General features: G+C 44.5%; 1 protein-coding gene across 1 annotated transcript; it reads left to right on the plus strand.

The window, feature by feature from the left end:
* The first annotated feature begins 10,423 nt into the window (after window positions 1-10,423).
* Window positions 10,424-38,350, plus strand: CX3CR1 (C-X3-C motif chemokine receptor 1). Its single transcript, XM_007517326.3, has 2 exons — window positions 10,424-10,492; window positions 36,957-38,350. The coding sequence occupies exon 2, from the start codon at window positions 36,966-36,968 to the stop codon at window positions 38,034-38,036; it is 1,071 nt and encodes a 356-aa protein (XP_007517388.1). The 5' UTR covers window positions 10,424-10,492; window positions 36,957-36,965; the 3' UTR covers window positions 38,037-38,350.
* Window positions 38,351-72,089: the final 33,739 nt, after the last annotated feature.

Here is a 72,089-nt window from a genome sequence, read left to right on the forward strand (position 1 = left end):
CACCCATCTCTGGTCACCCAGGGCAATTCCACCTCATGACCAGCAAGATGTGGTTCTACTTCAATCTCCCCCAACCCTAGGTAAATAGACCAAGACATGCAGTCTTTGAAGGGCCTACTTGGTAACATCACATCAGAGCAGACCCTATCTCCAGCCCCTTCGGAGGCACAGGGAGCACAAGTTCAGATCTTAAAAGCTCCTCTTCCCAACTCTCCCTTCAACAGACACTCATTCCTTCAATTCCTCTTATCTATGTATCCTGTTGAGGGGGAGAGAAAGAAAGAGAAACTCCACAGTAGCTCTCAGGCATGTGCAGTGCCAGGGGTCAGATTGAGGCCTCAAGTGCCACATCATGAATTGCTTATTCTCTTTCCTCTCACCTCCAGGGTTATCGCTGGGGCTCTGTGTCAACATTATCAATCTATTGCTCCCAGTGGCCATTTTTCCATTTTCTATTGGATAGAACAGAGAGAAATGGAGAGAGGAGGGGAAAACAGAGAGGAGGAGAGAAAAGATAGACACCTGCAGACCTGTTTCACCACTTGTGAGGTGACCCCCTGTAGGTGTGGAGCCGGAGGCTCAAACCGGGATCCTTGCGCCGGTCCTTGTGCTTTGTGATATGTGTGCTTGACCCAGTGCACCACCACTGCCCCCTTATTTTTTCCTTCCTCTCTGTATTTCTCTTATTTTTACGTATTTTAAAATATTTTAAAATTGTTTTTACTATCTTTATTTATTGGATAGAGACAGTCAGAAATCGAAAGGGAAGAGGGTGATAGAAAGGGGGAGAGACAGAGAGACACCTGCAGCCCTGCTTCACCACTTGCAAAGCTTTCCCCCTGCAGGTGGGAACTGGGCCCTCTAACCTGGGTTCTTGTGCATTGTAACATGTGCACTTAACCAGGTGCACCACCACCCAGTTCCTATTTTTATTTATTTATGAGAGAGACGGAGGGAGGGAGAGAGGAAGAGAGAGAGAAGAGAGAGAAGAGAGAGAGAGAGAGAGAGAGGAGGCATTACACTGGCATATGCAATGCAGGGTATTAAACTCGGGTCCCCTTGTTGTGAGTCCAATGACGCTTCATTCACTGTGTCATCTCCCATGCGCTACTTTCTAAATAGACTGAAAAGACCATCTGGGAATGAGAGGGGAAACACAGGCTGAGAGGCTGCTGTAGAGAAGGTCAGTGTCCTCAGATAATCTTGCAGTGGGAGCAAAGGATGGAGCCAAACCACAGAGAATAAAGTGGGTTTCCAGGGAATGTGCCACCCAAGTTCCAGAGAGCCAGGGCGACGGCATCATTGGTAACACAACAGACTTCCATGTAGAGGCAGCAGAGGACCTGGATTCAATAAGCATAAACTAGAGCTGAGTAGTGCTTTGGAGAAAACAAAAATTCTAGGACCTACGAAGGGGCTGTCTTGAGGGCTGACCCAGCGTGTGAAGCACTTCACCTTCTCCACCGTGTACAGCCTAGTCCTTCTGGCATGTTCTCCGCAGGTGAGCTCCTTCTACACTTCTTAGAGGAGATCACCTCTCCCTTTACCACAGCTGTATTAAGGTTGGCTGGGGTGGCCCTGACCACCCCACAGCCTGGAGCACAGGTTGGGACTATCTGGCATTGAAGGAACACTTCTCACCTCACTTTCCATAGTCACTTCTTCCACCGAGAATTCCCCACACCACATCTCCAGCTGTTGCCTGCTTTGCCATGTGCCCATCACTTCTGGTGGTTCCTACCACCCTCAGTCTCTCCACCTTGGCACCCGCCTCACTCTGCACACGCTCATCCCGCTGCCCTACAGAAACCAGGTCTCCCTTGACAGCTACTTTCTTACCTGGGAGAGAAACGAGGTGATAAAGAGCTTGTGAACAAACACAGCTGACACTAGGCAGGGCTTCCCACTGCCTCACTGTGAGAGATGATAATAGGACGGGGGTTTGGGGAAGCAAGAGAAAGTAAAAAGCCTGGAACTTTGATTCAGGTTCTTTTCTGAGTCCAGGGAGATCTGAGGGGAAGACAAGAGAAAGCATCAGATTAGTTGCTTTGGAAGAGGAGGTAGAGGCACACAGAGGGGAATCTGGGTAAATTCTAGCTTTGAGAGTTCAGCTTTTGTGGGGTCTGTCAGGGATGGTCAGAGTTTTCTTGGGAAAGGCGGGCTGGTTGTTATTCAGATGAGGTCCAGCATGTTCAGGGTAGTTGGGAAGCTGGGATGGGCAGAGATTTCCTAGAAAAGGTAAAAGTTGTTTGGAATTTGGGGTCCTCCTCTTTTCTGACCCTATTTGTTTGTGAACTGTCATGGTAGCAGGTGCACAATGGGACCCTCTTAACTGGTAGAGAGGTGTGACTATATTAATGGTAAAATGAGGCCCAGGGTGCATAGCAGAAGTTTCAGACATTTTGGCTACAATACCCCCCCCCTCCAGTTCTTGTTTACTATTTGAACCTTAAGGAAGTGGTTAGTCTTGTGGTCAATGGATTCTTCAGGTTTTTTTTTTCTCCAAGATTATTCCTGGGACTTGGTGCCGGCACTACAAATCCACTGCTCCTAGCAGCCATTTTATTAGACAGAACAGAGAGGAGGGGGAGGGAGAGAGGGAGAGAGACAGACACCTCCATACCTGCTTCACTGCTTGTGAAGCGACACCCCTGCAGGTGGAGAGCCGAGGGCTTGAACTGGGATCCTTGTGGGATCCTTGTGCTTTGTACTATGTGCACTTAACCCAGTGCATCACCGCCTGTGCCCTGATTCCCCAGGCTTCTCATAAATGTGGCTGTGAAGATGGGTGTTCCCTCCTCACCCATTTAGCCAGCCTCACGGGGGTGGGGGTGGGGTGGGGGGAATAACTCTCTCCCTTCTTTGGCTTCTCTCAGTTTCCCCAGATCCCATCTGCTGGCCCAGAGAAAGTAGAGTGTCTCCGAGTAGCCATTTGGGTCCCCAGAAATGACAGTGGAGGAAAACAAAAATTCCCCTTGTCTTTTGGAGTTCTTGGCTAAGAGTTTATTATTATTATTATTATAAACAAAAGAAAAGCAAACTGAAGTTAATCAGGATGTAAACCTTAACCACACACCACAGAGATCCGGGGGTGGGAGGTGAGTAAATCCTCCAGGCTTAATATTGAATTAAATACCATTTGAATAAGGGAAAGAAAAGGGATGTTCTTAGGGGTGAAGAAGTCATTTTCAGGATATTTGAATGGGCTGTTAGAAGAGCAGACAGGGGCCAGAGAGATAGCATAGTGGTTATGCACAAGACTTTCATGCCTGAGGCTGCAAAATAGCAAGTTCAATCCTTGGTGCCACAGTAAACCAGGCCTGAGCTGTGCATTGGTAAAAACAAAACAAAACAAAACAAAACAAAACAAAACAAAACAAAACAAAGCAAACTGGAGAGAAGGGGAGAGAGAGAGAGGGAGAGAAGGAGGGAGGGAGAGAGAGGAGACTGGAAAGTATGATAGTTTTAGACAAAGCTTGTCTGGGTGTGGTACGATTGAGTGAATCAATTGATTGAATGGATCAATCGTCCCTGGCCAGTGAAACTTCTGGGGAGAAGAGTGATGACAAATAAGCTACTCTTTGGAGGATCTGTCTTTAAACAAACGATGGAAATTCAGAGAAAGTCTCTTCAAAACATTGTAACTGCAGCTCAAAATAGCACACCAACATATTTCTGTTGCCAAGGTTTACCCTTCAGAAGAACAGTTCAAACAAAGAGAGAAGACAGAAGGGTCTGAGAAATGGGGCGGGGGGATGACAATCTGAGAGAAACACAGCAAGAGGACTGAGGTGAGTAGCAGTGGCACAGCTCCAGAAGAGTCTGCACTTTGTGGAATATTCCAAGAACCTAGAATGTACCTAGCGGTTCTTTCCTTAAGCCATTTCACAGGACAGTGTATGCAGTATTGAGAAAGAAGAGGAACAGTTCTTCAGGGTGAGGGAGATAGCATAATGGTTTTTTAAACAGAGACTCATTCCTGAGGCTATGATGTCCCATGTTCAATCCCCCACACCACTATAAGCCAGAGCTGAGCAGTGCTCTGGTAAATATAAAATAAAAATAAAATGCAGGCTATCATTATTAAAAGAAGAAGAAGGGGAGTCGGGCTGTAGCGCAGCGGGTTAAGCGCAGGTGGCGCAAAGCACAAGGACCGGCATAAGGATCCCGGTTCAAACCCCGGCTCCCCGCCTGCAGGGGAGTCGCTTCACAGGCGGTGAAGCAGGTCTGCAGGTGTCTATCTTTCTCTCCTCCTCTCTGTCTTCCCCTCCCCTCTCCATTTCTCTCTGTCCTATCCAACAACGACAACAATAATAACTACAACAATAGAACAACAAGGGCAACAAAAGGGAATAAATAAAATAAATATTTAAAAAAAATAAAAATAAAAATAAAAATAAATAAATAAAAAAAAAGAAGAAGAAGAAGAAGGAGGAGAAGGGGAAGGGGAAGGGGAAGGGGAAGGGGAAGGAGAAGGAGAAGGAGAAGGAGAAGGAGGAGAAGGAGAAGGAGAAGGAGAAGAAGAAGAAGAAGAAGAAGAAGAAGAAGAAGAAGAAGAAGAAGAAGAAGAAGAAGAAGAAGAAGGGGAGCTGGGCGGTGGTGCAGCGGGTTAAGAGCACATGGCGCCAAGTGCAAGGAGTGGCGTAAGGATCCCAGTTCGAGCCCCCGGCTCCCCACCTGCAGGGGAGTCGCTTCACAGGCGGTGAAGCAGGTCTGCAGATGTCTTTCTCTCCCCCTCTCTGTCTTCCCCTCCTCTCTCCATTTCTCTCTGTCCTATCCAACAACAACAGCAGCAATAATAACAATCTTCTTCTTCTAGCGTTTGCCCTTCTTCCGTAGCCAGTCAACAGCGTCAGGTTGAGCCTGATGTAAAGTTTCGAGACCTCCTTCGAATCTGGAGAGGTGGCAGTCGTTGACTATGTGGGTCATAGTAATAACATAATAACAATAAACAAGGGCAACAAAAGGGGAAAAATTTAAAAAAAAAGAAGGAATAGTTCTTCAACTCTTTCCTCCTAACCACCTGTGAACCTGTAAATTGAGATAATCTATAAAGCTCTGAGCACTCATTTTCCTTCCAGCCAAACTCAAGGCTTCCACATGGGGAGTCAGCACACAGGGCTCCACCATCAAGAGGCAGCCAAGGCAAGTAGTGTGAAAACTTCCTCCAAGATGGTCGGTGACTGAACACACTTACCACCATGTGCAAGGACCTAGGTTCAAGCCCCTGGTCCCCACCTTCAGGGGGGAAGTTTCATAAGCAGTGAAGCAAGACTGCAGGTGTCTCTCCTTCTTTCTCTCTCTCTCTTCCCATACCATCTCTATTTCTCTCTTTCTTATCAAATAAAAACATAGAAAAAAAAAAACAGGAAAAAATGGTTGCTTGGAGCAGTGGACTGTAGGCATCGAGCTACAGTCATAACTCTGGTGGCAAAATAAATAAATATATAAATATTAAAGAAAAGAAAGAACAAGAAAAGACATTCAGAGCACATGTCTGGGTCCATCACTGCCCACTCACCTGGCCAAGTCCGAAGAACCATCCCTAATAGGTGGGCTTGGCCCATTCAAGGAGTAGCCAAACATCTCTTCTTAGTGGACCCCAGATGTGTGAACTTCCCCTAGTCCTGACTGAATGACCCATCTGTCTATAGCTGTTCCTGTGTCCTCTGGGAGATATCTGAACGAACCCTTTGTATCTAGACTCAGGCCTCATCTGGGGATTTGCTTGGCTTCTTGTCAGTTTTTGTTCCATGAGAACCCAAGAATCTAGGTCCCAGAACAGCCCCAGTGATGAGGTAAGCTCATCCTCAGAGCCAAAGTGTAGCTTTTTCATTGTTTGCTGTGAAGTGGTCAGTTCCTCAAACTCAGACTCTTCCATGTGTGGCTGTTCCTCTGGGCCTCCCACATCACCCCACAGGATTTGGGAGGGCGGCACGAGGATGCTACTGGGAGTCATGAAGCCTTCCGCAAGCAACCCAGGGAGAGTGAAGGCCTATGGGTTAGCATCTAAGGGTGAGGTTGAGTCCCAGAGCTGGCAGCCAGGTGAGATGGGAAGGGAAGAGCAGCCTCTCTTCTGTTCTGGAGGTGGTTAGAACTGGGGATGCTGCAAAGTCCATCTTCCAAACCCAGGAACCTGCACTGACTATGAGGGGAGAGCAGGTGGTGGGGGAGTGAAGTTGGCACTGGGTTTGGGTTTTAGAAAGAGGTCTTTGGCTTCTGGGTGCAGAATGTCCAGCAGTGTGAACTCGGGAGGTGCAAAGGGCAGGATGGGCATGGGATGTCACACTGAGCTGGATGGAGACAGAGCCATAGGATGCCTGGAAGCCTGTCACTGAGGTGCAGGGGAAGAGGTTCTCCTGGAACGAGAAGGGGTATCCCACAAGGCTGGGATGTGCTGGAGGAGAGTGAAGGAGTGAAAGGCTGGATAAAGGGGATGGAAGCAATTGATGCTGCAGGGTGGATCCCCAGATGCTAAGCAAGAGGGAGGGGTGAAAAAGGGACCAAACCGGAGAGCAGCCTCCTGGCCAAGGTGGCATAATGATGAGGCCAGGGGGAGACAAAGAAAGACAATCAGATAGAATCTCCCCAAATACCAGCAGTAACCAAAACCTGCAGCGCTGCTGCCCCAGCTCCCAGCTCTTTCCTGACCATTTGTGATAGAGACAGAGGAGGGAACTAGGAGGTGATATACAATGCACCCTAGTCCTCAGCAGACCACAAAGGCCAGAGCTAAGCCAGTGTGGGGGTGTAGGTCTCAGGGAGGGCAGCGAGGAGCCAGAGAGGACCTGAGGGCCACACTGCCCATTCATGAGCATGCACTGAGGGTCCACAGGAGTCAGAACGCACCTAGGATCCAGGGCAGGAAAGAAAGTGGTACAGACGTTCATCACCCCTCACAGAGAAACAAAGAGAGAATGCTTCTGCCCTGCTGCTTCGCGCTCCCTGCAGTCTAGGTTGCCAAGGGTATTGTCACCTTGGACTGCCAGGTGCTCCTATAGGGTTGGCATCAGTAACATATCTTACAAGATATGCCCCCATAACTTCTTCCTTTTTTTTTATTTACCTCCAGGGTTATCAATGGGTCACTGTCAACACTACGAATCCACTGCTCCTGGTGGCCATTTCTTCCTAGTTTTATTATTATTATTATTTATTCTTTAATTAATGCTTTACATTAGACAGTAAATACAATAGTTTGTACATGCATAACATTTCCCAGTTTTCCATATAACAATATAACCCCCACTAGGTCATCTGTCATCCTTTTTGGACCTGTATTCTCCCTCCCACCCCGCCATCCCAGAGTCCTTTACTTTGGTGCAATATGCCAACTCCACCTAGGTTTTTTTTTTAAAAGGACAGAGAGAAATTGGGGGAAGGAGGAGATAGAAAGACAGAGAGAATGAGAGACATCTGCAGACCTGCTTTGCCTCTTGTGAAGCTTTCCCGCTACAGGTCGGGAGCTGGGGCTCAGACTTGGATCCTTGTGTGGGTCCTTGTGCTTAGTACTATGTGCGCTTAACCAGATGTACCACTGTCCATCCCCTACACACCACTTCTTTCTGGCAAAGTGTGAGTCCTCATCAGATTGCACCTGGCAGTGCAGAGCAGTTACAGGGCCCTGTGCTGTGAGGGAGAGCCCCGGTTCTCAGTCCAATGCCAAAATCCACCTCCAGCATTTAAATCCTTACCTCTAGCTAAGCATGGGATCCATGCAACTGCCTTATTCCCAAAATGCATCACCTCTGTGTAACTCCCATCAGGACATGCAGCTTCCAAGTGAAAGCAAGTGTCCCATCACAAGCTGGGAGCCTGGTTTCCCTGACCTCAGAGACCACGCTCCTCCTGGCTTGTGCACGGCCATCAACTCCTTTCTACTTACAGCTCACGCCCACTGAGCTGTGTTGCCACTGATCAGGGTGAAAGACAAGGACACAAGGTATCATGTTGGTTGGTTACAGTATTTGTTTAGAAGATGAGTCAGGCAAGGTAAGGAAGTGGTGCAGCTTGGTCTTGTGGCTGGAGTAGGAGCACACAGTCTGGAAGAGTCAAGGCCCAGTCAGGCTTGCCACCTCTCTGGACCAAGGTGGCCAGGGGTGATAACAGGCAAGGAGTCTGGGCTGGCTTGTGGATGAAGCCTGTGTCATGGAAATGCCACTTGAGCTTGATTCAGTGGTGCAGGGGTCCACCACATGCCTTGAAGGTGGGAGGAGAAGGGAAAAAAAAATGTGACGGAGGTTGATGATCCATTGGGTAAGTGCACATAGTGTGAAATGCAGAGACCTGAGCAAGGATCCTGGTTCGAGCCCCCGGCTCCCCACCTGCAGGGGCTGCTTCATAGACGGTGAAGCAGGTCTGCAGGCGTCTGACTTTCTTGTTCCCTCTCTGTCTTCCCCTTCTCTCTCCATTTCTCTCTGTCCTATCCAACAGCAATGGTCATAACAACAACAATAGCAATGACAACAATGGAAAAACGATGGCCTCCAGGAGCAGTGGATATGTAGTGCAGGCACCGAGCCCCTCGCAGCAAAGAAAGGAGAAGAAAAAGGGGGGGGTGATAACACACCCACTTGGGTGCACATACCACCAAGTGCAAGCCCCTAGTCCCCAACTGCAGGAGGGAAACTTCAAGAGCAGTGAAATAGGGCTGCAGGTGTCCCTCTTTCTTTCTTCCACTCTATCTCCCTCTTCATCTCAATTTCTCTCTATCAAACAACTGGAAAAAAAATACAAAGAAAGAAAAGATTAGTGGTCAGCAGGAGGAATGGACTCATTGTGCAGGCACTGAGCTCCATTGGTAACCTTGGTGACAAAAAAAACAAAACTAAGCATCTGCCAGGTGCCAGGCTAGGAGCATTTAGTGCCAGTGTGCCTCAAATTCACCATGTTTACAATATTCTAAAAATGCCACTAAAATACAGAGTAGACATAGGGCAGGGCTTGAAAGACTGCAAATCTAACAAATTCCCATCTCCCGAGGCCAAACTTTTAAAAAAATGTATTTATTTTTAATTTTTATTAGTGATTTAATAATTATTAACAAGATGGTAAGATAACAGGGGTACAATTCCACACAGTTCCCACCACCAGAGTTCGGTGTCCCATCCCTTCCATTGGAAACTTCCCTGTTCTTTATCCCTCTGGGAGTATGGACCAAAACACTTTTTGGGGTGCAGAAGGTGCAAGGTCCGGCTTCTGTAATTGCTCCTAAACTGGACAAGGATGTTGGCAGGTAGATCCATACCCCCCAGCCCATTTCTATCTCTTCCTAGTCAGGGAATCCTTGGATTTCCACCTAGATATGAGGGGCCTAGACCTCTAATGTATCCTTTTCTCTACCATTGTTGGTCACTTCCATCAGGAATGTCGTCATAAGCTTCTCCAAGACCTTGTCCTTACTGTAGAGCCAAGACCTTGTCCTTACTGTAGAGCTGCAATGGTAGGAACAGCCCCACTCTCCAAAGGGAGGCTGGGACAGCCTACTCTGCCACTCGAGGAAGACTGGTCCTTAAATGAGTGCAGCCTCGAATGTTCCCAGCTGTGACCACGGACTTTGGGCTCAGACTGACAGGGGCTCAAGGGGTCACACAGGCTCCTGTGCTGAATATGAATGTGTAAGGGACCCTAGGTCAGATCAGTGGGGTCAACAGTTAATGGTATTTATATACTTTCTTCATATTTGGGAGCTACTCTCTGCTTAATTCAGCTTCCTAGGCCTATTCTCAACCTGATCCCATCTTCCCAGACAATATTTTTAGTCCACCTGCATGTTAGCTGTCAGGCTCAGGAAAAAATTACTAAAGCCATGGGCCCCTTGGAACATAGACTTCCCAGATTCTTCCCACATGAAGACCCCGAGTTTCATCTGTTCTATTCCTATCTTTAGGTTCCTAAACATTTTGTTCTGCTTTATATCTTACTGCCTTCCAGCCACCGAGTTGCAGACCCACGTTGCTATCCTGATTACCCTGCGCAGACAATCTCACCAATGTGTGCCAAAGGCTCCCCTCTCCATTTTTGACCAAAGCTATAGCTCATTCAATCCACTCCCCTGTGATATCTGGTGAGAATGCTGAGCTCACTTTCAGGGGCTGGAGCTGAGGCTCAATGTATTTTCACACTCTCCTGAAGCCATGCCACCAGTGAGAGGGGTGCTGTTCCTTGCCCCCCACCCTTCTGGGATGAAATAGCACAGCCCCCAGGTCATCACTCCTGCTAAGGCTTGTTTGGTCTGCCCCCAGGCTGTGGTTTTCCAGGTTCGTGGATTCACTCCCTCCTATTGTCAGCTGGGCTCCCTCCTGAAGCTTTTGTGTGTGTCTGTGGTGGAGTCTAAAGATAGTCCGCCTCACAGGAAGCCAGTTACTATTGGTTAACTTTGAAAATAAAGATGCCCTCAAAGGGAGGGGAAGGGAAACTCTCTGAGAGAGTCTGCCTGGGACAGGGTTACCCACTGGCACCATCCTAAGGTCCCTTTCCGGGTCCATCCCAGGTAGGAGCAGAGGACTGGGTAGCACCTGGCACAGGGCACAAGGGGCAGGCTTGTTGGTCAGAGGTCAGAATGGTTAGCTGCTTTGTTTTGGATGCCACCAAAATGCCTCTTTCCTGAGGATGCTGTAGTGACTCAGGAAATGTTCAAGGGACTTGAGAGAAGGAAGAGAGAGAGGAAGAGAGAGAGAGAGAGAAGAGTATGAGTTATTAGGTCATTTACTATACATGAAATATAATGGGATATGATTGGAAGCACTTATAATTTCATTTTAGGGACATAGGGATTTGGGTTAAATGCTTTGAGGTCTGTATTTATTTATTTATTTATTTGCTTATTTATTTGATGAATTTTAAAAAAATATTTGTATGTTTATTTATTTTCCCTTTTTGTTGCCCTTTTTTTTTTATCATTGTTGTAGTTATTACTGTTGTTGTTACTGATGGTGTCATTGTTAGATATGACAGAGAGAAATGGAGAGAGAAGGGGGAGAGAAAGACAGACACCTGCAGACCTGCTTCACCACCTGTGAAATGACTCCCCTGCAGGTGGGGAGTCGAGGCTCAAATCGGGATCCTTACTCTGGTCCTTGCACTTCGCGCCACGTGTGCTTAACCCACTGAGCTACAGCCCAACTCCCTATTTGATGTATTTCTTACCAGGACACTCACTGCTCAGGTCTGGCTGATGGTGGTGGTGTGTGTGTGTTTGTGCGGGGGCGGGGGGGGGGTAAACTTGGGACTTCAGGTGCCTTAGGCATGAAAGTTTTTGTCTAAACATTATGATATCTCCCCGACCCAGAGGCCTGGATTTATTTTTAGATAATCTGATAGGACATGCAATGAGAAACTGATGAAATATTGACCATAAACTGCTAATTGCTGAAACTAGGTGATGAGAGGAGGGAGTTCTGTCTGTTTCTATATGTGTTTGAAAATTGTGTGAGAGTTCATTCAAGTTCATCTGCTATTTCTGGAACTTTTACATTGAGAATGGAATTTCAGAAGAAATCTCAAAGGTGTTGGGCATAAATGAACACCAAACAGATTGCCTTTCTCAGATAATAGCAGTGAGCTAAAAAGATAAACAGTGAGCTAAAGAGATAAAGTGAAAATTCACTGAAGTGTAGTGCAGTATGAACTCTGAAAGGGGCACACAGCAGTGCCAGCATGAGTCAGGTATCTTCAGTCTTCTTCTTCAAAGTATGGGAAATCGAGTCACTATAGAAATGTGAACTGAAGAGGGGGGTGGTGGCGCACCTGGTTAAGTGCACATATTACAATGACCAAGGACCCAGGTTCAAGCCCCTGGTCCCCAACTGCAAGGAGAAAGCCTCACAAGTGGTGAAGCAGGGTTACGGTGTCTATCTGCCTCTCTATATCCCCCTTCCCCTCGATTTCTGGCTGTCTCTATCCAATAGATAAGTAAAGATAATAAGAAAAATCAACTGGATTTCTCTTTGGAAAATGAGGTGGTTTTTTTTTTTTTTTTGTCTCCAGGGTTATTGCTGGGGTTCAGTGCCTGCACTATGAATCCACTGCTCCTAGAGGCCATTTTTCCCATTTTTGTTGCCCTTGTTGTCATTATTATTATTGTCATTGCTGTCGTTGGATAGGACAGAAAGAAATTGAGAGGGGAGGGGAGACAGAGAGGGGGAGAGAAAGACAGACACATGCAGACCTGCTTCATTGCCCATGAAGCAATCTTTCCCCCTGCAGGTGGGGAGCCGGGGGCTCGAACTGGGATCCTTATCCTGGTCTGTCAGTTCACACCATGTGCTTAACCCACTGCGCTACAGCCTGACCCCTGCAAAAGGAGTTTTAACAGAGACTGGGTCAGAATGATCCAGCTCACCCAGAGAGAGTGCTGCTTTGCCAAAACAGCTGCTTGAGGAATTTTTTTTTTTTTTAGTGAATTTCATTCTAGGGGAAAGAGGGAAAAAGTAAATGAGCACCTCCATTTAAATATAAATACATGAACCGTGAATGGAAAATATGCATAGGGATTGGGGGGGGGGAAGTAACAACACAGTAACTAAAACCAAGCTAGCTGTGGTTGATTTTGGAGAGTTGTATTGAGGACGGTTTTAACCCCCCCATTCATGCTTTTTGGGTACTATCTGTATTCTTAGTAGTAAATACAACATGTATTGGGGGCAGGCAGTGGTACACCCGGTTAAGTGTGCACATGACCATGTGCCAGGTTTGAGGCCCCACTCTCCACCTATGGGGGGATGCTTCATGCGGTGAAGCAGGTCTGCAGGTGTCTCTCATTCTCTCTCCCTTTTTATCTCCCCCTCCTCTCTCAACTTCTCTCTGTCCTATCAAGTAAAAATAGAATGAAAAGGGAGGAGAATGGCGACCGGGAGCGGTGGATTCGTCATGCAGGCATGGAGCCCCACTGACAACACTCGTAGCAATAAAAATGTAATCATAACAGATATTTCACTTAAAATAAAGCTATTCTTGTGAATCTATTACTGGTGCACATTTTCTTCTCAGTATTGATGTGTGCTGCTCTTAATATAATCACTGTGAGTTTACTGACTCAGAAGGTTGGGGTTGTTGGCAGGCTTGACCTTCAGGAAGAAACTGGTCACATATGTGGGTGTAAGATTAGGAGAAATACTTCAGAGCTGTAGCTGAGGGCTGCCTGGGGCTTGTTATTTCTCTCTGATTGGCCTGTGTCTGGCCATCTCAGCCTCACAGTGTCCTGCAGTCTCTACTCGAAAAGTTCACTCAGGCCCTGAAGACGGGCAGAGAATTTTAGCAAGGTCCATTCTCTCTAGGTACCTTTTCTCTTCTTAACACTTTAAATAGAACACCCGAGGTAGAAAAGGACTTGAACCAACAGGACTGTGTGAGAAGCAGGTGAGTGAGCCCTGCAGCCTTTCAGGACATAGGCACCAATACCCAGGGGTGATGATGAAGGTCCTGGGCTTTGTAAAGGGAGGCAGGTGGTAGTGAGGTGTTGAGCCTTCAAGATGTGTGTGTGTGTGTGTGTGTGTGTGTGTGTGTGTGTGTGTGTGTGTGTGTGTGTGTCAGAGACAAAGACAGACTCCTGGGAAAAAAAGGAATGGGATCAGGGAAAACCAGTGGCTTCAGGCCCTTTGCCTGTCTGTTTGCATGACTTATTTTCCCATACATCAGCGAGATCTCAACCTGATTTGCTTTCCTTTGATCACTCTTAGCTCTCAGACCCATCTGGCTCTTCCCCACACCCTTGGGAAGGGCATACTCACTACGTGTCAGCCTCCTGTCAGCCACTTCCCCATCCTGCTGGACAACTGTCACTGCCCCCACTTCATAAGGAGTCTGGAGGAGACGGCCTGGCTGTGGGCTGAACCCCAGGTCTTGTGTCTGTTTTTCTCCTTTCTTTTAGCATAACCATTATGTTCTCTCCCCCTGCCCCTTGCTAAGTCCCAAGTCCTGCTTATAAGAGAGACTGGCCAAGAGTGGATCATCGTTAAAACTGAGTAGTGGATAGAGTTTGAGTGTTCAGTGAGAATTAAGGTCATGGAAGAAAAAATTCTGAGGATATAAGCTGATTTACCTGTGGTGCTCCTGTTAAAGGAGACTGGGACTCTGAAAGTTTGTGCACCACTGTGTTTTTGTTTATTTCTTTCTTTATGGTGCTAGGGGTGAGCCCTGGGCTTTGAGCATAAGTTCTATTGCTGAGTCTCCCCCAATTCAATTATTTTATAGCATCTTTTTATGAGAGAAAGAAAGGAAAGAGGAGAGAAAGAGCTTGAAAGAGGGAGACCAAAGCACTACCCCACTACCCATGGAACCCTGCTTGTCTGTCTTTATACTCTCATGTCGTACTACGGATGCAACACAGGGCTTCAAGTAGGGAAAGCATGCTCTCTGCTTACTGAGCCACCACCCCAGCACAAGACCACCGACTAGTTTACAGTTAGGTTATGAGAAGCACGAGGACTTGCCAGAGCTGACTCAGTTCAGGATTAACTCTCCCCAGTGCCTCACCACCCCCCTTCCCTGGGAGGCACCCCATTCCCACCATGACTGGAAGGTGCATTATCAGGGATGGTTCTTCTGAATTAGAGACCCTGGCCTCGCAGTATTTCCTGCCCGGGATGTGGCACAGGAGGCTGCACCCCCCAGCCCAGCCCCTGCCGCCCCACCCCCCAACTCCTCAGATACCTGTGTCTCCATCAGGCTCAGCCTTTCTCCTTGAAGGTGAAGCAGCATCTGAGGGGAGTCCCTGCTGTACCACGACAGGTTAGGGGATGGATCCGGGGTGGTGCAGGCCGGGCTTGTTCTGATTGTCAACAGACCATCGGGGGTTCTGAGGGCTGGTAGTCTCTTGTCACACGGTGGGCCAGGAGAGCCAAGGCAAAGCTGCAGCCTCCAACAGAATGAGCAGTGAACCAGGTCTACAGGTGTCTCTCTCTCCTCTATCTCAATTTCTCTCTGTCCTGTCAAATCAAATAGAACAAGAACAAGAAAAAAAATGATCAGCCATTATTAAGCCAATGTGCTGCTAGGTTATGTACCATTTACAGATGAGGGCACTGAGTCACAGCAAGGAGAGACTGAGCCTGATGTAGCAGCAAGTCTGTCTTCACTATGTTATTTCCTTCAGTCTCAGTCCACTGAACTCCCTCTCAGTTTCACGCTCAGCCGTACCGTACTCTCATTGCTTTTGCTGGAGTCATGACAGTGTTAATTGCCACATTTTATTACCACTCATGAACATCTTTGCATGTTTTCTCTACAATATTTACTGTGTGGACTGCTCACTTTTCCAGAAATCATTTAATCATTTTCTCCTCTCCTCTCCTCTCCTCTCCTCTCCTCTCCTCTCCTCTCCTCTCCTCTCCTCTCCTCTCCTCTCCTCTCTTCTTCTCTCCTTCTCTCCTCTCTTCTTCTCTCCTCCTCTCCTCTCTTCTTCTCTCCTCTCTTCTCCCCTCCTCTCCTCTCCCCTCCCCTTCCCTTCTCTTCTTCTCTCTTCTCTTTTCTTCCCACTCTTCCTTCTCCTCCTCCTATTTCTTCTTCTCCCCCCCCCCCCCGCTCCCAGAGTACTGCTCAGCTCTGGCTTATGATGGTGCAGGGGATTGAACCTGAGACCTCAAAACCTCAGGCATGAGAGTCTTTCTACATAACCATTATGCTATCTTTCCCACCTCAGACACTGTTTTCTTCCTAAGGTTTGGTGACTCTGTTGTTCCTAATAAACATTAACCTGTTTGCTATTGTTTCGCCTGATAAAATACTTGTAGCAGTATTTATTAAATGCTTCCTGTATATGTCCGAGGTGGTTATACTTGGTTTCCCCACTTAATACCACAGCTATTCTATGAGAGAGATGCTATCACTGGCTCTTCTCAGCAGATGAGGAAACCAAGTCCCTGAGGGGTTTAGGAGATTGAATAAAGTGGCTTAGCCACTGAATAGTGATGAGGAGAGCAATGAGGAAGCACATAAATGAGTGTGTATCACACCTCTTTCAGCTACTTTTTTTTTTTTTTTTGCCTCCAGGGTTATTGCTGGGCTCAGGGGGAGCACCATGAATCCACCGCTCCTGGAGGCCATTTCCCCCCTTTTGTTGCCCTTGTTGTTGTAGCCTTGTTGTGGTTATTATTGTTGTTGATGATGCTGTCCATTGTTGGATAGAACAGAGAGAAATGGAGAGAGGAGGGGAAGACAGAAAGGGGGTGAGAAAGACAGACACCTGCAGACCTGCTTCAACTGGGTGTGCTCAACTGGGTGTCTGGCTCCCTTCTTTCCTTTCCTTTTCCTTCACTTTCGTTTCTCTCTTCCTTCCTTCCTTCCTTCCTTCCTTCCTTCCTTCCTTCCTTCCTTCCTTTCTCTCCCTCCCCACCTTTCTCTCTCTCTTTCTTTCTTTCTTTCTATTTTTTGCCAACACGGTGTCACTGGGTCTTGATGCCTGCATGACTCCACCATTCCTGGGACATTTTTTTCCTTTTTCTATCTGTTTGATAGAGGGTGAGAAGAGAAGGAGATAGAGAGAAGGAGAGATATCTGTAGCACTGTTCCACTGATGATGAAGTTTCCCCTCTGCAGGTGGAGGCCAGGGGCTTGAGCCTGAGTTTCTGTACATGGTGACGTGTGCCCTCTACCAGGTCAACCACCATCTGGCTCATTTCTTGTGGAATTTGAGGTCACCTCCTCCCTCCCATTTACCATTCTTCTGCACTCTGCTTTGGCTCTCTGATGATCCTTGGGGGAGCCCTCCATTCAGACTAAACTTTCTTAGATGTTCCAGAAATGCTTGGCCCCTCCTAGACCTACCACTATTACTTCTAGATGTTTCCAGCATGTTCCTTCCACTTTCTTTGCTAAAGGGAACTTTGAGTCCAACCACCCCACCCCCACGCCTTCCCGCCTCTCTCAATAGCGATCTGGAAGGTCCTCCTAGCCTTTAAGACTCTGTTAAAACGGCCCAACACTGTAATCTCCCATAACTTACATTCTTTCTTTCTTTTTCCTTTTTGGCAGGGGGGGGGGAGTACTGGAAATTGAACCCAGAGCCTCATACATGTGGAACATATCCTCTACCACTGACTTATATTCTGCTCTTAATCAGTAATAAAATGGTACAGAGACTGTGTCTTAGAACCTTTCATCACCATAGAATTTAATATAGTGAGAATAAAAAAACAAAACCTTCTTCAACTTGGGAAAACCTTGCCACAAAGGCAGCAGAGAAAAAAAGAAAAAAACACTTTTGCTGTTGGGTGAAAATTCAAGTGGAAGGTGATATGTGTTAATCCAAGAGACTGCAGAAACAGGAAAAACAACTAAACATGTTATCTTTTGATGGAGCCAGAAAGATGCAGCCCTGTCTATACTTGTTCTTGAGATAATAAGTTGTCCGCAAATAAGTTAATAGTCACTCATAGTTCTTCTGAACTTTGCCATGGTACCTGGGGCTGCCATCTTAAGAGGAAACCAGCTTCTCATCTCTTCATGATGGAATGTCATTGTGCAACTTGGAGCATACTATCCACCCAGGTCAGGGCCTCCCCTTCCCCCCAACACACACACACACACACACACACACACACACACACACACACACACACACACACACGACAGGGTGATAACTCTGCATTTCAAATATATGACATCCAGTCTTTAGAAATTGATTGTGGCTCATAAAGTTGACAAAAGATCCTATAGCAATTCCACAAGGATATACAACCACATTTTAAAGAGAGTGAAGCTGTGAGGGAGAGAGAAAGAGAGACATCTGCAGACCTGCTTCACCGCCTGTGAAGTGACCCTTCTGCAGGTGGGGAGCCGGGGGCTTGAACTGGGATCCTTAAGCCAGTTCTTGCGCTTTGAGCCGTGTGCACTTAACCTGCTGCGCTACCGCCCGACCTCCAGGGACAAGTTTTCTAAGATAAATACTCTAAGAAAAAGAAAGTTAGGAAAATCTCTTCTCTCACCTTTTTCCTTTCCCTTCCTTCCCTTTCTTTCTTTCTTTCTTTCTTTCTTTCTTTCTTTCTTTCTTCTTTTCTTGTTTGCTTTCTTGCTTTCTATCTTTCTTCTTTTAACCAACAAGGAGACATAAGCTTCCTACTTTAATTTGTTCCTTACACTGGCATATGGTAAAGATACTAGATCTGGTTTCATACAAGTCCATATTTTCTTCAGTTGGAAAAAAAAATTATGAAGCATCTCTTTTGCAAACTTCACAGTTTCCTTAGATGACAGAGATAAATAAATTCCATAAGTACTTTGAAGAAGAAAAGGGACAGAGGCTGTGCTGCTCAGAAGCTGGCCGATTCTGTAACAGGCCAGTCACAGAGCAGAGGGGTTGGCACCTGGGCTGTGTTTTCCCTCACTGCTGCTGTGGGAGAGGAGTGTATGTTTGGTCCACGCAGGATGGTGGTGGCTGGGTAATGCCACAGTGGCTTGTGTCCCCCCCCCCCAAATTAGCACTGCTTATCTCTGGCTTATAGTGGTGCAGGGGATTGAACCTGGGACTTTGGAGCCTCAGGTATGAGAGTCTTTTGCATTTTGCTATGTCCCCAGCTCCAGTGTCAGGCACAGAGGTTCACTCATTTACCTGCACAGGGCTGCATGTAGCCTGGAATTCCAGGCCCTGTCAGAGCCTTCTTAGTTCTAGTTCACTTCCTGTGTCTGAAGGGGTGCTCACTATTGAAATAGCAACAGCAGCTGCTGTGACTCATGGGAAAACCTTCAGTATTTTAAAATGCAGGGTCCCATGGCTGAGGAAGAAAGTTCAGCTAGTAGAGCACTAGGCTTCCAAGGCTGAGCTTCCAGGTTTGATCCACAGTTCTACACGTGCTGGGCTGGTGCTCTGGTTTCTCTTGTGTCTTGTTCTCTGTCGCATGTGCGACTTAATGTTGCACATGTCATATACAAAGTAATCTTAAGAACCAACTAACTAACCAACCAACCATTCAACCATTTTGGGATCTTAATGGCCAGGGATTTATGCTTGGGAGAAACTGAGACCCTATCTTTCTTTTCTTTTTTTTTAATTTCTTTATTGGGGATTAATGATTTACTGTCAACAGTAAAATACAGTAATAGGTACATGTGTAGCACTTCTCGATTTTGTATGAGAAATAACAATTCAATCCCCTCTAGGACCTCCTCTGCCATCATGTTCCAGGACCTGAACCCTACCCCCTACCCCAGAGTCCTTTATAGTACACAGACTCCAGTCCAAGTTCTGCTTTGTGTTTTCCCTTCTGTTATTATTTTTCAACTTATGTCTGTGAGTAAGATCATCCCATATTTATCCTTCTCCTTCTGGTTTATTTCACTTAACATTTCTTCAAGCTCCATCCAAGATGAGGTAAAAAAGGTGAATTCACCATTTTCAATAGCTGAGTAGTATTCCATTGTGTATACATGCCACAACTTGCTCAGCCACTCATCTGTTGTTGGGTTGCTTCCAGGGTTTGGCTATTACAAATTGTGCTGCTAAGAACATATGTGTACACAGATCTTTTTGGATGGATGTATTGGATTCCTTAGGATATAGACCCAGGAGAGGAATTGCAGGGTCTTAGGGTTAGGTCCACTTCTAGCCTTCTGAGAGTTCTCCAGACTGCTCTCCACAGAGGATGGACTAAATAGACATTCCCACCAACAGTGTAGGAGGGTTCCTTTGACCCCACAACCTCTCCAGAATTTGTTGTTGCTACCTTTTTTGATGTATGACATTCTTACAGGAGTGAAGTGGTATCTTGTTGTTGTCTTTATTTGCATTTCTCTGACAATTAATGACTTGGAGCATTTTTTTCATATGTTTGTTAGCCTTTTGGATCTCTTTTTTGGCGAATTTTCTGTTCACATACTCTCCCCATTTTTGGATGGGGTCATTTTTGTTGTTGTTGCTGCTGAGTTTAGAGCTTTTTATATATTTTGGTTATTAGCCTCTTCTCTGATGTATGTCATGTAAAGATCTTCTCCCATTTTGTGAGGGGTCTCTTTGTTTGGGTGGTGGTTTCTTTTGCTGTGCAGAAACTTTTTAATTTGATGTAGTCCTGTTGGTATATTTATTATTTTTTGTTTTAGTCTTATTTTTATTTATTTATAAAGGAAACATTAACAAAACCATAGGATAAGAGGAGTACAATGCCACACAATTCCCACCACCAGATCTCTGTATCCCATCCCGTCCCCTGGTAGCTTTCTCATTCTTTATTTCTCTGGGAGCATGGACCAAGGGACATTATGGGGTGCAGAAGGTGGAAGGTCTGGCTTCTGTAATTGCTTCCTCACTGAACATGGGCATTGACTGGTCGATCCATGCTCCCAGCCTGTCTCTCTCTTTCCCTAGTAGGGTGGGCCTCTGGGGAAGCAGAGCTCCAGGACACATTGGTGGGGTTGTCTGTCCAGAGAAGTCTGTTTGGCATCCTGCTAGTATCTGGAACCTGGTGGCTGAAAAGAGAGTTAACAAACCCCATCTATTTGATTTGGTCTGGGGACCATATTCAACTTAGGAACCTATGTGACCACTGCATCCCTGTAGATCTTAACTCACATTCTGTGGTCATGAGTAGGAAAATTCCAAGCTGCCCCAATATCAGGACCCATCTTCCTCAGGTGTAGCATAGAGTATGTTGTCCAGCTTCCCTTCAAAGGATGGAACATTCTCTACCATTGTTGATCCAAGTTGAGGGCAAGGTCCTATGGGGGGGGGGTACAAAGGAGTCTGTTTTGTTGTTCCTGATAGAGTTGACCGGTAACAAGGTGAGAGCTATTTATTTGATGTCTAGGCCCATCATGTCTGTTTGAGAACCTCAGGACTCCCTGAATAGGGCCCCAGCTGATGAGGTGGCCTGATAGTGACTAAAGAGTCATCATTGAAGTATGCCAGTCTCTTGTCCTTATTCAGCTTTTGCAGTCCTTGCTTGGATAAAGTTATCTTTGGAGTGAGTTGAGATAACTGTAATAGGAAGTAGGTGAGGAGGGTATCTAAGTCTAATTAGATACTATTTCATTAGGAACTTTATACTGACTCACTGCAGACTATTGTGTACTTTTGCTTTCAGGCATATATTTTGCCCTGGTTTATGGATACATGTGAATACATGCTCTATCTCATGGGACCTGGTCTATATCTAGGTTTTGGGACTTTGTTAGGAAGTGAACCTTCTGGAATGGAATTAGAGAATACTATGAAAGGAAAGGTCTCACCCGAGTGATGAGGCTGAAGGGTTGATATTCCATGTCTGACGTCTCTGGACACAGTCTGAAGTGAAGCATGCTGAGGTGGTACTTGTTGCATTGATTAGGTTGGGATCAGCAGCTGCAATATCATTTGGTAAGAACTGAGAGAAGCATGCAGAAAAGTGAGCTCTACTCTAGAGGTTCCAGGACTGGGGGAAATATAGGCTCTATTGGGGAAATGGGAGGTTCCCGCTGTCTTAGGTTTAAGAAGACAATAGTTATTGCTATAATTACATTATTACATTATTTGGCAATTGAGTTAACTTTGAAAAATCCCTTTGTTAGGATTTGCTGTATCATACACAACATCACCATATTTTATGTCCTCTGACATTATTTGCATATAGCTGTGCCACAGGTTGCTTCTGTTCTCCCTGGTCTAGGTTTTTGAGAGAGTCAACATATCAGAGACTCAGCCTATGTATTAAAAATACTTGGTATGTGCTTTAAAAAGTTTGAGACATACAATTAATTTTTCCTCTCTCATATTAATTAAATAGTGATTTATATGGCTACAAATTAATAGGAGTGTACATAAATACCATTCCCACCACCAAAAGTCCCTCCACTGCACCGGGAAGCTGAACATCCACCCTCACCCTCACCCCAGGGTATTTACTTTGGTGCCCTACTCCAAATGTTTTAGTCTTCTTTTTAACTGGATTTGTATCATTGAGGGTGCCTTTAAAATTTAGATGGGAAAGACTTCTGCCAATATTTTCCCTCTAAGTATTTTATAGTTTCTGGTATTGAGACACTTTCTATGTACAAATGGAGGTGGGGGGTTGGAGGTGGGGGAGCTCAAGAGCAGTCAGAACTCCAAATGGACAGTTCAACTAACTATCATCTCTCAATAGAACCTTGGGTGCCAGGCAGTGACGCACCTGGTTGAGTGCACAGGTTACAATGCTCAAGGACTGGGTTCAAGCCCCTGGTCCCCACTTGCAGGGGAAAAGCTTTCCAAATGGTGAAGCAGGGCTGTAGCTATCTCTCTGACTCTGTCCAATATGTAAACATGTAAACAAATAAAACAGAACCTTATCTGACTTCTTATGCTCAGAAGCTTCTCATCCCCGTGGTGGCCTGTGGGGCACTCAGTCACCTGTGTCACTGGGTCACACTTTCCCTGACTTAGGACACAAGTCTACTTCCTTCTGTTTGCTTCTCTTAGAAAGCCTCAGATAACCAGAGCTGACCCAGCCCCTACAGATGCTGGACTCCAAAGTTCTCATTCTAGACATCAAAAAATTGAGATTTATAAACCAATGCGACTTCCAAGAAAGCTAAAAATTGAAACTATTTCTTTAAAAAAAAAGTGCAAGAGAGGAAGATAGTGTAATAGTTATGCAAACAGATTTTCATGTCTAAAACTCCAAAGTCCCAGGTTCAACCCCTGCCCCCCACCACTATAAGCAAGAGCTGAGCAGTATTCTTTTATTATTATTATTTCTCTATTGGGGAATTAATGTTTTACATTCTACAGTAAATACAATAGTTTGTACATGCATAACATTTCTCAGTTCTCCATATAACAATACAACCCCCACTAGGTGCTCTGTCATCCTTTTCAGACCTGTATTCCCCCCCACACACCCCAGAGTCTTTTATTTTGGTGCAACAAGCCAATGAGAAGTGTTCTGTTCTCTCTCTGTATCCATCTCTTTTTTTTTCTCTCTCTCTCTAAATAAAAAAAAATACTTTAAAAAAACATAAAAGAAAGGAAACTGAGGTAGAACCAGCAGCCAGATGGCCGGGGTTTCCTGGCCATCTAGGAAGCAGGTGGGTCTTATGAAGTACAAGACTTTGAAACACATCATATTTGGAAGTAGGCAATAAACCAATGTTTCTAGCATATGTATATGTATATGTATATGTATATGTATATGTATATGTATATGTATATGTATGTATTTATTATTAGATAGAGACAGAGTAAAATTGAGAGGGGAGAAGATGATAGAGAAGGAGAGAGACAGAGAGATACCTGTAGCCCTGCTTTACCACTCGTGAAGCTTTCCCCCTGCAGGTGGGAAACAGGGCTTGAACTTGGGTCCTTGTGCACTTTAATGTGATTGCTTTAACCAGGTGTGCCACTGCCTGGCCCCATGCTTCTAGCTTTTCAATGGTCTCACTCTGTGGATGAGAAGTTAGGTCCTGGAAGTCTAGCTTTTTGGAGTGGGGAGTTTCACAAGTGGTGAAGCAGGGCTGCTTAGGGGGTCTTTCTTTCTTTCTTTCTTTCTTTCTTTCTTTCTTTCTTTCTTTCTTTCTTTCTTTCTTCTTTCCTTCCTTCCTTTCTTCTTTAAATGTTTTTTATAAATATTTATTTATTTATTCCCTTTTGTTGCCCTTGCTGTTTTATTGTTGTAGTTATTATTGTTGTCATTGTTGTTGGATAGGACAGAGAGAAATGGAGAGAGGAGGGGAAGACAGAGAGGAGGAGAGAAAGACACCTGAAGACCTGCTTCACTGCCTGTGAAGTGACTCCCTGCAGGTGGGGAGCCGGTGGCTCGAACCGGGATCCTTAAGCCGGTCCTTGCACTTTGCACCACCTGTGCTTAACCCGCTGCGCTACCGCCCAACTCCCAGGGTCTAGGTTTCTTTATCCTTCTCTATCTTCCCTTTCCGTTTCAGTTTATGTCTTATCAAATAAAATAAAAAAAAAAAAGTCTCTGGGATGATGGATTTGTCATGTCAGTACCAAGTCCCAGAGATAACCCAGGTGTTAACAAAAATAAAGTAAATAAAACTTTTATTATTGAATAAAAAATAAAGTAGAATATGATGTGTGTTATAATCTGCTAAGGGGAAAATACAGCCACAAAGATACAATACTATGCATACTTATTCTTGAGATGAGTTGTGAGGAACACCAGGCAGGGGCTGGAGAGGGAAGTGACTTCCTACCTCCACCTCCCACTGTGCTTTTTGGTGACAGTCAGCCTGTTGAGTCCTTGAGCCTGGAAGGGAGAGATTCAGAGTGAGTGCTCAGAGGAGCATCTGGAAGCATCTCCTTGATGATGGAACTGCGTTAGCTGGTTCTCAGCTTCAGCTCTAGATTAGTGACCAGGAGCAACCAGAGAACAAGCATTGTATGGCATGGGAGGCATGGCTTTGTGTTGTGATGAATTTCAGTTGAAATCCTGGCTCTGTGACTCAGTCTGTCTGAATATGTGTTGGCTCATTTGTACAAGGGGACAATCAGTGTGTGTGTGTGTGTGTGTGTGTGTGTGTGTGTGTGTGTGTGTGTGTGTTAGAGGACAGCTGTGGCTATGAAGAAAGTGAAATGAGAGCTGGTGTGTGGATTATGGTACTTGCTAAGCACCCGGGCAGAGTGGCCTCCTCATTTCCTGAACCAGATTCTGGAACACTAACAAGAAAATCTAGGCTCAGGGCTTGAAGCAATTCTCAAGCTGTGTTTTTCCCAAAGAGGGGAAAAAAAAAATCAAACCTTGCAATTTTCTTTCCATTATATTGAACCTCAGAGTCATCCTTCATTCAGGACCTACAAGAAAACAATTAAACAGGACATGAAGTGAAAGGAGAGAGGAAGGACGCATGGGAAGGACACCAGATAGAAGAAGAAAATGAATTTGTATCCCTTGCTTACTAAGAAGGGAAGTGGAGAAAAGGGAAGCTGGTTAGAAATAGTGGGTGATGATGACACCTCCCAAATAAGTTAAAAAAAATAAATAAGCAAGCCTGAGAAAAGGAAGTAGGCCCAGGAAGTAGGCTGGCAAAGACTTGATGGTGATTGTTTAAAAATCTTTTATTTATTTATTATTGAATAGAAATGGTGAGATTGAGAGAAGGGAAGTAGAGAGGGAAAGAGGCAGAAGGACACCTGCAGCATGGCCTCCCCACTCGTGAAGCATTCTCTCTGCAGGTGGGGACCAGGGGCTCGAACCCAGGTCCTTCCTCACTGTGATGTATGCACTTAACTAGGTGTGCCACCACCTGAGCCCTTCATGGTGATCTTGTAAAACAGGTCTTGGCACCTGGAGAGTAGCTCAGTGGTAGAATACATGCCTGGCAGGTGGGAATATATGTATCTTACTAGCAGTACTTACAAAACAATACTCACAATCTAGCCTCTAATTCAGCTCATATTTTCCCAGTTCAACACCATTTAGAAAAACTGTGATATAACCAACTAGAGGGTAAGGAGGTGAGAACAGAGCAGAGGGTGAGAACAATCTAGTGGGGTGAGGTTTGAGTTCTTGCCGGCAGGCTGGGAGGTGAGCCTGACTGGCTGGTGCCTTTATTAGGGCTTCCTGCATGCTTCTTACAAACTTGGTCTCTATGAGACTGGCTAAGTAGACACAGCAAAAGCCTGCCTGCTGGGATTCTTGCACAGAGTATCAGGGAAACCAGGGTCTGGCCTAGGGCAAAATTCATTTAGAACCATGGCAGACCTTGGATCTCTCTTGAAAGTCACGCCCATGAACTGGCCCTACTTTCATTAAAGGTCCTGGCAACAGGGTCCAGAAACGTAAGCTCCACCCAAGTGGTGCACCAGGGTATGTGCACATGGTGCGAAGCACAAGGACCCAAGTAAAGACCCCGGCTTGAGCCCCCAGCTCCCCACCTGCAGAGGGGAGGCTTCACAAGCAGTGAAGCAGGTCTGCAGGTGTCTATCTTTCTCTTCTCCCCTCTGTCTTCTCCTCTTCTCTCGATTTCTCTCTGTCCTATCCAGCAACAGTAGCAGCAGCAGCAGCAACAACAACAACAATGGAAAAATAATGGAGGGCAGGGGTAGACAGCATAATGGTTATGTAAAGAGACTCTCATGCCTGAGGCTTTGAAGTACCAGGTTCAATCCCTCACACCACCATCAGCCAGAGCTGAGCAGTGCTCTGCTTAAAAAATAATAATAATAAAATCTCCTGGTAAAGTTAGCAAGAATAACATATATATATGTTATTAAAGTTAGCAGGAATAAGTTAGACAGGAATAACTCCCAGTGGAATATTGCACTGATGTTAGACTTCTGAGCTAAATGATGCCTTCGTCTGATTTCCTGGCTAACAGGGATGGATTTGAATTTGCTTAAGAGTAAACTGCAAACCCCTTTCCAACCACATTTAAGTCCTCATTCCCCCTGAGCCACACCGCCAAAGCAGCACCGTACCTTGACATTTATATGGTGACAGGGCAGAAATGGCTCCCCAGTATCTATTTCACATGCAGACACATTCGGTGACCACACTGTGGAGAGGGTGCTGGGCGGGGCAGATGTTTTCTCACTGTGGGGAGACACTAGGGCAGCGCTTATCTCCTGAAACTCTGCATGTTAATGTCTGACCTTGCTTCCCCAGGCTTTCATACCTTCCTTTGTTCCTTCATGCACTCACCATACAGGGGATCCACTAAGCTCTCAGGGTTCAAGGGCTCCTGGCTCAGAATCAGAAAGGACACCTGTGAACATCCCAGGAACAGGTGAATGAAGAAGCTGGGCTTTAAAAAAAAAATTTAGAATTTATTTATTTATTAATGAGAAAGATAGGAGGAGAGAGAAAGAACCAGACATCACTCTGGTATATGTGCTGCTGGGGATTGAATCGGGACCTCATGCTTGAGAATCCAGTGCTTTACCACTGCATCACCACCTGGACCACAGAAGCTTGGATTTTTAATGAGATATACACAAGGAGAGAGAGAGAGAGAGAACTGCTCAGCTCTGGCTTATGGTGGTGCTGGGGATTGAACCCAAGACCTTGCTTTTTCAGGTATACTAATACCATGTTCTAACAACTTTAGTTATTTCCCCCTGACCCAAGAAACTTTTGCACACTACCCCCTTGGAATTCCTTGGGGTAAAGGTGTTGGCTATAGTCTTTATCCAACAAACATTCGAGTTCCATTTGCAGGACCTCTGAAGCTGATGAGGACACCACCCTTAGGGACTCCTGGTCTGGACCAAGTGTGGGGAGGAAGGTCTTTAGTGCAAAGCTGGAAGAAAGGGTCAAATCTGGACTCCTCTGGGTTCAATAGAACAGCCCTATATGTGCCAGCCAAGTGACTTGAGCGAGTTCCTCACCCTCTCTGAGGGCACCTACCTGCTTGTGGATATCATTCTTCTTTGTTCTTTGCATTCTTAACTCAATTAATTTTTTTTTCTAGAATAGAAATAGAATAGTGGCTGGGTGGTGGCGCACCTGGTTGACCACACATGTTACAACGTGCAAGGACCAGGACCTGGGTTCGAGCCCCTGGTCCCTACCTGTAAGGAAGAAAGCTTCACAAGTGGTGAAGCAGGGCTGCAGGTGTCTCTCTGTCTCCCTCCCTCTCTATCTCCCTCTTCTCTTAATTTCTGACTGTCTCTACACAATAAATAAAGATATTTTTTTAAAAAAAAGAGTGGAATAGAAATAGGTAACATGATAAAAGAAAAAAAATCCACTTTCCTTCCTCTGGTCTCTGGAGCCCCTCCCTCTTCAGTGGCACTGCTGTCAACACCAGTAATGCCCCTTCAGCGAGATTAAGCCCTACACAAACACACATACACAACTGCCCCCCATGTTAGCACACATGTGGCACCTTGCCTGCCTTTTCTCCCACTTATCAGCATATCTGGAAGATAGCTTCATAGCAGAATATGGATTTGCCTGGTGGTGTGTGTGTGTGTTTAATATTTGTTTATTGTTATTAGAGCACTTCTCAATTCTGGCTTATGGTGGTTATGCGGAACTGCGGCTTTGGAGCCTCAGGCATGGGAGTCTCTTTTCATAACCTTTAGGCTATTTCTCCCAACCCCCTGGTTGTTTTAAACAAATGCTTAGTATTCCACAGTGTGGACTGACTGTTGTTTAATTTGGTCTGTACCAGTATACACATTTCTGAGAGAGAGAGAGAGAGACAGAGAGACAGAGAGAAGGTGTGTGTCGATACAGGCTGAGTAAGCAGTTTAAAGTTAGTTCCATTGGTATATTCTCAGTGCACCTTTAAGATTGGATCTTAGGGGGCACACTCTCATGGAGACCCTGATGCCCACAGTGCCTCCTGTGTCCTTCTGCCTTCTTCTTGATAGAGACTGACTTTGGAGACCAGACCCTATGTCTGGCTCATTTTGGGGGGAAGTAGGAGGGAGGAGGTGATAAGCATGGACTTGGGCATCTGCCCCCCCCCCACTTTCAGTTGAGTAATAAGCCACGCGCTGAGCCTGCTGTGCCCTGCGTGAGCACATGCGTGTAAATGGAATCAAGTGCCAAATTCAGGAGCAAGAGACACTCTGGGAGACTTGCTTGGGTCCTCAGACTCTCTTGGGAGCTGGCAGAGAGTGTCTGTCTCATTGCTCCCGGGTAGTGTGAGAGAGAGTCACTCACGACAGGAACCACAGCATGCTGAGTGAGTGACCACGGTGCTGTGCAAGTGTGCAGTTCCTGTGGGAGACTCGAGGCAGTCCTGGGGCCTTGACTCCAAGCCACCAGGGAGGAAGAAGACACTGCTGAGTATTGCTGAGTCTTTACCTGAGCCAAAACTCTGAATGGTAGGGTGGGATCCTCAGGTGGAAGGGAGTCCTCCCTCCTCCCACAAGCATTCTGCTCTCAATCAACAATGAAGCCAATACTCAGCATTCTCATCCTGCCATAGTCCACACAAGTTGCATCCCATCTGCAGAGGATGGGTTGACACACTCCTTCCGTTATGTCTTTTTCAGACTTTGTGTTGCCATGACATGCCCCTTGATAGCTGAGGCTGGACCTGACAGATCTTCCCAGTGCCCAGCTGAGCTCAGTACCTGGGGGTGGGGAGCACTCCAAGTGGCTGCTGTTTGGCATCTTGGAGTGAAGTTGAGATTGACGAGTCTGAGCAAATGCACCCACTCAGCCCTGAGGTTGCATCTGGGACCTCCTTGCCACTTGGTCAGGTGGACAGTGGCTTATTCTAACTTTCCCTGCTCACTCCATGCTCTTATCCTGACCTTCCTCTCCCCCTCAGCACAGGTCCCAGAGCCATTCGGCAGGACAGTGGATCACATATGGACCTCTCCTTTTTGAATTGGAGAGGATAAATTATTATATAGACAATAACGTGGAGTATTTAGCAAATAGTTTGAAGCTTAAATAAAAGCTCAGTAAATGGTCATTTACCTTCCCTACCCTCATGTAGGAGACCCATTAAGAAAGAAAAATAAGACCTGTTTATTGCTATTGTTGTAGATGACAATACACTGCCCAGATTTCCACAGTGTCTGCAGTGGAAGTGAGTGGGCCTAGATGACTCCGATTATCTGGAGCCTTTCTGATTCTTCCCTTAAATGCCTGCTGTATTCGACACTGTGTCTGATGCTTAGGACAGTGCTGTGGGCAGGCAGGAGGCTGAATCTCTGTCCTGCAGATGAGGAATAGAAGATTCAGAGGTTCCAAGTCCATTCAAGGTCACTCTTCCAGAGAAGACAGGTGGGGGACCCAGTTGGGGGAGAGCCCTGGTCTGGACCCCTCACCTTCCTGTTTACCTCCCTGCTCTTCCTCTCAGTGACCCAGAGACACTTACCTGGAGATTTGTCAGACATCCCTGCATGGAAAGCAAGGTGCCAAGAATGTAAATCATGTGCAGACTTGGCAAAGTTAAATTGATGCAAAGAGCACAAAGTTCCTGAGTAGAACAGGCAGAGAGAGGCAAAGAGGCTCTCCACAGGAGTTGGTCTCCTCCTGCCAAGGTCAGAGACCAACTTTTCACTGGGATGGGAGAGGGGAGAGGGAGAGAACAGCTAGTCCCAGAAACCCTATCTGAACCCAGAACTCGACTCTTTGCTCTCCTACACAGTCACGTTTCTGGGAAGATATGACTCTGCAGCAAGCCACCTTCACCGAGTAGCAGTTCTCCTATTTCTCCAGGGCTCCGCTGGCATTGCTTGAAACTGACATTCACACGATTCAAAGATGGCTGCCCGTCAGCCATTCCATACAATTCAATTTAAGTATTATCAGTTAGGGTCAGAGCCAGAGGTTCCTCCCTGAGAGTAAGGCAGCCGCCGAAAGCAAAGAAAGAGCTTCCTTTCCCTGACACGGTGAGCTCCATCCCGCCTCAGCCAGGCCAGGTCAGTCACCCTCAGAGTCTCGGGAAGCTGCAGAGATGGGCCAGGATGGCAGGCAGGCAGAGGTTTGAGAAGGGAGAAGCTGGTCCATGGTTGGGTGGACTCTCACCTTGGCAAAGACATCACTTCACAAAACCACCGTGAAAGGATGCAGTGAGGTGTGGGAACACCCTTGGTTAAACAAGTGTGAGCTTGGCTGTTGGTTGTGGTAGGGAGGGAGGGAGGGAGGCAGTGACAAGCAGGTTGTGTATTCTTGAGTCCATATGCGGTTTCTGAGAGATTATGTGTGATGTCACAAGTCAGGGCATGGGGAGCTGCCCTTGTAGCCTCTGAGTGAATAAGCAGCAAATCCTGGCTAGAGGGAGTGGGGACATGGGACAAGTGGTACTTATCCTGTGCTGAAATGTACATTTTTCTTTAATTTTATTTATTTATTTATTTATTTATTTTTGAGAGAGATGCAGAGAGAGAGAGAGAGAGACAGAGAGAAACACGAGAGCACTGCTCAGCTCTGCCTTATGGTGGTGCGGAGGATTGAACCTGGGACATAGGAGCCTCAGGCATGAGAGTCTCTGCATAACCATTATGCTATCTCCCCCTGCCCCCTCATTTTTTTCAACTTTTGTTCAGAAGGAAGCAGAAAATATAAAACAGTGGGAAAAGGTCAAGCCTCAGAGAGGTGCAGAGTTGGTAATTATCAGGTTAGAGTCCTCAGAGCCCAGTGGGTAGCTGAGCACGGGCCTCCATCTTGGATCAGGCAGGTCTTTGTTGACTGTAAAGACCAGCGTGATGGTAACATCTCTTCACTCAGAGCTGTACAATGAAAGGTCGTTCTGGTTTACTCACAACAGACTTTTTCAACATATAAGATATCTGTGCTGAAGCTGAAGTCAGGACCAGGGGGTGGTGGACCCAATACAGTGCACATATTATGATGGTCGAGTACCCGGTTCAAGCCTCTGGTCCCCACCCGCAGGGGGGACCCTTCCTGAGCAGTAAAGCAGTGCTGCAGGTGTCTGTCTTTCTCCTTCTGTATCTCCCTTCCCTCTGAATTCTCTTTCTATCAAAGAAAAAAAGAAAGAAGAAAGAAAGCACAGAAGGAAGGGAGGAAGAAAGGAAGTGAGGAAGAAAGGGGGAAAATGATGCAAACAATGAGAAAGAAGTCCTGGAGGGGCGGGGTAGATAGCATAATGCTTATGCAAAGAGACTCTCATGCCTGAGACCCCAAAGTCCCAAATTCAATCTCCTGCACCACCATAAGCCAGAGCAGAACAGTGCTCTGGTAAAAACAAAAAACAAGAGACAAAAACAAAAACAAAAAGAAGTCCTGTACAAACCAAGACTGATTTATCTCTGTAAAGTGTATAACTGTGGGGCCCAGATGGTGGCACACCTGGTTGAGTGCACGTGTTACAGCGTACAAGGACCTGGGTTCAAGTCCCTGGTCCCCACCTACAGGGGGAAAACTTCACATGTTGAGTTTTGCTTCTAACCGTACCCATTGCAAAATAAGACAAACTGAGGCTGACACAGGAAATAAAGGAAGATGAAATATTTATTCACACAAGCACATAGAAGAACCGTTTTAACAACTTACACATGTAGACTCAGGAACTGACATACACAGGGACCTCAGGAGAGCTGAGGGGTGCCAAAAGTGGCCCCATCACCTGGGAGAGAGACAGAGAATCTTCAAACTTGTGTGTTTTTATAATGGTCAGGAACAGGATGGGCACTCTTATCCCAAGAGGCAGAGGGGTAAAGGGATGAGTTTTTTTTTTTTTTTTTTTGGTGAGTTCTGCAATCTCACTCTTTGTAAACAGTTGTCCTTGGGGCATTCAGCAAGAGGGAGTCTCTTAATATCTGAAGATCCAGTTGACCTTGGGTGCTCAGAAAGAGGGAGTTCCCCAATATCTGAGGAGCCAGGTGGTCTCTGTCTGGCCTTTTGAAAAAATGGAGAACTTTTAAAATGAGAGAGCTCTGAGCAAAGCCTCTGGGTAAACTCGCTTTCTCACACACAAGTGGTGAAGCAGTGCTGCAGGTGTCTCTTTGTCTCCTTCTCTCTCTATCTCCTCCTTCCTCTCAATTTTTGGCCAGCCTGTTTCTATCTTTCCCTAATGGGGCAGAGCTTTGAGGGAGGTGGGGTTCCAGGACACGTTGATGAGGTCATCTGCCCAAGGAAGTCAGGTTGGTGTCATGGTAGCATCTGCAACTTGGTGGCTAAAAAAGCATTAAGATATAAAGCAGAAAACTTTGTTTAATAATCAGGAACCTAATGGTAAGAGTATAGCAGATTGTGGTTTGGGGTCTTCATGTTGGAAGGAGCTTGGGAATCTATTTTAAGTATATTCCAAGGGGCCAATGACTTTACTAATTTTTGCCTGATCCCAACAACTTACATGGAGTTGGGCTTAAAGTATTATCTGGAAAGATAGTCTCAGAGTTAGGAATAGGACTAGAAAGCTGGAACAGGGCAGACAGTAGCTTTCAAAGATGGGAAAAGTAGGGCAGGGGTAGATAGCATAATGGTTAAACAAAGAGACTCTCATGCCAAAGTCCCAGGTTCAATCCCCTGCACCACCATAAGCCAGAGGTGAGCATGCTCTGGTAAAATGAATGAATGAATAAATAAATAAATAAATAAATAAATAAATAATAAACCACGGGGAAAGTATATAAATATCATTAACTGTAAACTCCTTCAATCTGACCCAGGACCCATGTCTGTTCATATTTAGCACGGGAGCCTGTATAACTTCTGAGTCCCCGTCAGTCTGAGCTCACACTCCATGGTCACAGCTAGGAACATTCTAAGCTGCACTCATTTCAGGACCAGTCTTCCTCAAGTGGCAGAATATATTGACCCAACCTCCCTTTGAAGAGTGGGGCAGTTTCTACCACTGTTTGAACAGAATACTTTTAAGTCTCAGGCATGAGAGTTTCTTTGCATAACCGTTAAGCTATCTACCCCAGCCCTTATTTGTTGACCAGAGTACTGCTCAGTTCTGGTTTATGGTGGTGCTGGAGACTGAAATTGAGATCTTTAGTGCCTTAGGCATGAAAACCTTTTGCATAGTAATTAGAGGATCTCCTCAGCCCAAGATCCTCTGTTAATTTAGCAATTTATTGCATAGTTTTGGGCTAAGTAGTTGGACCACTCAGAGCCTGGTGTCCTTTTTTTGTCAAAGTAGCTTGTTACAGGGGGTGGAGCTAAGACAACTTAGTCTTGGGAAATTGTCTCTCCCCCAGAAAACAAATATTAGAACAAAACATCTCAACAAATGTCATCAGAGAACAGCTTGGATCTCTGGTAAATGAAGGAACATCACTCTATGAAGTTTGGTTGTTTGCATGTGGACAGCAGTGTTATGGGAGGGAAGGCTGCTGTTTGTTCTCCCAACATTAAAGTTCATCATGCATTATCTCAACAAAGAATTGAGAGAACATGATTATTTAGGTACTTTAAACTTTTATTCTGGACAATTGAGAACATTCACACATTAGGGTATGAGAGAGAGAGAGAGGCAGAGAGAGTAAAAAAAGAACCAATTTAACACTTACATGATGGTCCCTGGGCAGAGAAAGAGCAAGCTCACACAGATTTTAGCTTTTAAAACTCAAGCCCCCCTACCGCTCGACTCCCACACTTCTGTTTTCTGGATGGTACAGTACCTTGTTCCTCAACAGCAGGAGCAGGGGACTGGGGGGGGGGGGAGAAAGACTCAAATGCAGTATGACATTACCCATATGCGCCATATTTGCCACTGCTTCAAACCTTGGTGGATTAAAAGGGCCCATACTAGGAGGCTCCGTAGCACAAAGGATAGCGCATTGGACTTCTAGAAGGGCCCATACTAATTGTTTAGGGACCATGTGGCTTAAGAAAAGGAGCTGGGAGGTGGGGAGAGGTCTTGGGTGGAAGCACACCTGGTTGAGCGCACACATGACCATATGCAAATACCCCTCCCCACCTGCTGGGGCAAAGTATCACTAGTGCTAAGTAGTGCTCTGTCTTCTTTTTCCATCTAGATTTCTGTCTCTATGCAATTAAATTAAATTAAATTAAATTAAATGAGCTCAGGACTGCTGTTTACAGTTGTAAGCACCACAGGCTATTGAGTGAACCCCGGGAGCCATCGGGGGAGCCAGGGAACTGTATCCTTGTGGCAGCAGGGAGTCAGCCAAACTCTAAGGTGTCCCAGCTGCCATAGAGACCCTGTTGAATGGGGTCAGACCACCCTGCAAATGAGAATATTGAATGTGACCTCACAGCAGAGAACTCACTTTCAGGAATCAGTCTGGGAAGATAAAGAGGTCTGGGATCCACACCACTACCACTAGGCCTCTGTTTAAGGGGTATCAAACAGCATAATATAAAGATATCAATTTATTTTTTATTTATTTATTGTGGGATTAATGGTTTACAGTCAACAGTAAAATACAATAGTTTGTACATGCGTAACATTTCTATGTAACAATATAACTCCCACTCGGTCCTCCTCTGCCATCATGTTCCAGGACCTGAACCCTCCCCAACAACATATCAATTTAATATGGAGAAATTGATTAAGAGATGTTAATAATTTCAATGACTCACTAGGTAAGAAAATGGAAGGCAAAAACCAGAGTTACAGGGCATAGTGGGCTTTTGGACACATTCCAGTCTCAAATAGCAAGTCAAGGAAATAGACTTACGAAGACAGAATATCAGAAATAGAACACAAAATAGAACACAAAATGACAATCCTTGACTTCAAAATAGAAAAAAAAAGTGTAGAAAAAGTAAAGAAACTCTTCTGTTTGAGCCCCCAGCTGCTCACCTACAGGGGGGATTCCCTTCACAGGCGGTGAAGCAGGTCTACAGGTGTCTATCTTTCTCTCCCCCTCTCTGTCTTCCCCTCCTCTCTCCATTTCTCTCTGTCCTATCCAACAACAACAAAAAACAAGCAAACAAACAAAAAAAAAACACACACACACAATAAAAAAAAAAAGAAAGAAACTCTTCAAGAGAATGAAGACTCCATCAGAGAAGCAGATATCAGAATTATGGGGTTTTAGAAGGAAAGGAGAGAAAGAAGGGAGCAGAAACCATATTCAAAGAAGTAATTGCAGAAGAAAATGTCAAATCTGGGATATGGTCAGGTTGTAGATGTTTGGAAAGCAGAGAGAACTTCAAAATTCCTAAGCCCACATAGATCTAGACCAAGACACACCATTGTGAATTTATCAAAAATCAAGGACAAAGGAAAAAGAAAAAAAGGAAACTGCCAGGGAAAAGAAGAATGTTACTTGTAAAGACAGAATAATCAAACTTAGAGCAGACTTTTCTGCAGGAAACATGGAGGCCAGGAGAGAATGGAGTGGTATAGTCAAGGTTTTAAAAGACAACAGCTGTCAGTAACACATGTTCTACTCTGCAAGACTCGTTCAAATATAAAGGAGCAGTAGAAAGAGTACCAGAGGGAGTCGGGCAGTAGCACAGCAGGTTAAGCGCACGTGGTGCAAATCTCAAGGACTCGTGTAACGATCCCGGTTCGAGCCCCCGGCTCCCCACCTGCAGGGGAGTCGCTTCACAGGCGGTGAAGCAGGTCTGCAGGTGTCTATCTTTCTCTCCCCCTCTCTGTATTCCTCTCCTCTCTCCATTTCTGTCTGTCCTATCCAACAACGATGACATCAATAACTACAACAATAAAACATCAAAGGCAACAAAAGGGAAAATAAATAAGTAAATATAAAAAATTTAAAAAAAAAGAAAGAGTACCAGAGACACAAAAACTAAAGGACTTTGCCATTACCAGAGCTGCCCTGCAAGAGTTACTGATAAGAGTGCCACAGAGAAGGAAAGAAGGACCATTTAACACTTAGCATGGCAAAACAGACCCAGAAACATTAAAAAAGACCCATGAGATATTACAGCATGAAAGGGGAGGAAGAAACAGAGCATGTTCAAGGAAAGAATGCTGAGACAAAAACAGCTTAAAGGGGGCCAGGCAGTGGTGCACTGGGTTAAGCGCACATAGTGTGAAGCTCAGGTATCGGTGCAGGCATCTAGGTTCGAGCCCCAGCTCCCCACCTGCGGGGGTGGGGGTCATTTCACAAGCAGTGAAGCAGGTGTGCAGGTGTCCATCTTTCTCTCCCCCTCTCTGTCTTCCCCTCCTCTCTCCATTTCTCTCTGTCCTATCCAACAACGACAACAAAAAATGGAAAAAGTGGCTGCCAGGAGCAGCAGTGGATTCGTAGTGCAGGCACTGAGCCCCAATGAGAACCCTGGAAACAAAAATAAATAAATAAATAAAGAGTTCAGAAAGGTCTCTTAGACATATTTTTACATATTTACAAATTGTATATGTACTTTTATGTCTAACACATTTGAATGTATACAGTCCTCTTTTTTTCAAACAATATAATTCTCTGTCTCTTGCTTTTTAAAATCTCTCCAACATGGTGGTGTGTGTGTGTGTGTGTGCTCCTCATCTTTCTCATCATGTCTACTACTTTAAGGTAATCTTGTGATCTTATAACTCACTATTAGATCAGGGATAAAAATAAATTTTAAAAAAGTCTCTTACAGACTCCATTGTAAACCTGTTGTGGGGATTAAGATAGCACATGCAACACGGAGAAATCTGTTGGGTAGGTCCCCTTCCTGCCTGCCCATGTATTGGGCCAGTAAGCACTACAGTTTCATTCCTCAGAGAACTAATATTATGTGTTTTCTTTTGTGATCCAGGACCTCACCATGTCCACCCTCTCCCCTGAAGCAATTTCAGAAGATTTTCAATATGATGATTCGACTGAAGTCTGCAACATGAGTGACGTTGTGGCCTTTGGGACTGTCTTCCTGTCCGTAGTCTACTCCCTTGTCTTTGCTTTTGGCCTGGTAGGAAATTTGTTGGTGGTGTTTGCTCTCACCAACAGCAAGAAGAAGAAGAGCATCACCGACATTTACCTCCTGAACCTTGCCTTCTCCGATCTGCTCTTTGTAGCCACCTTACCCTTCTGGACCTACTATCTGGTCAGCGAACAAGGCTTTCACAATGGTGTGTGCAAACTTGTCACCGCCTTCTTCTCCATTGGCTTTTTCGGAGGTATATTCTTCATCACCATTATCAGCATCGATAGATACCTGGCCATTGTCCTGGCTGCCCACTCCATGAACAACCGTACTGTGCAGCATGGCGTCACCATCAGCCTGGGTGTCTGGGCAGCTGCCATCTTGGTGGCGGCACCCCAGTTCATGTTCACAAAGCAAAGTGCAAATGAATGCTTGGGCGACTATCCCGAGGACCTGAAGAACATCTGGCCGGTACTCCGCCATGTGGAAATAAATCTGCTCGGCTTCCTGCTCCCCCTGCTTGCCATGAGTTACTGTTACTTCAGAATCATACGAACACTGTTCGCTTGCAAGAATAACAAGAAAGCCAAGGCCATCAAGCTCATCTTTCTGGTGGTAATTGTGTTTTTTCTCTTCTGGACGCCCTACAATATTATGATTTTCTTAGAAACGCTCAATTTCTATGGCTTCTTTCCTAGCTGTGACATAAAGAGGGACTTGAGATTAACCAACAGTGTGACTGAGACCATTGCATTTGTCCACTGCTGCCTGAATCCTTTGATCTACGTATTTGCTGGAGAGAAGTTCAGGAGATACCTTTATCATTTGTACAGGAAATGCCTGACTGTCCTGTGCGGCCATCCTGTCCATGTCAGTTTCTCCCCGTCTGAGTCACAGAGGAGCAGGCGGGAAAGCATCCTGAGCAGCAACTTCACTCACTACACCAGCGATGGAGATGGGTCCATCCTTCTCTGAAGGAATTCTCCAAGCCCTTTACTACAGAGAGCCTAGAATTCCTCAGTCTGGTGTAATCTAACCAATGCACTATTTTCATCTGTTCACCCAGACCTTGCTCATGCTCTCACATTGGAAACTACCACCATCATGTATGGAGAGTTTGCATTCTGCATTTTCCCCCTCTTAATACTCTGTTTTGGCTGAAGGTATAACTCAATCTTCCAATGCCCGTGTCCAGCAGAGAAACAATTACAGAAGCCATAACTCCCACCTTCTGCACCCCCAAAACAATTTGGATCCATACTCAAAGTAGGGGAGAAGTGGTAGGAGGAAGAGGACCCAGAGAGAGATGAGGAAAAAGGGAGGGACATTTGGATGTAGTAATAGGGTTACGTGTGGGTTGAAGAGGAAGAGAGGAGTGGACCTGGAAGGAAAAGGGGCAATTATGTACAAATGTAGATGGATAGCTGTAGAGATGACACTTACGCCCTGTCTGCAACCTTAGGAGAACTATTGTGGCCTGCGATGGAGGGACTGGGGGTTCAGAACTCTGGTGGTGGGAACAGTGTGGAATTGTAGCCCTGTTGACATGTCATCTTGTATATCAATATTAAACCACTAATAAAATTAAAAACAAATAAAAAAACCTCAAAAAGCTAAACAAAGAAACAAAAAAAGAAAGCTGTCTGTTTCTGGAGAGTTTCATGGCGATCATTTCAGGAGTGTCTGCCAGGTGTAGTCAGCACCAGAAGCATCTGACTCATCACTGTGCGTCGGATCTCTCCTTGGCAATCCGTGTAATGAACGGGAAGATGAGTCCCTATCCATACAAGCATGTGCTGTCACTTACGCACCACAACTCTGTTGGTGCACACTATTCATCTTTCCCCAGTATTTAGCAAATACATATTCTATAGTACTTTTTAAAAATTTATTTTCCCTTTTGTTGACCTTGTTATTTTTTATTGTTGTTGTAGTTATTGTTGTTGTTATTGATGTCGTCATTGTTGTTAGATAGGACAGAGAGAAATGGAGAGAGTAGGGAAAGACAGAGAGGGGGAGAGAAAGACAGACATCTGCAGACCATGAGGCGGTGAAGCAGGGGTTCTCGAACCGGGATCCTTGTGTCGGTCCTTGACCCCGCTGTGCAGCCACGTGACTCCCTCCAAAGTACTTTCATTTGTGTGGTTTCCTTTCTCCTTTCCAGTCATTTCCTTTGGATAAACTCCTTGCCGTGGGATAATGGGATCAAAGTGCTCTGGAGCTTTCTAGCTTTCAACACACACACACAAATGAAATTAGTCTATTATAGGGGCTGGGTGGTGGCGCACTTGGTTGAGCGACATGTTACAGTGTGAAAGGACCTGGGTTTGAGCCCCTGGCTCCCACCTGCAGGGGGAAAGCTTTGCGAGTGGTGAAGCAGGGCTGCAGGTGTCTCTCTGCCTCTCTCCTCTTTCCCTCTCGATTTCTGGCTGTTTCTATCCAATAAATAAAGATAATAAAAAAATTAAAAAGAAATTAGTATGTTATAAAAACAGCTTACTGAGCACCTATTCTTCTGATTTTGTGAGCTCAAAATCACAATAAAAGCACTGTCACCTCCTGAGATTTCAATGGGGCTTCAGTGAGATGATCGCCACCAAACTCACAGTGCAGGTCTAGAAAAGCAGGCTCAAACGTTGAGGACTATTTTGACTCTTTTTATTTTATTTTCTGCATGATAAAACCACTGCTCACTTTCCTTCCTTCCTTCTTTCCTTCCTTCTTCTTTCCTTCCTCTCTTTCCTCTTTTCCTTTTTTTCTTTTTGTCCTTTCTTTCCTTTCTCATCTGATAAGACAGAGAGGAAATTGATAGCGGAGGGGAGACAGAGAGGGAGAAACAAAGAGAGACACCTGTGGCATTACTTCACCTCTTATGAAGCTTCCCCTGCAGGTGAGGACTGGGAACCTGAACCTTGGTCTTTGAACCCTGGTAATGTGTGCCTCTTTTTTTAAAAAATTATTTAGCCAGATATCAAGAGGGAAGGGGGAGATAGAGAGGGAGAGAGACAGAGAGACACCTGCAGTGCTCCTTTACCACTTGTGAAACTTCCCCTCTGCAGGTGGGGACTGGGGCCTTGAACTGGGTCCTTGTACATTATAACATGTGCACTCAACCAGTTGCACCACCGCCCGCATCCTTGGTTGCCTCTTTTTCTTATTAGATTAAACCTTTCCCAAGGAGGGGAATTTGTGTATCCAAAAGCTGCAAACGATTAGATTTTGAAAGTCCTCACCACTACTACCACCACCACCACAACAGGCACACACATTTATAACCATATATATCACGACATTATGTACATTTTCAAAATTACACAGTATCATATGTCAACTACATCTCAATAAAACTGAGAAAAGTGCAGACCCACCCTGCCTGTAGGAGCAGAGAACACAGGTGGACAAAGGAAAACCCCAGGAAGAAGTCTGCAGGCGGATGGCTCAGTTACAACATGACTTGTAAAATCGCCTTGCTTAATTTGCTGAGCTGGTAGCTATATTTTGAGTGAGCTAATAGTAGCAGTAGCTAAGAGAGAGCAAAGTGAGAGAGGCAGGACTTGACTAATTCGGAAAAATCCATTTTCCCTTTGAGGCAGCTTGCATCCCCCAAAGGGCTAAGTTGTTTCTTCAACGAAATGGACCAAGGTTCCATTTCTGTTGTGTAGGATATGTCGTTAGGCAGCAGAGTTTCTCCCCAGACACACCCTAGACAGCACTAGAAGCCAGTAAACAGGTTCCTTGGGAGAATCATTCTCTTACCCCATATTTTCTCATTTATTTAGGTTGAGACAACTATGAAGGCTTAATTTGCATTTCTTTGAATACTGGATGAGATTGTTTTGTTTTCAATGCGTTTTGTATTTTTATGTTTTTCTGATTATAATAAGGCACATAGAGAAATTTAATTACACAATGTTCCACCTCTCAGAGAGAACCATTGTTTAACAAAGGCAATTCAATTAATTATTATCTAATCTTATTTTGCGACCAGGGTTATCAGTGGGGCTCTGTGCAGCGAGGCTTTTTTTTTATGTAATTATTTCTCAGAAGATAAGATTTTTAAAGAGGATGTGAGAATACAACCTACCTATAGTTCTCTATATTTTTCCTTGCTATTACATCATAAACATGTTCCCATGTATTAAACTCAAACACGGGTTCTTACTGATCACACAAGAGTTCATTATGTAGGCTGTAGCAGGCTTTGTCCATGCTGGTGAACGCGGCAGAACTCCCAGCTTTTATTACTATGTGCAATAAATACCATGTTGCTCACGTGCGTACACAAATCTTTGGCTGGCAAAGGGAGACTAAATTCAGGTGAAAATTTCCCCCAGGACTTTTCCTGCGCTGTGGAGCCTGGTATGATAAGTATATAGAGAGAAGGATCTAGAAAAAGGAGTAAGAGATGAGAAAGTCAGTGTGCTGCAGGGCATGGCAGAACCTCTGGGACTCCTGCAGGAGGAGAAGGAAGGTTATGTAATGTGCATGGGGCCTGAGAGATCCAGAGGCAGCCAGAGAGGGGCACACAACCCCCCCCCGTTCTCTGCACACACACACACACACACACACACACACACTGCCCCCACTGCAGTCAGCCCTCAGGGTAGCTAGACTTCTGTCTAGGACCTTTGTATCCTCGGGCAATACCCTCCCCCTGTGCTCACTCCTGCTGCTTCATCTACCATCTACACTAACGGTTTCTGGGACCCAGCTGGTCACACCTCCCCAGTTCTGCTTACTGGCCTCCTGCAAAGAATTATAATCACACACCCCTTTCCCCACCTTCTACTTTCTTACTACCGGCACCCAGTCTGGAGGTCACCGCCACTCTTGTGGGAACCTGCCTAGTTCCTGGAGACAGTGTGAGGGAGGGCTTGGGTATCACCTTGGCTGGTGTGTCTGTCGTCTCTCCAAAGGGCCTGCCGCTGTGGGCTTCCAGCTCTTCACCCCACCTTCAGCATTATGACATTATTACTCTTACTGTCCCGGGGGTTGTTCAACTGAGACTGAGTGCGGAAGAGAAAAGAGTACCAGCAGTCCACTCATTCCTAGCTGGGAACCGCCCTTCTCTCAAGCCTGACTCTCCATTTGGGGTTCCCCCAGCTGGTCACTTTCCCATCCACACTCTGGTCATCAAGCTTCATGGACACCTCAAGTAGCATACTCTCTCTCTCTCAAAAGAAAAAAAAAAAGTTGAGGCGGTAGTGGCTTAGTCATCTGAGTGTGGGTTTCTGTCTGCAGAAGAGGAAGAAGGAAACCCCATGGAAACCCAGGGGGCTGTTGGGAGAAGCCACAAGCCACGGGGTAGGTGAGAGCATGCGGCAAAGGTGACTCCTTGAGAGAGCAGTGATCCTGGGGACTGGGGTTTCTGCTGACATGTGGGCAAAGCTCAGACGCCTGGGTTCTAAGGTGGCCCCTTCCCCAGGCCAGCCATGCCAACAACCCTCCTGGCCTGCTGCCATGCGGGAGAGCCACTCCTGGGGGGAACATGATGTCGTTGGAGACGATCTCCCTCATGGCTGCAGAGGGTGACTCTCCCACGTCCACTTGTCATTAGCAGCCTACTTCCTGTGACATCTCTGTGCTCCGTCCACCTCCAGTCCCAAGGAGAGTAGGGCCTCCACCCACTGAGGCAAATCTGGGGTTTGAATCTTGGTCAGTGCTTCTCCATGGAAGCAGGACATTCCATAACCATCGTCCTGGAACCCAGACATGGGGTGGTCCCGGGTCCACAGGGCACTGTCTTCCGGGAGTGACTGGTGCCCAGCCAAGGAGCCACTTCTCTGCAAAGGCATCTGGGCCACGAGGAGGAGACACTGGAGCCTTCTGGCCCCAGCTCTTGCTGACACTGAGCCTTGTGCATTTACTGCAACACTATCTCCCAGGCTTCCCAGCCTTCCCTAGGACTGGCAGGCCCTCTGAGAAGTTGGACTCCCCAGAACCACAAGGCAACCTGCACAGTTACAGCCCCGCAGACAGCTCCTAGGAGGGAGGGGACGGCTGGTATCTGGTGATCATGGAGGACATCAAGAACAGATATCATCCCTGGGACACTGGCCCCGTGACCCTGAAAAGGCACTGAGAAATGCTCTTCTCAACCAGGGGGGTTCCTGGTTGTGGACTTGATGGTAACAGTAACTCATCCGGGGCCTGGGGGCATCTGGGTCACAACACCTTCATGAGAGTGAGCTCATTTGAATCATGTTGCCCAGTGCACTGAGGTTAGAAGAGCAATGTGGCGAGCTGAGCAGTGATGGACCCAGTATCGTGACAACATAATCATACTCAGGGACCCAGGTTCAAGCCTTCAGTTCCCACCTTGAGGGGTGGAAGCTTCATGAGCTGGTGTCTCTCTGCCTCTCTCTCCTTCTCTATCTTTCACTCTTTCAATTTCACATTTTCTCTATAAAAAAAAAAAGAAAAAAAAAAGAAGTAAAAGCTACCAGGAGCCATGAACTCATCATGTAAACACTAACCCTCAACCCTGGAGGCAGAAAAATGACAAGAACAATAGCACAGCGGCTAAGAGGTGCTTGTTGGTCTCCGCTCGGCTTCACCACAGGCTGCTGCAAATATCATCCCCAGCACACAGCCCACGGGTCACTTTCCTTCTTTACCTCACTCTCCTGTGCTCCCCTCTGCTTCAGCACCCACTCCTGATTTACTCTTTATTTCTTCCCCTCCCTTTATTTTTTCAGCAGGGCTATTCCTGGGGTTTGACTCCACCACTCCTGGTGGCCATTTCTTTTTTCTTTCTTTTCTAACAGAGACAAAGAACGGGAAGAGGGCGGAGAGACACCTGCAGCACTGCTCTACCATGTGTGAAGCTTCCCCTGCAGGTGGGGGTCTTTGGGCATGGTAACGTGTGTCCCACCAGGTACACTATTGCCCAGCTCCTATAATGGCTATTTATTTATTCTTATTATTAAATATTTTATTTTATTGATTTTTGCCTTCAGGGTTATTGCTGAGGTTCAGTGCCTGCACTACGAATCTGTTGCTCATGGTGACAATTTTTTCCATCTTATTGGATGAACCACCTTATTTATTTTTGGATAGATAATGAGAGAAAGACAATTACTGTACCACTCCACCACTCATGAAGTCCCACCCCAGCAGATGGGGACCAGGAGCTTGAACCCGGGTCCTCAAGCATGGTAATATGCACTCTCTACCATGTGTGCTACCACCTGGTCCTTCCTCTCTCTATGTCCGTCTCTCTTTCCTTTTTTTTTTTTTTTCTCTTTAGTTTCTCTTCCCAGATCTATCTTCCAGTAGTAATCCCTAACTAAAAAGCTGGGGGTAGGGGTAGGGGAAGCAGGCAGAATAGTGGCCACACTCCCATCTCCCAGAATTTGCACCTGGTCCAGAAGCTGGGTGATTTCCAAGAAGGTGAGGAGAGGTCCTGCCAGTCAGCACCCAGGATGCACCTGCCAGCCCTTCAGCCAGGAAGGCGGGAAGCCAGAGTCTTCAGGACTCTCCTCTTCCCCGCAGGCTGATCTATTTTTGCCCCACTGCTGCTGGTCACCAGTGTGGTGGAGTGACATTAATCTCCATTGTCAGGGGGAAGCTGAGGAAGCCAGTACTTCTCCTTTGAGTGTGAATTGCAAAACTCTTCCTCAGCCCACGGCACTATAAATCCTGTTTTCACTTTCCACATTGAATCTCTCTAAAAATGGACAAAAGAAGTCAGGTCTCACACTGGACTGAGTCCAAGGCTCTAGACACCGTGAGCTCCCCAAAGGGAGAATGAAGAGGCTAGTCCAGCAAGGGAGCTCCTGTGGAGGTGGGACAAGAGAGAGGCGTGGAGAGGTGCCATACAGGATAAGCTGGCTCCCTCTCCTGTGCTTCTATCAATAATTCAAAGAAGCTGCCAAGGGCAAAACAACCAGGAGGCCATCAGGAGGGCACGGTCTGAGACCTATGTACACCCACAATTAGGGATTGGCCAGCATTGTACACACTGACTTGAATAAAGGAATTAGCATTTGTCAGCCACAAAGAGGATTTTCACAGACCCTGGCAGACAGATTCCCTAAATATGGGGCAGCCCCCAAAGTCAGAGGAATTAGTTACAGGTCTGGGTCAAACCACTGTGCTGGTTGTTACCTATAAGCGGCTAATAGAGAGACTTTGGGAAGTGAAAGACAACTCCTAGATAGTCTTGTTCCACTGTGGAATATTGAAAATGCACCCAAATGCACTTGCAAAACAAAAAATGGCCACTCACCTGTCTCTTGGGCTTTGTGAAAACTCCAGTGGTTATCAGACTGTGGGGTACAGGAGTGTGGGGGGCAGGGTGTGGTTAGTTATACACACAATATGTGGGAGTGAAATTATATACCCTTGGAATTTTACAGTTTTGTAAAACGACGTTCAGTCACTAATTAAAAAAAAAAAAAAGAGTGCGTTAGGTATGACTTTAGATCGACAAAGGTGACGACGTTCAGTCACTAATTAAAAAAAAGAGAGTGCGTTAGGTATGACTTTAGATCGGCAAAGGTGAGAGTGTGGTTGGCCCTAAGCACATTCTTTCTCTCGCTTGCTCTGAAGAGTATCTGTGACCAGTTCCGGCCCCAGTCTTTGGGGTAGGGAGTATTTTGGACTGAGTTGGTGTGAAATCTATCCCATGCTCTCTTGCAAGGCTCCGAGTGGCATAGACAGCTGAGTAAGCACCCAGACTTGCCTGAGGAGGAAGCTCAAGTTGACATCCTCAGTGGAAAGGCTGTGTCTTTGCCGCATGCACAGTGACATACCTGCCTCCAGTGCTGAATTTCAGGGATCTATTTCAGTTTTTATTGGGACTCTCCCATTTTGTGGATTGGGATTGGCTCCGTTAGTAGCTGCCCTTCTGGACAAAATGCACTGTTTTGTCATGTGCATGATCCTGGCTTGAGTCCACTCCCCTCCACATGGAATGAAGCTTTGGTTCTCTCTCTGCCTTCTCTGTAAATAATAATAACAAAAACAAAAATGCAACATCGCCTTGCAGGGTGGAGGAAACAGCATTTATACCTGAGGTTCCAAGGTCCCAGATTTAGTCTCCAGTATCTGGAATTGAGCAGTGCTCCGATAAAGCAAACTAAATAAATAAATAGCACAACTTGGCTCAGCTCCCTTTTCTCCTGCCCATGGACTGAGATTTGGGTTCAACTCCTAAGTTTAACTTCTGGACTCGGTTTTTTTCCTCTGTAAAATGAAAGTGACAGTAATAACTCACTTTAAGGTGCTGTAAGAATTCAATGAGTTAGTTCTTGTGAACTTCTTAGACCTGGACCCACCACAGCCTGTGTCCCAAGAGTGTCAACAACCACATGGCTGTTATGCTTAGATTTGTCCTGTGAGCAGAAGGGGGCCGGGCTGGGGTTGAATACAGTAGTATCACACTGCTACTCAGTCACACTCTTTCCAGTAAGTCATTTTTTTTTTTTTAATGTGGAAATTTCCATTCTTCAAAGTTCAGAATGGGGCACTAGACACCGCAAGGAGAGAGGACTCCTCTCATGTTACTGGAAAAAAGCCAGACATTTTTAAATCTGGGTGACCTTCCCTTCTAGCCCATTGGCTAGAGTAACTGGGTCTTTTCCCGGTCAAAATCACCCAGTTGTCCTCACACCTCTAGAAAAATAAGAGAGTGTAGGGTCCGGGCTGTAGCACAGCGCATTAAGTGCACATGGCGCAAAGCTCAAGGACCAGCGTAAGGATCCGGGTTCGATCCCCCAGCTCCCCACCTGCAGGGAGGTCTCTTTACAGATAGTGAAGCAGGTCTGCAGGTGTCTGTCTTTCTCTCCCCCTCTGTCTTTCCCTCCTCTCTCCATTTTTCTCTGTCCTATCCAACAACAATAATAACAACAATGATAAACAACAAGAGCAACAAGAGGGGAAAAAATAAGAGAACGTTACAAGGACCTCTGGGGGAACTTAATATTAAATTTTTTTAAATTATTTTTTAGTATCTTTATTTATTGGATAACGACAACCAGAAATTGAGAGGAGGGGGGAGACAAAGAGGGAGACACATCTGCAGACCTGCTTTACCACCTGTAAAGAGACCTCCCTGCAGGTGGGAACCAGAGGCTTGAACCTGGGTCCTTGCGCATTGCAACATGTGCACTCTACCAGGTGCGCCACCACCCAGTCCCTAATATTAAAATTTTCAAGTTTAGATGTTGAAAAGAATAACCCATTTCAAACAACCCAAACAAAGCTGAAGTATTTAACTAGATTAAGGAGATTTCCTCCCCTCCCCCCTACCTTTTTGTTTTAAAAATATTAAAGCTCATGGCACAAAGCTCAAGGACCGGCAGAAGGATCCCTGTTCGAGCCCCAGGCTCCCCACCTGCAGGGGCGTCGCTTCACGGACGGTGAAGCAGGTCTGCAGGTGTCTGTCTTTCTCTCCCCGTCTCTGTCCTATCTAACAATGATGATATCAATAACAACAATAATAATAATAACTACAACAACAATGATAAACAAGGGCAACAAAAGGGAAAATAAGTAAATAAATATTTTAAAATGTTAAAGCTAAGAAGTTGACTGAATATTGCAATAAGCACCGTGTGCCACGTGTCTGGAGTTAGCAATCTGATGTTCTGCTCCAACTGGCTCCATCCATCTTTCTTTATGACTGAATCATTTGAAAATAAGTTGAAATAGCTTATCCTTTAACTCCTAACTACACAAGCATGTATTTCTTAAGGGAAAGGACACTTTGGCCATATCATTCTACCACTATAACATATTAGAAATTTAACACTTATTCAATTATTAATTAATTTATTTTTTAAAGTGTATCATTTCTCCTTTATTATGTATAAAGTCACATTTTATCTCTTCTGACAGAAGCTTTCTAAATGAAACAAACTTCAGTGCATTGACTTCACTCCCCAAGTTGTATTACTGAAAACTTAAAATGAAGTTGTAAAACAAAAGTTCATCTTATTAACTGCAGTGAAATGTGAGTTGGAGAAGTCAATTTCGACAAAGCCCCTAAAGTAGTAGTTAAACTTAACAATGGCAGTGTTTTTAACCAGAGAGAACAAGTTCACACAACAATTTAAAATCCACTTGTTCTGTCACTTGATAAAAGCCTCATTAACCAAAACACTTGAAGGCCACATGAAAAAATAAGTATCCTGTAGGTTACAGAATTTAGTGTATAGAAACAAAAAAAACTTAATTCTGAATTGCAGTTACCACTAAAATCAAATACAATTAAATTCCACTTCATAACACAGACAAAACAGACTGGGTAAGTATAAACTGTTTATACTCTCCTGAAATTCTTACCAACACTGATATTCACGGGACCTAACCAATAAAATTGAAGTCAGTACTAAAGAGCAGCATGCTTCATTTCCCCATTTGTGCTCCCCAAATTATTGGAAGCAAAACTATGCCTTCTAATGTCAGTGAGTTAAATTCCCAATAACTTAAAATGTGTTCTATGAGCTCTTGAAACACACATTTCAGTGTCATTATTTTATTTAGTATTCAATCCTGCTATGTGGAGCTTGCTGGTAAAACTGCCACGGCTTACTGAAAAGATTCAAGTCCCGGCCCCCCAAAAATTATTGAAGAGTACAAACTGGTTCATGATTGTTGCAAAGTGTATTTAAGTTTAGTGTTTGCCAAATCACCCTGAAATGTTTTTTTTCTTTCATTTTTTTTTTAATCCTGGCCCTTTAAGCTCCTAGGAATTTTAGACATTGAAAACATTCCCTGTGCACAACAATCAATATTATATGATTCGTTGGGATCGGTTGTGGCTGACCTTGGACATTTTTTGTTAACCAGTGAGTAGTTTTCTCTATCTATAAAGCATGTTTCTCTGTGTATGATAGAACAAATTTTTCTAAACTGACTAATACATAAGTACAATTATAACCAATAGTTATGTTTCCTTTTGACAGGTAGAATTAGACGATCATGTGATGTTGGAGTAGGAGGATTTATCTTGGTGACGTTAGGATGCTGGCATGTGCTTGTGCTAAGTATTCAAATGTCCAAGAATTATAATTTCCACAGTGAAATCTGTAGGGACCAGATAATAGTGAAATCTGTAGTGAAATCTGTAGGGACCAGATAATAGCTCACCTAGCTGACAGCCCTTACGAGGCACAAGGCGCTGGATTATTTCCTGGTGCCACATTAAAAAACATGACAATATAAATGAACTCATGCTGCTGTCATATGTACCTGTTTATAAGCAACTGAGAATGCATGGCATTCAGCTATCTTCAGTTTAAGTCATGGTTCACATTTCATGTGGGGGGAGCCTTTTTATATTGTCCTAATTTATACTGTCCTAATTCCATCCTTAAAGTTCAAAAAGAAAGTTTGATGCTAAACTTCAAATGTCATTTTATTTAAGTTTATTCACTTTCTTCTTACAAGGTTCCACTGTAAATATAATTACGCAAAACAAAGAATCCAGGAAAGAATTGCCAGAAAAGGAATTAAAAACAAGATTCTGGATGAAAGCTCCCACCTTGATCCTAAAAAAAGTCAAAGCAACAACAAGAGCAACAGCTAAGCAGTCACTGACGTCAGTGTGAATAAAGTGGAGGACAATGCAAAGTGGAATAAACAAGTTCTATATTTTTTTTACACCTAAATGAATTTATTATAATCAAAGTTTTCAGGGCATGCCACTATTACATCTAGGCTCAAGCTAGTGTACCATGTGTTAGATATTTCTTTGTAAAAAGAATATTGTCAGTATTTCAAGGAATAAAATTATCCAAGCTGGATTTTTTTTAATGTGAATGTTTTCTGACTTCTAAAGCCAATGCTATTCCAAGACTTAAAGCGAATTATAGCTCTGCCAAATTTGACACTGTTCTTCCATTTCTTACAATAGGCATGTCATCTCCCAAAAAGCTATGGTATAGATTTATATTTCTAAATAAAATGTATTTAAAAAAACATTCCTATTTCCAAAAGTTGCTTTGAGCAAAGGAATACAGTATGTAGAAAGATTATCTATAACTCAGTGGCTATCATAAATAAAAAAAGACACCCAAGTCAGCAATGTTTATTCATTCAAATATTCTCCCTTTTAAAGCAATGAAATGATGTTTTTGGTTTTAATGTAACACTGAGAAAATTCTGATTATAGGACAAGCTAGAGGGCCTCCTAAGAAATAGGACACCAGTGGCCAAGACCAGTCATTGCTACCAGTCCTCTTACAGTGCCCTAGAGAAATAGAGCCAAGAGATCTCTTGAAGCATTTGTTCTATATCCTTATTCCAAGGATAGATGGGTTTTGTTTCACTTCAGTTCACAAGAAGGAACAAATTTCTCTCCTTTGTCTTCCTCCTATGGCTGTCATGAGGATTTAGGTGCAAGGTCTGTGTGGTTTACAAAACGCCCAAACTGCTAGGGACTAACAATGTCAAAGATGTCTGGGGGCCAAAGGATGACATTAAGAGTATTAGAAAGGCAAAGGCAAAGTTTACAAGAACATCTGGCCACCACTCAATTATGAACAACTTGTTTAAAATTATTTTTCAGTGTGAGTTACTCAACTTTAGGGCAGCACTGCTTAAGTAGGAAATTGATAAGCGTTGATCAGGTATATTTAAAATAAAGCTCTTGGTCTACTTCTGTTCTGGCTTCATTAAGCAAAAATGCAAAACCGGGGAACTGGATTAAGTAGTTTATGTTCCTTCCTAGCTACTCTCTAGCATAGTACAATTAGCATCTTACCCTGAGTAAGAGAAACCTCTTGGCTGGTAAAGAAACTTCCCAAGGCCTTCAATAACAAGTTCAGCTTCTTTTCACAGGAGACTGGAGATCTACCTTCCATGTCTACTTGGAGCTTTCTCATCAATTATTAACTTAATAGACCTTTTTTATCAGAATTTTCTTTGATTATCCAAAATTTCCCTTTATAGCAGTTTTTTTTTCTTTTTAAATCCAAGATCCAATACATATAGGATTGGATGTCATGTCTCTTTAGTCAGCTTTTATCTAAAACAGAAATTGATAAACTTTATTTTGTAGAGGGCCAGGTAGGTCTGTTTCAGTGCTGGTATTGTGGTACAAAAGCAGCGATAGATAACAGGCCAGCAAATGGATGTGGATATGTCGCAATAAAACTTTATTTGTGAGTACAGAATATGGACCAGATTAAATCTGTAAACTTTACTTGCTGTGAGAAAGGGAGAGAGACCAGAACACCCCTCTGTCATTTGTAATGTTTCATTTTGTTTTGGTCTTGGCTGAAGTTATGTAGTGCTGGAGATCTATCTAGCCCAGGGTTTAGCTTTACCATTGAACTACCATCTCAAGCCCAATCCATGAATTTCTTTCTTTTTTTTCTCTTAAATATTCTCCTTTTTTTGAAATTTTAAAAAAATTTATTAGTGTATAGAGACAGAGAGGAATTGAGAGGGGAGGGAGAGATAGTGAGGGAGAGAGACAGAGAGACACCTGCATCCTGGCTCTACCACTCATGAAGCTTTCCCCCTGTAGGTGGGGCTTGAACCAGGGGCTTGAACCTGCAACCTTGCACACTGCGAGATGTCAACTAAACCAGGTGCATCATCGCCTGGCCCCCATGAATTTCATTCAGTTTGCCAACCCCCTGATTTAAGGCTTTCTCCCTGTCTATTTTATTTTATTTTATTTTAGCCACCAGGATTATTGCTGGGGCTTGATGCCAGCACTGCCCCAGGCATCGATTTCTCTCTTTTTTTTTTTAAATTAGATAAGACAGAGAGAAATTGAGAAAGGAGAATGAGATAGCAAGGGATAGAGAAAGATAGATACCTGCTTCGCCACTTGTGAAGCATCCCTCTGCAGGTGGGGAGCTGGGGGCTCGAACCCAGATCCGTGCAAGGGTCCTTGTTTCTAGGTTCTTTCGGTGGGCAGAGCTAGGATATCTGCCTACGTACAGTGTATACACACACACACACATTTTTAAAAATCATGATTCTGTGTTGTATGCTATTATCTTTTTAAAACGATAGTCTTTATTTTTTTATATTTATTTATTTATTTTCCCTTTTGTTGCCTTTTTTATTGTTGTAGTAGTTATTATTGTTGTTGTTACTGATATCATTGTTGTTAGATAGGACAGAGAGAAATGGAGAGAGGAGGGGAAGACAGAGGGGGAAAGATAGACACCTGAAGACCTGCTTCACCGCCTGTGAAGTGACTCCCCTGCAGGTGGGGTGCTGGGGGCTTGAACCGGTATCCTCACGCCAGTTCCTGTGCTTTGCGCCACGTGCACCTAACCCACTGAGCTACCGCCCAACTCCCTTATTTTTTATTTTTTTTAAAGTATTTTATTTGTTTAATTGTTGAGAGAGATGCAGAAAGAGAAAGACAGAGAAACACTAGAGCACTGCTCGGCTCTGGCTTATGGTGGTGCAGGGGATTGAATCTGAGACACCTGCAGACCTGCTTCACCGCCTGTGAAGCGACGCCCCTGCAGGTGGGGAGCCAGGGGCTCCAACCGGTATCCTTACGCCGGTCCTTGCGCTTAGTGCCACATGCGCTTAACCTGTTGCGCTACCGCCCAACTTCCTTCCTGGTCGTTTTTAACCACAAGCTATTCCCTCACATGAATTTGAAGTTCAAATTCACTTTTTCCTTGGGGTCAGAAAAACTTCATCTAATAAATTCAAGGTGTCCTAGGCTGACAGTAACCTTAGTACAAATGAGAGGTAAACTAAAATCTCTGGAGAAGAGCCCTCCCTCTCCAAATTCCAGAAGAAAGTCTACAGATTTCTAAGGACATAAAAATGTGAATGAATGGACAAATTAAAAACATACAAGATGAAAAGGCCATCACAAGAAAAAAAAATCAGAAGAATCGGTCTTAAAGAAGCTGATACTGGAGCAGGGGAGATGGCATAATACAAAGAGATTCTCATGCCTGAGGCTCCAGAGACCCAGGTTCTGTTAGTTGCTATTGATAACATTCTACCTGACACCAGTTGGGGTGGGGGGAGGGCCGTGGATTTATTTTGCAAGCTGATTCTGAGGTTCCTTTGGGAGAGCCACATAAAGCTGCCAGTCACAAGGTGACTGTTTTTACTACTGACATTTGCTTTTTATATTTGAAGACTATGAACAATGAATTGCACAAAGCTTTTTTGTCCAATTTTGTTTTATTCTTTAAAATTATATCTGATGGAGACTACTGGAAGGCGTGGCCAGGGAGAAACAACAACCAGATCAGATTCTTCCCCAAAACAACAAATATCTACAATTATCGAACTTAACAAAATTCACCAACTACAGAGGATATATCTGCAGAATCACCACAGCCTCAGCCACCAAGTTGCAGATGCTACTATGATTCCAACCTAACTTCCCTGTGCAGACGACCTCACCGGTGTGTCCTGGAACCCTACTTCCCCAGAGCCCTACCCCACTGGGGAAAGATAGAAAGAGGCTGGGGGTATGGATCAACCTGCCAATGTCCCTGTCCAGCAGAGGAGCAATTACAGAAGCCAGAATTCCCACCTTCTGTACCCCCAAAAGAATTATAATCCATACTCCCAGTGGGGGAGAAATAATAGGGGGGAGATGACCAGAGGGCTCTGAACTCCACCTCCCATCAGGACCCGGAGAGAGAAGAAGAAAAGAGGCAGGACATTCAGAAGTAGTGACAGGTGTGGGTGTGACCTGGAAAGGAAGAGAGGGCAGGACCGCAGAGGGAAAAATCAGCCAGTATATATAAATATAGACCAATAGTTAGAGAAACAATAGTCTGCCCATGTCTGCAATCTTGGGAGAACTACTGTAGCTTCCTAGGGAGGGAATGGGGATACAGAACTCTGGTGGTGGGAGTCGGGCTGTAGCGCAGCGGGTTAAGCGCAGGTGGCGCAAAGCACAAGGACCGGCATAAGGGTCCCGGTTCGAACCCTGGCTCCCCACCTTCCAGGGAGTCGCTTCATAAGCGGTGAAGCAGGTCTGCAGGTCTGCAGCTTTCTCTCCTCCTCTCTGTCTTCCCCTCCTCTCTCCATTTCTCTCTGTCCTATCCAACAACGACAACAATAATAACTACAACAATAAAACAACAAGGGCAACAAAAGGGAATAAATAAATAAAATAAATATTTAAAAAAAAGAACTCTGGTGGTGAGAACAGTACAGAATTATACCCCTGTTATCTTATAATTGTGTAAATCAATATTAAGTCACTAAACATTTTTTAAATAAACAAAATAGCTGATGTACATTCAAACACTTTAACTATTTAAATCTACTAATTACTTTCTTTGCAAATTCTTTCATGTCAGAAAGTCGGGAAAGTTGCCCAGGATTTGGACAGATCCCACTGGGGAACCCTCAGATTGGTAGAGATTACTAATTCCTACAACCCTGCTCTGTGAGCTTGTTCTTCTTCTAGCGTTTGCCCTTCTTCCGTAGCCAGTCAACAGCGTCAGGTTGAGCCTGATGTAAAGTTTCGAGACCTCCTTTGAATCTGGAGAGGTGGCAGTCGTTGACTATGTGGGTCATAGTCTGTCTGTAGCCGCAGGGGCAGTTCGGGTCGTCTCTGGCTCCCCAGCGATGGAACATAGCGGCGCACCGGCCATGGCCTGTTCCATAGCGATTGAGGAGGGCCCAATCATAACGTGCTAGGTCAAAGCCGGGTTGACGCTTGCAGGGGTCTGTGATGAGGTGTTTGTTCTTGACCTCAGCTGACTGCCAACTCTGTTTCCAAGAGTCTGGAACAGAGAAGATCAGTGTAGGCGTAGGGGACCAGATTGGGTGACGAGACGTCAAGCGTTGGACAGGGTGGGCGAAGATATCCGCGTATATTGGCAGGTCCGGTCGAGCGTAGACGTGGGAAATGAACTTAGATGATGCCGCATCCTGACGAATATCTGGCGGGGCGATGTTGCTAAGAATTGGCAGCCATGGAACTGGGGTGGAACGGATGGTTCCAGAAGTTATCCTCATGGAGGAATATAATTTGGAATCGACCAAGTGGACATGGGGGCTACGGAACCATACTGGGGCACAGTATTTTGCAGTGGAATAGCATAATGCCAGAGATGATGATTGTAGTGTGGAAGCGCTCGCGCCCCATGAGGAGCTGGCCAGTCTTGCAATGATGTGATTCCTCGCGCCCACCTTTGCTGCAGTTTTTATGAGATGTTTGTGAAATGACAGAGTGCGATCGAGAGTAACGCCAAGATAGACTGGCTGGGCTTCGTGCCGGATTCTCGTATCGCCAAGCTGCACATTGAGCTTGTAAAATCACATTTCTAAGTGAAGAATGTGGACTGAAGTTACAGAGAGAGGGGGAAAACTGCATTTCCCAGAAACCCCTGTCCTAAGGAACCATGTTCCACAAAAGACAGAAGCCAGTCAAGTAAGAGCGCAAGCTAAATTATAGGACATAAAACCCCCAGGCTAATTGCCAAAGTTTGGGACTGGCTGTATCTAGACTTCACTTTCTTCTAACTATTCCTATAACCTCTGATTTCTAGCAATAACCCCCCTTACAAGTCATCACAGCAGTCCTCTTTATTGTCTCCACAGCTGTATCTATGGCTTTGGACAGTAACTATTATTTGGGGACCTGGAGTCCCCCAGTAGTAGTATCCCACACTTGTGATCACAGAGATTGGTGATGGGTTAGTACCTGTCCCAACATGGCCCAATGGAAATCAATTTCTTGACATTTGCGAAGCAGGTTCTCTCTTAATGGAAGCCTCCAGCTGGTGGGGTGTAAACCTAGACATGCCTACAGCTATCTTGATATCATTAGGCAAGAATCTATTTACAAATGAGGCCAACACAAAGAAAAGCAGAACCAAAAGATGATGAAACTATTATATATCCCAACACCAGCCTAGAAAAGTGGATCCCATCACGCCCAGACTTTTGACCTTTTTATTACTAAGACCAGTAAATTCCCTTTCTTATTTACTTCTATTTGATTTGGGTTTTCACTCTTGCATCTAAATAATTGAGCAATGAAGGGCCTGACATGCAATCTCGTCCTGAGGTAGCCCTTTTAGAGGCCAGGAATTTCCCAGCGACCTCTACTCCACACTGTTTTTGCTTAAGCTGTACACATACCCCACCTAGAAGGGATCTGCCTGCTTGGGACACTGTTAAAGGTTCAGCTCAGCTTGGCTCCTTGCTGGTCTCCAAATGACTGTTACTTGGAAGGATATCAGAAACAGAAGAATGGTGGGTGGGGGTATAGCATAATGTTTATGCAAAGAGACTTTCATGCCTGAGGCTCTCAAGACCCAGGTTCAATCCCCCACTCCACCACAAGCCAGAGCTGAGCAGTGCTCTGGTAAAAAACAAAACAAACAAACAAATAAATAAATAAACAAACAAAACCCAGAAACGGCAGAATGACAGAGGATGACAGATAGAAGTGTGTGAAAGAGCAGAGAGACTATTTTTCTGACAGCTTGGCCCCCTGCATGGGGTGTGTGCTTCTCACTTCCCAGCTGACAGAGACACCCACTTGCAGCTGGTACAGAATCCTCCACAGGAAGCAGTACCACCCTCCCTTAGGCCCTTTTCAAAGAGATGCAAACCCAGATTCCCTGGGGCTGAGGACTTTGCACTGCAGCACCACTGAGCTGTCTCTCACCACCTCCCACTAAAGGCTGTTGCTGCCTTCCTCTTACTTGTGCACATTTTTCTCCAGCACAAACTGTGGTTCTTGCACGCCCATCACTTGTCTGCCAAGGGTTGCAGTTCCCCTTCCATCCCACCTACTCACCAGTGCTTCCTTCCTGGCAAAGAATATTCTGACCCTTCCCAAATCACAGACCAGAGATCTGTCTTATCCTGAGATCTCATGGTGGTGGTGGTGGTGGTGGTGTGTGTGTGTATGTGTGTGTGAAGTTGACTATTTTACATAATCATTCAAATGGATCCCACAGTTTGTATGATGTCTCCACCCACCCATCCACCCACCCCCAACACACACCTCTCCTGAGTCCTACCCCACTAGGGAAAGAAAAAGACAGATTAGGGGTATGGGTTGACCTGCTAACACCTATGTCCAGCAGAGAAGCAATTACAGAAGCCAGACTTTCCACATTCTGCACACCATAAAGGATTATCGTCCAGGGCAGGGGAGATAGAATAGTGGTATGCAAACAGACTCTCATGCCTGAGGCTCCAAAGTCCCAGGTTCAATCCCCCTGCACCACCATAAGCCAGAGCTGAGCAGTGCTCTGGTGAAAGAAAAAAAGAAAGAAAGAAAGAAAGAGTAGATTAGAAGCATCCAATAGCACAGCTATATACAAGATACTGGGTACTGTACAGCAAACCATAACAAAAGACTTTTCAAAGTTAACCCAATTACCAAATAATGTGATGATAATATTAACTATCAATTGTCTTTTTGAACCCTAAGACAGCAGGAACCTCACATCTCCACTATAGAGCCCCTACTTCCCCCAGTCCTGGAACCCTTGGATAGGGCCCACTTTCCCATATGCCTCTCCCAATCCATATCAAATAATATTGCTTCTGCCGATCACAACCTAACCAATGCAACGATTGCCACCTCAACATGCTTCACCTCAGACTGTGTCCAGAGACTTCACGTGTGGAATGACAACCCTTCAGCTTCATTACTCGGGTGAGACCTTTCCTTTTATAGTACACTCTAATTTCATCTCAGGTGGTTCACTTTCTAACAAAGTCCCAAAACCTAGATATACACCAGTTTCTGTGAGAGAGAGCTCATGTTCACACGTATCCATAAACTACTGCAAAATATATACCTGAAAGCAGAAGTACACTAGAGTTTGCAGTGAGTACCTCCCTAACACTTCCTCTCCACTATTCCAAGCTTTGGGTCCATGATTGCTCAACAATTTGTTTGGCTTTGTATGTTAACTCTCTTTTCAATCACCAGGTTCCAGATGCCATCAGGATGCTAGCCAGGCTTCCCTGGATTGAAGACCCCACCAATGTGTCCTGGAGCTCAGCTTCCCCAGAGACACACCCTACTAGGGAAAGAGAGAGGCAGACTGGGAGTATGGACCGACCAGTCAACGCCCATGTTCAGCGGGGAAGCAATTACAGAAGCCAGACCTTCTACCTTCTGCAACCCTCAATGACCCTGGGTCCATGCTCCCAGAGGGATAGAGAATGGGAAAGCTATCAGGGGAGGGGGTGGGATATGGAGATTGGGTGGTGGGAATTGTGTGGAGTTGTACCCCTCCTACCCTATGGTTTTGTTAATTAATCCTTTCTTAAATAAAAAAAAAATTTTTAAATGTACATTTAATAAAAAAAAAAAAAAAAAAAGAAAGAAAGAGTTTTCGACCATATTCTCAAAGGGGTAAACAATAGGGGAAGTAAACCAGATGGCTCTGTATCCCCATTCCACTAGGACCCAAAGCATTGGTCACCAGGAATCTTGTTTTTATACCATAAATGAAAGGGAAGTGAATCTGGAAAAGACCAGAGGAAACCAGGCATGGTTTCACTTATCTGAGAGAGAGGAGGAATAAAGGAAAGATACTTGAATGTAGTAATAGGTATATGGGCTGAACTAGAAAGTGAAGGCAGAACTGTTGGAAAAATGGGGAGAGGGGAATATATATAGTTTAACTTAGAATATATATATATATATATTATTAAGATATATATTATATAAATATGTATAAAGTATTTGTCATTTTACAATAAGCTTCCCCAGCTGCTTATCACCTGCCACCATGGATGTCAATAAGCATGAACTAACTGTATTTTCCCATTCTGGACATTTTCTGGGACTTTAGAATATGCATTCTTTGAGGACTGACTTTTTTTTTTTCTTTTTAGGACTGACTTCTTTTGCCAGGAGCCATTTCTCTGCTTGATAGATGATAGATAAGCTTTGAAACAATGGAAGCCCTCGAGACAAGTGTTAATTCCCCCCTGGGCAGGCCATTTCCCCTCAGGTAAACCATTTATCAGTAATCAAGTGAGTCAACACACAGTTGTGGTAACAAACATGGTTTCGGCCATTTGTTGCAAGGAACATTCCGCTTTGAAGTTTGCTCCCCCTCCCCCCCCTCCAGCATTCCCTCTCCTTCCCCAAAGCCTTATAATGCCTGTGAACACAATAAAATTTGCAGCTTGATCAGAAACTTGTCTTGCTATCCTTCTTTCGTGTCTCTTGTCCCTATCATTCCAGGTCTTTTTAGGTTCCTAGCCCCTGTTCACCACCCTGCTGGTCGGGGCATTCTTTTACTTAGCAAAATATCTTCTAGGTTTAATAATGTTATATCATGTATCAGTACTTTATTCTTTTGATGTGCAAATAATATGTTTTTGTATAGCTACATCACATATTTATTATGTATCCATTCTCCAGTTAATGGGCCTTGTGATTATCGTGAGTACTGCTGACATGCTTGCATTCTTCTTGGGTGGAATTTCTCGGTCAAGCAGGAAATGTAAGTTTACTTAATGAGTGGTCTGGGAGGTGGTACAATGGATAAAGTTTACTTATTAATGAAACCACCAGACTGTTTTCAAATTGGCTGAAGCATTTTATATGCCTACCAACAATGTATATGGTTTTTTTCTTCACATTCTTGCAAACAACTTCTTTTAGTTGTCACTATTCTAAGTCATCATAGTGGGTGTGGAGTGTTAATGCCACTGTGGTTTTGATTGCATTCCCCTGATCACTCATGCTGATGACCATCTTTTCATTAACTCAGTGACCATGTAGCTATCTCCTTTACATAAATATCTGTCCTGAACTTTCACCAATTTTCAATGGTTTGTCTTTTCATTAATGAATTATAATCATTCTTTTTTGTAAAAAAAATTATTTATTTATTTTCCCTTTTGTTGCCCTTGTTGTCTTTTTATAGTTGTTGTCGTTATTGTTGTTGTTACTGATGTCGTTGTTGTTGGATAGGACATAGAGAAATGGAGAGAGGAAGGGAAGACAGAGAGGGAGAGAAAGATAGACACCTGCAGACCTGCTTCACCACCTATGAAGCGACTCCCCTGCAGGTGGGGAGCCAGAGGTTTGAACCAGGATCCTTCTGCCGGTCCTTGTGCTTTGAGCCACGTGCGCTTAACCCACTGTGCTACCCATCATTCTTTTCTAATTAAACTTTTGCTGTTGGTGTTGGTGACGATTGTACATTGCCACAATTACCAGTAACCTCTTCCTTCTTCCTTTTTTCCTTCCTTCCTTTCTCGCTTTCTCTACAGGACATAATAGCTGAGAACTTCTTTAATCTAGACAACATAAAAGACATAAAGGTTCAAGAAGCCCAGAGGGTCCCAAACAGAATTCACCCAGACTTAAAGACACCAAGACATATTATATTCAGAATGGAAAGGAATAAGGATAAAGAAAGAATCCTGAAGGCTGCAAGAGAAAAACAAAGAATCACCTACAGATGAAAACCCATAAGATTAGCATCAGACTTCTCCACACAAACACTTCAGGCCAGAAGAGAATGGCAAGATATCTTATCTAGTGCTGAATGAGAAAGGCTTTCAACCAAGACTATTGTATCCTGCTAGACTGTCATTCAGACTAGATGGAGGCATAAAACCTTCTCAGACAAGCAACAGTTGAAAGACTCAACTATCACCAACCCTACCCTGAAAGAAGTTCTGAAAGCTCTCCTAACAGACCACCATAAATAGGCCATATATCAGAACACTCTAAACATCTATAATAATGGCATTAAAATATCTTCAATCTATAATGTCAGTGGCCTGAATTCACCTATTAAAAGGCACAGAGTAGGAAGATGGATCAGAAAACACAACCCAACAATATGCTGTCTACAGGAAATCTACCTAACTCAACAAGATAAACACAGACTCAAAGTGAAAGGATGGAAAACTATCATACAAGCCAATGGCCCACAAAAGAGTCAGGAACAGCTACTCTCATATATGACACAATAAACTTTAAAATAAATAAAATTTAAAAAGATAGGGATGGACATTACTTAATGCTCAGTGGATCAGTCAATCAAGAGGACTTAACAATTATTAACATCTATGCACCCAAGGAGAAGCCATCTAAATACATCAAACATCTACTGGAAGAGCTACAGCAATATATTAACAACAATACAGTCATAGTAGGGGACTTCAACACCCCACTCTCTCAACTTGACAGATCATCCAGGCAGAAAAGAAATAAATAAATGAGGGAGCTAAATGAGGAGATAGATAAACTAGGACTATTGGACATTTTCAGAGTCATTCACCCCAAGAAAGTGGAATACACATGTTACTCAAGTCCACATGGGTCATTTTCAAGAATAGATCATATGTTAGGCCACAAAGACAGTATCAGCAAATTCAAGAGCATTGAAATCATCCCAAGCATCTTCTCAGACCACAGTGGAATTAAAGCAACACTTAACAATAAATAAAAGATTAGTAATAGTCTCAAAATGTTTCCACTCAACAGTACACTACTTAACAACTACTGTGTCAAAGGGGAAATAAAAGAAGCAATCAAAATGTTTCAAGAGTTAAACGAAAATGAAGACACAAGCTATCAAAATATTTGGGACAAGCTAAGGCAGTACTGAGAGGGAAGTTCATAGCCATACAAGCACACATTAGGAAACAAGAAAAAGCACAAATAACTTGATTGTACACCTTAAAGACCTAGAAGAAGAAGAAGAACAAAAGAACCCTGATTTAAGCCTCGGTCTGTAGGAGAGAAAGGTAGCTCTGAGAAGAACCTAGAGGAAAGCCTCCCCAGTAGAAAGAAAATAACGCCTGTGAGTTCAAAATAAAAAATAATTCCATGGGAACTTTATTTATAACATAAATGACATTATTACCAGTCAGTAAAGAAAAGATTTTTTCAATAAATGGTGGTTTTTTTCCCAAAAGCTTTTTCCAAAGGAGTTTTCAAAAGAAAGATATCTACCTCAAACCATTATCCAAAATTAAGTCTCATTTAAAGACCTCACAATCTTTATTTCTCAGGAAATATAAACTATGAAATCAAAATAGGAAGGGGCCAGGTCATGGCGCATCTGGCTGAGCACACCTGTTACAATGCACAAGGACTGGGGTTCAAGCCCCCACCCCACCCCCAGTCCCCACCGGCAGAGGGAAAGCTTCGAGAGTGGTGAAGCTGTGCTGCAGGTATCTCTTTCTGTCTCCCTGTCTCCCTCTTCCTCTCAATTTCTGGCTGCCCCTACCCAATAAATAAATAAAGATAATTAAAAAAAAAGAACCCTAAAGCAACCAGAAGGACAGAAATAATTAAAGTTAGGGTTATTTCATTTTTTGTCTGATTTATATTTTAACAAATCCTTTTGGTTTCTCTGCTGAGAACATACCAAGTCTGAGTAAGAATGGAACAAGAGTCCAGATAGGAAGGACCATGCCTTGAACCATGTAGTGACAGAAGAAGGATCACAAAAGGCTTCAGGGTTTGCTCTTTCTTTCCATTCCTTTATTTTCTCCTGTCTTTTTAAAAGACTTTTCTTTCTCTTTTTAAAATTTTATTTATCTATTTTTCTTTGGTACAGAGGAAAATTTATAGGGAAGGAGACAGAGAGAAGAGAGAGGGGCCAGTGGTGGTGCACCTGGTTGAGCACATATGTTACAGTGCACAAGGACCTGGGTTTGAGCTCCCAGTCCCCACCTGCAGGGGGAAAGCTTCATGAACGGTGAAACAGGGCTGCAGGTGTCTCTCTGTCTCTCTCCTTCTCTATCTCTTGCTTCCCTCCCTATCTGGCTGTCTGTATCCAATAAATAAATAAAGATAATTAAAAAAGAGAGAGAGAAATTAGAAAAGAGACACCTGCGGCACTGCTTATGAAGCTTACACACACACACACACACACACACACACACACACACAAACACACACACACCAAGTCTTGAACTTGGATCCTTTTACTTGGTAATGTGTGCACCAGCCCCCTCTCCTTTGTCTTAATGACTGTCATGATGGTGGTTAAAATTTGTTTTTGTTTTTCACCTCAATGGAACTTAAAGCCAGTACCAACTTTCTTAAATGCCTCCCCGCCAGCCCACCCTGTGCTAAAACTCTAAGCAAGCAGTTCTGTTTGAAGGAAGCAGACACCAGACAGGAGCTCTGCTAAGAAGTAAAATTCCTACACATCTCATTGCTGCAAGAGCAGATCCTACCAGACTGCTGTCTCTGAAAACCTATTTTTATACAGGTGGAAATAGAAGTATCTCTCACGAAGTCCCGGAAGTCCTGCCACCTCCTGCAGCCAGCCAAAGATAACCCAGGCGAGGAACTCTGTGCCCAGACTTGCAAGGAGGGGGGCTCGCTGTTCTGGGTACACAAGATGCTTGAAGCTGCTCCAGTGAGCACCCATACCCAGCAACCAGCACCTTCCCCCGGGAGAATCTAGACTGACCAGCCTTTCACAACTAGCTTTTCTTGAAGACAGCAACAGCAGTAGTTTCCATATGTCAACAATTGGCTTTTATGTTAACTCCCTTTTCAGCCACCAGGTTCCAGATGCTAGCAGGATGCTGACCAGACTTCCCTGGACAGACAACCCCACCAATGTGTCCTGGAGCTCTGCTTCCCCAGAGGCCCGCCCTACTAGGGAAAGAGAGAGATAGGCTGGGAGTATGGATCGACTAGTCAATGCCCATGTTTAGCAATAACAGAAGCCAGACCTTCCACCTTCTGTATCCCATAATGTCCCTTGGTCCATGCTCCCAGAGAAATGAAGAATGGGAAAGCTATCAGGGGAGGGGATGGGATATGGAGATCTGGTGGTAGGAATTGTGTAGAGTTGTTACCTCTTATCCTATGGTTTTATTAATGTCTCCTTTTGTAAATAAATAAAAAAATTTAAAAAACAAAACAAAAAAAGTAGTTTCTGCCAAAGTTCATGCTCCCCCAAATCTTCTAATCCAAATTGATCTCAGTGGTAGTGCTCCAGACTTGCATGCCTGAAACCTCAGAAGACCTAGGTACAGGGGCTGGTGAGATAGTTATTTGATCAGTGCACTGTTTTGCCATGTGTGCAGCCTAAGTCTGAGCCAGGCCCCTACTGCATTGAAAGAAGCTTTGGTTCTCACTCTCCCCCCTTCCCCCCTGCCTCCCTGTCTCTATCTAAAAATGAAGACAAAGAAGACCCAGGTTCAGTCCCCAGCACTACTATATTCCAGAATAGGACAATACTCTGGCAAAAAAAAAAAAAAGGAATATGTGCTATTTACAGATATAAGTGTGTGTTGAGAAGTTCATTAAAGTTGATGTATTTGACCCTATCATCCACGGCCCTAGTCAGAGAACCCTGGGATTCCCACATAGATATGATGGGCCTAGACCTCTAACAGATCCTTCTCTCCACCTTCACTGGTCGTCTCCATCAGGAACATCATAAACCCTCTTATGGGCCTCCACAGGACCTTGCCCTCAACACAGAGCAGCAATGGTAGAGACTGCCCCACTTTCCAAAGGGAGGCTGAGTCAGCCTACTCTACCACTCGAGGAAGACGGGTCCCGAAATGAGTGCAGCCTAGAAAGTTCCCAGCTATGGCCATGGAGTGTGAGCTCAGACTGACAGGGATGCAGAGGTTACACAGGCTCCCGTGCTAAATATGAACAGACATGGGCCCTAGATCAGATAGATGGGGTTTACAGTTAATGGTATTTATATACTTTTCTCACATTTGAAAGCTACTGTCTGTCCTGATCCAGCTTTCTAGTCCTGTTCCCAACTCTGACACCATCTTCCTACACAATATTTTCAGTCCACCTGCATGTTATCTGTAGGGCTTAGGCAAAAATTAGTGAAGTCCTGGGCCTCTTGAAATATTCCTAGAATAGACTTCCTAGCTTCCTCCGACATGAAGACCCCAAATCTCATCTGCTATTTTCTTACCTGTAGGTTCCTAGTTACTAAACACATTTTTCTGCTTTATATCTTAATGCTTTTCAGCTACTAAGTTGCCGATGAGATAAAGAATAAGGAAGTTTACAATGAAGGGGATGGGATACGAAACTCTGGTGGTGGGAATTGTATGGAATTGTACCCCTCTTATCCCACAATCTTGGGGAAAAAATGTTGATGTGTTTGAGTGTATTTACAAATGCATATCCTGGGTTGGAAGATAGTTCACTTGGATAATACACAAGTTCAACCCTGGTCCTCACTGCACTAGAAGAAGCTAAAGCACTGTGGTATCTTTCCCTCTCTCTGTCTCTGCCTGACAGGTAAAGTCCCAGCAGTGATTTAAAAAAAAAGATATTTCTTTATAACTTCCTTTCAAAAATAAATTAGTCATCCTTCCTTTTCTTTCTCACCCATTCTTTCCTTCCCCTTCTCTTGGAAGTGGTTTTGTCCACAAAGGAAGGAATAGATGAATTGAAGAGCCAAGGAGGTGACATGGTAGAAAAATCAGTTACAGGAGCTGGGTTGTGGCGCACCTGACTGAGTGCACGTGTCAGAATATGCAAAGACCCAGGTCTGAGCCCCTAGTCCCCTCTGCAAGTGATGAAGTAGTGCTGAAGGTGTCTCTCTGCCTCTCTCCCTCCCCCGTCACGCTCGATTTCTGTCTCTAACCAACAAATAAAGATAATTAAAAAAAATTTAATGAAAAATTATTTACAGACAGAGAGATTGTAAGTGCAGAGATAACTATACTGATGGTAGTGAGTCTTCTTGTTGAAGGTGAAGGTATTTGAAATGGGCACTGACATACCGGTTCATACTGGCATGAACTCATGAGTCTATAAAAATATAAACAGTCAGATACAGAAGTCTTTGTAGTTGCACATATGTGTTGTACATGTATGTTCCATCTCTGTACACTGAGAAAGCCTACAACTGATGACATCCCAGAGCAATACTAACCTAGTACCCAAGTTTTAGTTTCTGGATATTATTCTGCATTCCAGAATAATTCTGCATTCTTGAAGAAAATAGTTGATTCTAAGGCTGAGATTACAAGTATGTAATATTTTATTTTTCTGGAAAGTAAAAAATTGCTTTAAAAAATCATGGTGGGGGTAGATAGCATAAAGACTCTCCTGTCTGAGGCTCCAAAGACCCAGGTTCAATCTCCCTTACCACCATAAGCCAGAGCTGAGCAGTGCTCTGGTGTAAAAAAGAAAGAAAGGAAGAAAGAAAGAAAGAAAGAAAGAAAGAAAGAAAGAAAGAAAGGAAGGAAGATAGTAGTCATGGAGAGGGGCCAGGTGGTGGTGCCCCTGGTTGAGTGCTCATGTTGCAGTGCACAATGACCCAGGTTCAAGCCCCATCTCCAGCAGAAAGTTTTTTAAGTGCTGAAGCAGTGTTGCAGGTGTCTCTCTGTCTCTGTCTATCCCCTGAGGGTGGGGACAGGGGGCTTGAACCTGGGTCCTTGCGCATTGTAACCTGTGCACTCAGCCAGGTGCACCACCACCCGGCCCCTTTATCTATTTATTTATTTTATTTTATTTAAGAATCAATTTTGATGAGAATCGCCTGCTGGCCAAATGATGGATCTGCTCTTTTGAATAAAATAGGAACCCCTATGGCATACACTGACATAAATAAATGAAGGAAAACTGAAATGCCTTCCTTGAGGAGAAATACCTAGAAGTGTAGCAGAAATGATGGTGACAGCAAATAACCACTCGGCAAGTACCATGATTCCGGGAAGACTTACCATCAGATACCAAATCAAGTGAATACAGGTTTAACAGATGAAGAAAACAGTGACTTAGTGGGGAGAAAATTAGTGACACCAAAACAACTGAGTGGTCACAATCAGTATCACCAGCCATAAACCAAGTCAATACCAGGACCCCACTGCAGTGACAGTAGCCAGAACTGCTTCAGAGTGCAGGTCTGAGACCCTCGCTCAGGAAGCATTGATGAAGCAGGCAGTGCTTTCCCTCCATGAGATGAGAAACCAGGATTCCAAAATGATAAAGATGGCGAAGACCAGGAGAGATCAGTTCCCTCAAACTGGTTCCAGCTAAGAGCAGGGCTGATGACACAATAGTCCTAAGGGGAAATATAGAGACCTAGACAGTGCCGTAGGTCATTGGGCAGATCTGACAGTGGAGACATCTGAGAATGCTCTTCTTATTAGATTCTCAGGAAAGTCAAAGTGATCAAGTGAACATGAAGGAAGTCTCATTAGAGGTCTGAAAGAGGGGGTGCTAGGAACCCACCATCTAGGAGAGAAGACAGGATTGAGCATAGGAAGATCACTCAGCAGACCTTTGGGGCACTTGAGGTTTCAGTGGTCATGGACTTAGAGAGAGACCAGTCAGCACTTTTCATACTTTCAGTTCCCAGAATTATATCTGGTCTTTTCTGTTTGTTCACACTGGTCCTTCTCAATTTTGCTGCTGGTTTTACAGAAATGTCTGGTGGTTAGTGGTTACCCATTTGTATTTGAAATGAGAGGCTGGGTTAGTTAGGAAGGGAACTGAAGACACAGTCTTCAGATGGATGGAAAAGTCCTTTAAGTACTGGGCAGACTAAAGGAAAAAGGACCTACAACTAGATACTTCATGGACTAGTTCCAGAACCAGCAATTAAAAGGCAATCTCAGGGGGCTGGGTGGTGGCACACTGGGTTGAGCACACATGTCACAATGCTCAAGGACCCGGGTTCAAGTCCCTAGTCCCTACCTGCAGGGGGAAAGCTTTGCAAGTGGTGAAGCAGTGTTGTTTCTCTGTCTCTCTCCCTATCACCCCCTTCCCTCTTGAATTCTGTCTATCCAACAAATAAATATAATATAATATAATATAATTAATATAATATAATATAATATAATATAATATAATATAATATAATATAATATAATATATAAAACTAAAAGACAATCTTGGTGGCCGGGTGATGGCTTACTGGGTCAAGTGCACATATCTGCAGGGGTATGCATCTTGAGTGTTGAAACAGATCTGCAGGTCTCTCTCTCTCTCTCTCTTTCCCTATCTCCCCCTCCCTTTTCAATTTTTCTCTGTCCTATTCAATAAAGAAATAAATTAAAAGAGAAAAAAAGAAAAATAAATGGCCATCAGAAGCAGTAAATTCTTAGTGTGGCACCAAGCCCCAGTGATAACCCTGAAGATGAAAGAAAGCAAGGAAGGAAGGAAGGAAGGAAGGAAGGAAGGAAGGAATGAAGGAAGGAAGGAAGAAGGCAATCTCTTCCTCCCCAAACCCTGCTTTATTAATTTTTTATTATTAACTATTTTATGTAACAAGGCAGGGGGTGGAGACCAGAACACTGCTCTGATCATATTCAATGAGTGCCGGTAATGGAACCAAAATGGAACCCAGGGCCTCAGGCCTACAAAGCATGAGCTCTGCCCTCTGATTCACCTCCCTTACAGGACGAACCCTGCTTGGAGTTCAGAGCCCTTGTCTGCTGTGCTCCCCATTCTGAGAGATAGTCAGGAGGAGGTTCAGTCATTTACAATTAATTACTCCTCCTCCTCCTTCTTCTTCTTCCTCTTCCTTCTCCTCCTCCTCCTCCTCCTTCTTCTTCCTCTTCCTTCTTCTCCTCCTCCTCCTCCTTCTTCTTCTTCCTCTTCCTTCTCCTCCTCCTCCTCCTTCTTCTTCCTCTTCCTTCTTCTCCTCCTCCTCCTCCTCCTTCTTCTTCTTCCTCTTCCTTCTTCATCTTCTCCTTCTTCTCCTCCTTCTCCTTCTTCCCTTCCTCCTCCTCCTCTTTTCTCCCCAGAGCACTGCTTAGCTCTGATTTATGTTGGCGCAGGGGATGGAACCCGGAACCTTGTAGCCTCAAGCATGAAAGTCTTTTTGCATAATCAGTATGCTATCTCCCCCACTCCACTCCTGCTCAATTTATCTTCATCTCAGGGACTTAACAACTCTTGTTAAGGACATATCTGATTGTTGATGCCAAATTTAGGGGAGCAGAAGTTGGGAATCAGTCACTCTTATCAACAAGCCCTGTGTTTGTTTGCTTGTTTTCCCCACTCCACTATGACTGTGTTGAAGAAATGCTGCTTTAGAGGCTTGTTGCTGTCATGAAGATACATTTCCACATTCCCCCAAGATAGGAACATTTCATCTCCAACCAAACCGTCATCTTGTTCTGCCAGAGGGACTTAGGTCCTGTCCTCCCTAAAAGGCAATTTTAAAGGCTCCCTCTGTGAGAAAATGAATAGTAGCAGCAGCAACAAGTGTTACCTTCAAATGAAAGAGTATCAAGATGTCCTCAGCAACCCTGGCATCTAGAGGATGAAAATCAATTTCTGGGAGTCGAGCAGTAGCACAGCGGGTTAAGTGAAGGTGGCGCAAAGTGCAAGGACCGGCAGAAGGATCCCGGTTTGAGCCCCCGGCTCCCCACCTGCAGGGGAGTCACTTTACAGGCAGGGAAACAGGTCTGCAGGTGTCTATCTTTCTCTCCTACTCTCTCCATTTCTCTCTGTCCTATCCAACAATGACTACAACAATAAAAAAAGGAATAAATAAATATTTTTTAAAAAAAGAAAATCAATTTATAGAGTTTTAGACCAAGCTCAGTTACTAGCACAGTACAAAGGCTGAAGGAATCCATCTTTCTTTTTTTTTTTTACATACTTAGGATGTATTCCCAAACAGTAAGGGAATAAATGAAGAAAGAAAAGGGCCAATAATGGGGGTTTCATCTTGGGAGAGCAGTTGAGAAAGATTCTGAAATGGAAGTTTAGTTATTCTTTTTTTTTAATTGTCTTTATTTATTTATTGGATAGTAACAGCCAGAAATAGAAAGGGAAAAGAAAGAGAGGAGAGAGAGAGACCTGCAGTCCTGCTTCACCATTTGCAAAGTTTTCTCCCTGCAGGTGGGGACCTGGGGTTTAGACCTGGGTCCTTGCACACTGTAACATGTGTACTCAACCAGGTGCACCACCACATGGCCCCCTTTTAATTATTCTTAAATGCACATTTTACCTCATCCTCATGGATTTAACTACTTGTAACTGATTTTATTGCTTTATAAAATACTCAAGGAGGAGAAAAAAGGAGATAGAAATTTTCTTTTCTTTTTATTTTTTTACTAGTGATTTAATAATGATTGGCAAGATTGTGGGTTAAGAGGGCTACAATTCCATACAATTCAATTCCCAAAACCAGAGTTCTGTATTCCATCCTCTCTATTGGGAGCTTCCCTGTTCTTTATCCCTCTAGGAATATGGACCAAAGGTCTTTATGGGGTGCAGAAGGTGGAAGGTCTGGCTTCTGTAGTTGCTTCTCCACTGGACATAGGCGTTGACAGGTCGATCCACACCCACAGGCTGTTTCTATCTTTCACTAGTGGGGCAGGGCTCTGGGGAGGTGAGGTTCCAGGACACATTGGTGAGGTTGTCTGCCCAGGAAAGTCAAGTTAGCTTCATGGTATCATCTTCAACTTGGTGACTGAAAGTATTAAGATATAAAGCAGAACGAACAGTCTAATAAGCAGGAATCTAATAGAGCAGATGAGATTTGGGGGTCTTCATGTTGGAAGAAACTAGGAAATCTATTTTAGGTACATTCCAAGGGCCCCATGACTTGACTCATTTTTGCATGGCATAATTTCTAAGGTTATATATTTTATTCCTCTGGTTTCTATTTTCTTTCTTTTCCTACTTTTTAAAAAATATTTTATTTATTCCCTTTTGTTGCCCTTGTTGTTCCTTCTTTTTTCTATTCTCTGTTTCTTTTTTCTATTTTGTGTATTATTTCACTGCTCCCATACTGACTTTATCTGAGAGAGAGGGAGATACAAAGGATCCTCCAACACTTTGGTGCTTCTATGTGGTGCTGGGGCTTAAACCTAGTTCACTTGCATGGCAAGGCAAGCACCCCACCCAGTACTCTCTTCCAACCTTCCTCTATTTCTTTCTTTATTTGTTATATTTATTTATTTTCTCTTTTGTTTCCCTTGTTGTTTTTTATTGAGAAATGGTGAGAGGAGGGGAAGACAGAGAGGGGGTGGGAAAGACAGACACCTGCTGACCTGCTTCACCACCTGTGAAGCCACTCCCCAGCAGGTGGGGAGAAGGGATTGGGGGGAGCTTGAACTGGAATCTTTAAGCAGGTGCTTGTGCTTTGTGCCACGTGCGCTTAATGTGCGCTTAACCCGCTGTGCTACAGCCCAGCTCCCACTTCCTCTATTTCTAAAGCAACCACTGCACACTTGAGTGGCTTAAAACAAGAACAAAAGCCCAAGAGTTGATGCAGTGGACAAAGCACTGGATTCTCAGGCTTCAAGTTCCAAATTGAGCCCCCGATATCCCATGTGCTGAGAAATACTCTGGTTTTCTCGCCATCTCTGTCTCATTTGGTAAATAAATAAAGACAAATATAAACCACAATTAGAATGATTTCCTTTGCTCATAGTGCTGCGGTCAGGCACAGCTCTTCTCTGTCTAGTATGGTATCCGGTGGGGAAGTTCACCTTGAGTCTGGGATGCCCACATCCAGATAGCTTGGTCCTATTGCCAGCAACTGATGCTGCCTGTTAGCAAGAAAGTCAGGGATACGGGCTGGTGGCTTTGGCTCATCTCTATAGAATATCTCCAGGGAGTCAGGCGGTTAAGGCAGGTTAAGTCTAGGGCAGCGGGTTAAGTGCAGGTGGCACAAAGTGCAAGGACCGGTGGAAGAATCCCAGTTCAAGCCCCCGGCTCCCCACCTGCAGGGGAGTGGTTTCACAGGCAGTGAAGCAGGTCTGCAGGTGTCTGTCTTTCTCTCCCCCCGTCTCTCCCTCCTCTCTCCATTTCTCTCTGTCCTATCCAACAACAACAACAGCAATAACTACAACAATAAAACAACAAGGGCAACAAACAGGGAATAAATAAAAAAGGAAAAAGAATATCTCCATCCATTACTTGCCTGGCCCCTCAGCATGGTGACTGGGTTCCAGGATCCCCAGACAATCAAATGTTGCCTTTTAGAATCTACATTCAGAAATCATAAAGTCTCTCTCCATCATAGTCAGTCTGCCCAGGTACCAGAGGACAGCATAGAGTCTTTCTCTCAAATGGACAAAGGTCAGAATCACATCATATGAGCATAGAAATGGGAGTTACTTGGAGAGGTCGTCTATTCCCTGAGTGGGTGCACAAGTTAGTGGCGGCCCTAGTATGTGAAGTTCTGCTCAGTACCT

This window comes from Erinaceus europaeus, chromosome 21, assembly GCF_950295315.1.
Source record: "Erinaceus europaeus chromosome 21, mEriEur2.1, whole genome shotgun sequence".
NCBI lineage: Eukaryota > Metazoa > Chordata > Mammalia > Eulipotyphla > Erinaceidae > Erinaceus > Erinaceus europaeus.

Coding starts and splice junctions, on each gene's coding strand:
- CX3CR1 (XM_007517326.3), top strand. CDS start 36,966: ATGTCCACCCTCTCCCCTGAAGCAATTTCAGAAGATTTTCAATATGAT.